Source organism: Balaenoptera acutorostrata, chromosome 1, assembly GCF_949987535.1.
Source record: "Balaenoptera acutorostrata chromosome 1, mBalAcu1.1, whole genome shotgun sequence".
NCBI classification, from domain to species: Eukaryota; Metazoa; Chordata; class Mammalia; order Artiodactyla; family Balaenopteridae; genus Balaenoptera; species Balaenoptera acutorostrata.
This window is the reverse complement of record NC_080064.1, coordinates 97,879,291-97,950,737: the sequence shown is the minus strand read 5'-3', so window position 1 is coordinate 97,950,737 and position 71,447 is coordinate 97,879,291. Positions and strand designations below refer to the sequence as shown.

At 48.3% G+C, this 71,447-nt stretch overlaps 2 protein-coding genes across 4 annotated transcripts; one reads left to right on the top strand and one right to left on the bottom strand.

Annotated features, from left to right (window-relative positions):
* The first annotated feature begins 19,383 nt into the window (after window positions 1-19,383).
* KCNA2 (potassium voltage-gated channel subfamily A member 2) lies at window positions 19,384-33,912 on the top strand. Of its 3 annotated transcripts, XM_057534571.1 has the most exons (4): window positions 21,011-21,081; window positions 21,587-21,925; window positions 22,370-23,426; window positions 33,829-33,912. In XM_057534571.1, the coding sequence occupies exons 3-4, from the start codon at window positions 22,533-22,535 to the stop codon at window positions 33,889-33,891; spliced, it is 957 nt and encodes a 318-aa protein (XP_057390554.1). In that variant the 5' UTR covers window positions 21,011-21,081; window positions 21,587-21,925; window positions 22,370-22,532; the 3' UTR covers window positions 33,892-33,912. The 3 variants fall into 3 exon arrangements, with proteins under 3 accessions (XP_057390545.1, XP_057390554.1, XP_057390541.1); XM_057534562.1 differs by lacking the exons at window positions 21,011-21,081; window positions 33,829-33,912 and adding an exon at window positions 19,384-19,451 and having other exon boundaries at window positions 22,370-27,406; XM_057534558.1 differs by lacking the exon at window positions 33,829-33,912 and having other exon boundaries at window positions 22,370-27,406.
* LOC130708684 (proline-rich protein HaeIII subfamily 1-like) lies at window positions 19,706-20,380 on the bottom strand. Its single transcript, XM_057551084.1, has one exon. It carries the CDS (start codon window positions 20,378-20,380, stop codon window positions 19,706-19,708), a length of 675 nt encoding a protein of 224 aa, XP_057407067.1.
* Window positions 33,913-71,447: the final 37,535 nt, after the last annotated feature.

Here is a 71,447-nt window from a genome sequence, read left to right as displayed (position 1 = left end):
CGCAGGACCAGACTGGTTTGGCTGGAGCCTGAGGCCTGGGCAGGGCTGAGGGGTGAGAGAAAGCCAGGAAACTGAGACTCTCAAGTGCAGGCTTAGGAGTTTGTACTTGATCCTGTGGGCTACGAGAATGACGTTTCAAGGTGGTTTTATGTAGTATATGTTTTTTAACATCCACTAATTGTGAACTTTAAAAATAAGGGGTTTTTTGGTTGTTGTTTTGAACGGTAGTGTTTCATACAGATCAAAAATCAAAATAATAAAGAAGGAAAGATACACAATGATATATTCTCACTCTGCCCTGACCACCACCACTCCCATTCTATAACCCGTATAGGTAACCTCTGAGTTGAATTTCTTATGTATCTTTCCAGTATTTCTTTGTGCAGATATGAACACATACAAAGGTATAATTTTATTCTCCTGACTTTTACACTCCAAAGGTAGCATGCTAAATATACTATTTATACTCAATCTCTTTTTACAAGAGCATACTATTCCCTGTGTGGATATACCACAGTTTATTTTACCAATCCCCTAGTGATGGACACTTTGGCATTGTCCAGTCTTTTGCTACTACAGGTCATTCTGCAATGAATGACCTTGTCCATATGTCACTTTGATAAATTCAGGTATACCCATAGGGTAAATCCCTAGGATGGAATTGCTGGGTCAAAGGGTAAATAATTTGTAATTTTGAAAACTATTGCCAAATTGCCCTCCACAGGGGGTCAAACCAAGTAACATTCCCACCAACAATGTACAAATGTGAGTGACTGTTTCTCCAGAGCCCAGAAAACAAAGTGGGTAGTCAAATTTTTGTACTTTATCAAATTGATAGGTGAAAAAATTGATGTCTCAGTATAGCCTTAATATGTGTTCCTCTTAATTATGAGTGAGGTCGTGTATCTTTTCCCATATCAAGGGACATTTGCATTTCTTTGCCTGTGGACTGACTCTTCATGGTCATTTCCCATTTTTCTATTGTGTTGCTTACCTTTATCTTTATTGTCTTCTTTCAGCTCTTTATATATGAAGGAGATTAACCCTTTGTCTGGATTATGAATTGCAAATATTCTTCCTAGTTTGTCATTTGCCCTTTGAATTTGCTTACTGTATTTTTTACAACATACAAGTGTATTTTTTTGTTGTTGTTATAATTGAATTTATCATTTTTTATGTTATTGTTTTGATATTTTGAGAGAATGCCAAACCCTAACCTCTAGACAATCAAGGAGGTATTTTGAATCATATATAGAAAGATATTCTCTACTTTATGATAATAAAACATTCCCCCACGATTTCTTCTAGTAATTAAGTTTCACTTTTTACATTTGAAGCTTTAACTTGGAGTTTACACTGGGAAAGGGTAGGAGGTAGGATCCAACTTTATCTTTCTTAGGATGGCTACCCAGTAATTATTATACCATTTATTAAGAAGTCAGCCCTACCCCCATTGTTGTGAGATGTCACCTTTTTTATATATAAATTCATGTATGTACTCAAGCTATTTCTGGACTTTCTGTTCTCATCCATTTGTCCATTTATTCATGTTCCAGGACCACCACACTGTTCTAATTATTGAGGTTTTACACTGTGGCATGATAATTAGTGGGGCTTTTCTCCTTTCACTAAAACAATGTGTTTAGATTATTCCAGGTAGATTGAAGGGAAAACTGACTGAAGATGGGCAGCCCCATTAGAATGCTTCTGCAGTGGTGCAAGGGCTGAGTGGACCAGAATGGTCAAAGAAACAGAAGCACCACCACTCTAAAGGAAGAATTATCAGAGCTTGGAAATGAAGTCTTAACAATGAGAGAGGAATGAGAAGTCAAAACGACGCCAAGATTTCTGGATTGGTAGCCCCAGCCCTTTTGGTTGCCTTGCTTCTGGAAGGCTCTGGAGCCTAGAAAGAGCCTTCCCTACCAGATCTTTCTCCAATCTCAACACTCCCTTCCAAGACTTGCCACATTGTAGGGTTTTATAAAACAGTCCCAAATTCACTTTTGCTTAAATGTTTACATTTTCCATTATAAACGTAAAACAATTACTGAAAATGTAGGAAAGAAAGAAAAAATTCACTCATAGTAGAGTCTCCCACACAACCTTTTTTGATATGTTGGTGTATTTTTCCAGTCTTTTTTCTGGGCCAATATAGTAGTAGTTGTTCTTGTGTAGTTTTAACAGCTTTATTGAGATATAATTAACACACTATAAAATACACTCATTTTAAGGCTAAAATTCAATGATATTGTAGTAAATTTAGAGAGTTACACAACCAGTACAACAAAAAGTTCACTCCTGCCTTTTGGCAGTCAATCCCCACACCCACCCCAAGCCCCAGCAAACATTCATCTGTTTTATTTCTCTATAGAAATAACATTTTCTGGAAATTTAACATGAGGGGAGTCATACAATATGTGTTTTTTGTGTTTAGCTTCTTTCACTTAGCATGTTTTGAAGTTCATCCATCTAGCAGCATACACCAGTACTTCAGTCATTTTTGACTGCTAAATAGCATTCTACTGTATGGATATACTACATTTTGTTTACTTATTCATCAGTTCGTGGACATTTGGATTGTTTCTACTTTGTGGCTATTATGAGTAGTGCCGCTACAAACATTCTCTTATAAGTCTTTGGATGGACATATGTTTTCATTTCTCTTGAAGGGATACCTAGGATTGAATTTCTAGTATGATAATAGGTGTATGCTTAATTTTTAGAAGAAACTGCAAACTATTTACCAAAGTGGATTTACCATTTGTCACTCCCACCAACAATGTATGTGATTTCAGTTTCTCCACATCATCATCAAAAATTGGTATTGTCAGTCTTTTTTATTATAGTTATAGTGTGTAGTGGTTTCTCAATGTGATTTTAATTTGCATTTCCTGATGACTAATGATGTCAAGCATCTTTTCATGTGCTTATTAGCCTTTTGTATTTATTCTTTGGTGAAATGTTCCTTCAAATCTCTTGCCTATTTTTTGAGTTGTTTTTCTCCTCTTTATTGACTTGTAGAAATTCTTTATACATTCTGGATGGTGCCTTCAAAGAGCAAATGTTTTTAATTTTGGTGAAGAAAATTAGACTTTATCAATTTTTTCTTTTATAGGTCATGCTTTCTTAGTCACATCCAATAAATCTCCCAATAACACAAGGTCACAAAAATTTTCTACATGTCTTCTAGCAGTCATTTAGTTTTAGCTCTTTCACTTAAGTCTATGATCCATTTTGAAGTTGATTTCTGTTTATGGTATTGGGAAGGGCCTAAGTTCATGTGTTTGCATTCAGCTATTCAATTATTCCAGCCTCACTTGTTAAAAAGACTATCCTTTCCACATTGAATTGCCTTTGCAGCTTTATCAAAAATGTCCATATATGCGTAAGTCAATTTCTGGGCTTTCTTTTCTGCTCAGTGAATCTAATTGTCCATCTTGACATCAATACCACACTATCTTTATTACTGTAGCTTTATAATAAATCTTGAAATCACATAGTGTTAGCCCTCTAATTTTGTTCTTTCGGAAAGTTATTTTGGTTAGTCTAAGGTCCTTTGCATCCCATTTGTCAATTTCTATTAAAAATTATGCTGGGATTTTAATTAGGATTGCATTGAATGTATTGATTATTTTGGGAAGAACTGACATCTTAATATTGCATCTTCCAGCTTTGGAATGTAATATATCCCTCTGTTTATTTAGGTCTTTCATTTATGTCAGCAATGTTTTGCAGTTTTCAGTGTAAAAGTTTTTCATATCTTTTATCAGATTTGTCCCTATGTATTTCATATCTTAATGCTATTGTAAATGATGTTTCTAACTTCAATTTCTAATTGTTTGTTGCTAGTATTTAGAACTAATATGGTTGATTTTGTACTTTGATCTTGTAACCTGACAAGTGGATAAACTCATCTATAAATTCTAGTAGCTTTTTTAAATAGATTCCATTGGATTTCTACATAGATAATCAGGTCATCTGTAAATAAAGATAATTTTATTTCTTCCTTTCCAATCTGGATGTCTTTTTTTTTCTTTTTTATCTTATTGCACTGGCTACAATCTCCAGTAGACTCTTGAATAGAAATGGTTAGAGTGGACATACTTGTTTTCCTGATGTTAGGGGGAAAGCATTCTGTTGTTCACCATTAAGTATGATGCTAGCTAAAGGTTTTTTTATAGATGCATTTTACCAGGTTGAAAAACTCCCTTCTATTCCTAGTTTGCTGAGATTCTATCAGGAGTGAATATTGGGTTTTGTCAAATGCGTCTGTTAAGATAATCATATGGTTTTTCTTTTTTATTTCTTTAGTATGTTGAATTACGTTGATTTTTGAAAGTTAAACCAAACTTGCATTCCTAGGATACACCCCACTTGGTCATGATGTATTATCCTTTTTTTATTATTTTGGATTTGATTTGATAAATTTTTGTTCAAGTTTTCCATTTATGTTCATGAAGCATATTGCTCTGTAGTTTTCTTTTCTTGTGATGTCTTTGTCTGGTTTTAGTATTAGGGTAATGATAGAAGTATTTTCTTTGATTTTCTGAAAGTGTGTGTGTAGAATGATTTCTTCCTTAAATATTTGGTAGCATTCATCTGAGCCTGAAATTTTCTTTGGTGGTAGGTTTTCAACTATAAATTTATGTTTTTAATAAGCATTGGGGTATTTGGCTATCTATTCCTTTCGTGTGAGCTTTGGTAGTTTGTGTCTCAGGAAATTTTGCTAAGTTGTTGAATTTATTGGCATAAAGGTGTTCACTAGATTTTTTCCCTTATTATTCATTTCATGTTTGCAGAATCAGTAGTAATATCACCTCTTTCATTTATGGTTTTATTTCTCTTTTCATCTAGTTAAATTGACTACACCAATTTTATTGATTTTCTCAAAAAATTGGTTTTGGCTTCATTGATTTCTATCTATTGTTTTCTGTTTTCTATTTTATTGATTTCCATCCTGATCTTCATTTCCTTCCTTATGCTTACTTTGGGTTTCATTTGCTCTCCTTTTTCTAGTTTCTTAAGGTAGAAACTGGAATTATTGATTTGAGATCTTCCTTTGTAATATTGGCATACAATGCTATAAATTTCTCCTAAGTACTGCTTTAATGGCATTCCAATAATTTTGATGCATTAGATTTTTCTTTTTTTAATTCGAGCAGCATGAAACTTCAAGCAAGCAGGGCGGTGGGCTTTCCCATTTGTTTTATACCAAGTTTGCTACTTTCACTGAAAACTGCTGAACATGGGACTTTCACCCTCTTCCCTGAATCAACAGCCTCCTCCAGCAGTGAAGCTGCTGGATTTCACATCCAGCCACACTCTGCCAGCCCTACTCTCCCGAGCTCAGAGGGAGGGGGGCAGCCTGGAGCAAGAACACCCCAGACTCCCGTTGTTCTTAACAGAAGTTCAACAGTTTTTTTATGAATACATATTTCTTAATGTGTCATTTGTACTTGATCAACTTTCAGAGTCAGCCCTGAAATGATTATTTTTGACAATTTTGTCCAGTTTAACATTATTTTTGGATGTGAGGATTTGCCAACCTCTTCACTCTGCCATGGCTGGAAATCCTACCAGCTGCTGTTGCTTTTAATGGAGTTATAGCCATGCTGTGCATACCATTTTATGTTCCAGAGGTAGCTGTATTTTATTGGGCTAAAGAGTTATGTTACCTGCAAGGGCTATGGTTAAAATTAGTCCACTAATCCATTTTTTACGGAAACTTGTGAAAAATTAGCAGATGAACCTTTATTCACCCAGCAGAAAACAGCAATCTAAGGAGTGGGACTTTGCAAGACAGAAGAAGTCAGATGCCAAAGCCAGTGTTGACACTCAGGAATCTCCAGAGACTGATGTCTGTGGGGGTAATACTGAGGCACTCTAGTTACTTTAGGATTTCAAAAAGCCCCAGGAAAAGTCACACCTTTACTTGTAACAAGGCTGCCCAGGCAAAAGAGAATGTCAAGTGGCTTTACTTTGGGCTGAATTCTCACACTTCATCGAGGCGGTCCACAGCCTCTCATGTTGGCCAGAAGCTATGCTGGCCATTGTAAATGTTCACATTGTTAACAGTGAATAGCCACACTCATCGTTACATAATGAAAGCAGTTTATTTTGCAGGCAAAGTGATCCCACACGTGGGGCACCTGGGGGTGGGTGAGGAGGATATTTTAAAAGGAGCTTTCAGTGGGAATGGCCAAAAAGCAGGAGCCATGTGGAACACAGGAGGACCTGGGAGTCCGACTACATCCACTTCAGATGCTGCCCTGCCCTGAATCCTTGAACTCACCTCCCTGCCACATCCCCAGCTCAGGACATCTGTTGGCTAGAGCAGCAATTCACTGCCTCACTCCCTGCCCTGCCCAGTCCCACCTTCTGGCTCTCTGCTAAGTGAGGGCCCCATTCTGAACAGCACAGCATTCAGCCCCTGAGAAGGGGCGCGGGAAAGACAGGCGAGGCCATGGGCAACCGTGCCTGGGAATCAGAGGGTGCGTACCATCGGGAAGATGCTCCACCAAGCCCAGTGGGCCAAACCACAACCTGAGGACCTGGGATGGGGCGGAGGGGGGAATGAGCAGTGGGTTCTCAGCATGCTGGATGTGCCCTGGAAACGGTGAGGTGACCTCTAAGACGCTGTCCAGCACGCAGCCTGCAGGGCTGACCTGCCCACGCAGGATTCACCCGGGGGGGAAGAGGGAGGGTCTGGAGAAGGGTGTGTGAGGACAGGGATTGAGTCTGGAGGCTAGAGATTTCAGACTTAGTACGGGGGCTGAGAAATCGGAAAGGAGCCTCCTGGCCCCGGGTACTCCCTTTGTTGGTGCCTAATCTCTTTCTCTCTCCACACCCCCACCCTCATTAGACCAGATTCTGCTTTCAGGAGGCTCTCATAATCGCAGTTCACAGCAGCCTTTGCTATGGGAGATGTTACATGCAGCAGTGGCCTTCTAGAAGGGGATTAGACCCAAGTCATCCTGGACAGGCTGGGAACACTTTTCCTGGAGGGGGTGGATGATTAAAGGGGTTTGTCAGGTAGAGGGGTTTGTATTACCTAATTAAAGCTCCAGTTTCGGGGTTCTGTATTTGGGGAGGCGGGGAGGAAGGGCCTGTTGTCAGCAACCTGATCTCAGGTGACTTGGAGGTGCTGGGGTTTGGAGCTTGCCAAAACAGTGGCGGGAAAAACCCATTTTTAAGCCTCAAAATCTCACCTGCCCTTTTTTTAAAAGCCCTCAGGACCTGGGTTAGTGAATATGCAGGGAGCCAGGGGCTGTTTCAGAAACCCTGGCCTGTGGACATCCAGTTCCTGTCTCTACATCTCTCCGGTGCTGGTGAGGGGAGGGCTGCTGTAGCCGCAGCCTGTGCCGCAGTGCGCAGATGCTGCCTTGTGTGGCGCCCTCTGGTGGCCACGAGCTGTGTATGCATCTGGTTCTTTCCACAGAGGTGATTTCCACCTTCCCTGTGCAGGTCCAGAGGGACCCCTGGGAATGGGAGCAGATTTCAAAACCAAGACAAGAGAGCTTAGGCCAGGCTGTTACTATGTACTTCCTATACCCACGCACAGGGTAAATACAGGTATTATCATTCATTCGTGTATTCATTCATTTATTCCCCCAATATGTGTCAGGCATCTCCTAGGAAGTCATGTGTAAGCAGAGATGCCATAAAGAGAGCAAGTCATGAGTATGTTTGGGAGACAAGTCTTCCAAGCCCTGCTGCGGGGATGTACTTGCTGGGTTTGAGGATGGGCAAGGAAGCAGCTGGTCCAGCCAAATGAACGTAGGAGGGTGGTTGGAAATGAGGTCAGAAAGGTATCCAGGGCACAGATGGCTCAGAGCTTTCCAGGCCACAGAACGGCTGTGGGTTTAGTTCGAAGGGTGGTGAACACCATTGGATTCTGAACAAAGGCATGACACAACCTGATTTCTGTTTCTAAAACATCACTCTGGCTTCTGCATGAGGCAAGGGTAGGAGCGGGGAGAACTGTTGCGAGCCCAGGTGAGAGATGAGTGTCTGGCACCTGGATTGTTCTTGGAGGAGACAAGACAAAAGATTCAGAATACACTGAAGGCAGAGACAATAAATAGGAGTTGCTGATGGGTTAGTCAAAGGCTGTCTCCAGGGACTGGGGCCTGAGCAATTGGGTGAGGAGTGGCGCTACCTAAAGACATGGTGGAGGGTCAGGCTTGGGAGTTAGGTGACAAAAAGGAGAATTCCATTGGAAGTGCCAAGTTGGCGCTGCCTATTAGAAGTCTAAGTAACGATGTAAGGTACACCTGGGCATCCTTTTCCTTCTCTCCTTATGTTTCTTTCGTAACCCTCCTGGGTCTCTTTCTCATCAGAGGGCCATGCCTCCTCCCTCTTACCTCCCAAAAGGAAAGCCCTCCCAGGGCAATAATTCCAAACAGAAAGAATAGAGGGTGTCAGTGATCTTCCAGGGCAGAGCCTCAACTGAACGGCAAAGCCAGGGAGGAGGTTGGGATTCTGGGTTCCTCAGACTGTCCAAAGAAGGGTTAGAAGAGGAGAAAAAACCTTTCATCACAAGCTAACAGGTTGCTCTCCATGTGGCTGGACCCATCCTACTGTGGAGTGTGGGATCCTGTGATCCCAGCAGGGAGCGGCGGGACCCGGCCTCCCAGGGTGGAGTCCTGAGTCCTCCCTGTGCCTCCTTTCCTACAGCCACCCAGCGCGGGGAGCTGGGCTCCCATGGCATCTTCGCACCCATCACCTGCCTTCTGCAAGTCTGTGGCCCCCCTGTGGGCAGTAAGCACCAAGAGCGTGCAGCCACCACTTCTCCCCCCACCCCACCCCGTACTGCCTCCCCTATCCTCTGCCAGCCCAGGTCTTTCCTCCTTGAAAACCCTGCTCAGAACTCTCCCCATCTGGATACTGGTCCCATCGCTATATTACAATCCACACTTCCAAACAGATGAACGGGAAGAAAGATAAGGCTACTTTGAATAAAACTCTAGTCAGACTTTACCAGGTTTTTTTTTAAGTAACATTTTTAGCTCTACAGATGCCACTAATAAATTATTTCTTCCTGCCTGAAATAGAAGTCCTGACCCTGATGTGGTACAAATATTGACCCTGAACGGAGGCCTAGTGCTATCAGACTCTGCCATGTCCTGTGCTTGTGTGGCAAGGATGAGGCCACGGGACTCAGATGGGGTGTGAAGTCCTGTCAACAGAGGGCGTTGTAGGTGTGTTTGTGCGGCCCTGGCCCAGATGTAGCTGTGTGGGCCACGGCACTTGCACCCTCCTCCTGACCCTCCGACCACAGCTCTGCTGACTCCTTCCCCGCCTCTCCCTTCCTTTCCCCATAGTGTGGGTGCTCTAGAGACTTCTCTTTTCATTCCGTCTATGCTGCCATCCAGGAGGATCACATTCTTCCCTATGGCTTCAAATACCCCTCCACGATGATGACTCTCAACTCTGCATCCCCAGTCCCCGGCCCCTCTCCTGAGCATCAGGCCAGCATTGCCATCCGCCCAGCTGACAACGGACAGGCGTGTCACAGCAGTCCCACAAACGTCCACATCCGCCAGAACGGCCCACCCTGGGAGCTCCATCCCCCAGCACACAGGTGAGCTCACACGCACAGGCGCCACGCACACAACACCGTCTGAGTCCCCTGCTCGGCCCAAGGCACCAGCACACCTCCCCTCCCTCTCCCATCCCACTGACCACTGAATCCTATTGGCTCCCTGCAATGGCTCCCTGTTGGTGCTTCCTCTTTGCTGCCATCCTCACTGCTTCATCCCTACATCCCTTGTCATCTCTCACCTGGAGAAGCAACCTTCTCCTTTCTGGTTTCCTGCCTCTGTTCTCAGATCATCCATTCCATGTTTTCACTACAAAGTACATTACATTCCTAAGTTATCTTCCTAAAACCTAGGTTGGCTCCTGTCACACGCCGACACAAAACCCTCAGGGGTTCCCTTTTGCCTACAGGACAAAATACATCAACTCCTCAGCATGACATTCTAGGCCTTTCCCAGTCTTTCTCAATGATCCTTCCTATCTTGCCATGTCTCTCCATGCTGCCTGCCCTGGAATTCCTGGGACAGGTGAGATTTCTTCTGTGCTCTGTCCCTCTTGTCCCCTGACCCTGGAATTCACTCATTCACTTAGGCACTTATTTCACAATTATGCATTGAGCACCCACAGAGTTCCAGGCACTGGGAATAAGGAAATATAGAAAAATCCTCAAAATCCCTCCTCATCGAATTTACGTTCTAGTAGTAGGGGAATAAGACAATGAACAAATAAGTACATAGCAAATTGACAGGTTGAGATAAATGCTATGAAGAGAAATACAGCGTGATTAGGTGCAAAGTGGTGGAGGTTGCTGCTTGAGATGGGCTGTCCTGGAGAGCCTTTCTGCAGCGAGTGGATGGATGTACGAAGTAGGGGGTGAGGTACACAGATTTCCCAGGCAGAAAGCCCCAACCCTTGCCTCAACACCTCTTTCACACTTTTGGACATTCTCCTTAAAGACACCTCTCAAATCCCCCATCTTTTCTGAAGGCTTTCCTTTTCTTATGTCCTTTTGTACCTTATTCCTGAATTTAAGCTAGTTCATTCTGCCTTGGGTTAGAGTCAATTGCTGACCACTCTGCTGCCCTCTCCAGCTCTAGAGAAGGATCTACTTATTCAACTAATATTTGTTGAGTGGCTCTTAAGTGCCAAGCTCCAGGTGCCCCCATGGTGCTTGGCTCGTGCCCAGTTTAGGGTTGGGCTGGTGAGTCAGACAGACCGCAGTTCAGCTCCTGACTCTTGCACCTGGTCACTGGCTACATGGCCATTGGCGAGTCACTCAAGCTCACTAAGCTTCAGTCTCTGTATTTGTAGAACAGGAATGAAAATAGTACCCACCCCTGTTAGGTCTTATCTGTATCACAGAAGCCTGGAGAGAAGAGTTTCCATTGAACCCTCATTCCCAGGTTCTATTGTGTTTTTCTTAGGAACCATGCCACCTTCTTTACCATTTATCTCTGGGGTCCCACTTTTCTTAGAGGAAGAACTTCTGCTTAGTTCCCGGAAGTTCATGGACCTCAGACAGGGTGCAGCTGGAAGAGAAGGGAAGGGTATGCAGTCCATTGTGAAGTGACTTCCAGCCCCTCCACTGCTGTCCCAGAGACCCCACTGTGCTGACCTGGCAACAACCATGACCTTGGCTGTGACCAGAGGAATGCAGGGGGAGGGCCAGCTGGCAGCTGCCTCCACAGCCCCTCTTCACCCCAGAAAGGGAGGCCCGGGGGAGGGGCTGCAGACACCCCTGCCTCTTCAAGTGCACGGCCAAGCTGGCTTGGGGATCTATGGCTTAACGCAGCAGATTCTAAGGGCCAGAGATCAGAGAAGAAAGCAAGTCCCTTGGGGTGTGCAGGACTCTTATAGGACATCTCTGCCTAGACCCAGAGACCCGTGGACAGCCCAGCACCACACCCTCAAGGCAGGAAGAAGCTCAGAGTTTTCTCTTTCTGAGTGGCTGGGTCCTCTCCCTCTTCCCCCATCTGGTTTTGGCTTCCCTGGGCACCTCTCCGCACCTCACCCATATCGCCACTGGGTGGCACTGTTGGATGATCCTGGAATTTCAGGAGCAAAGCAGGCAAGCCAAGATTGGGCTGGGAGTGTGGAGGGATAGGAGTACAGGGTTCTGACGCCCTGTCCCCTCATCTAGTAATTCCTCGCGCCCCTAGGCCCTTGTTCATTCATCGATTGCCTTCCGTTCACTTTCCCAGGTGCATCTTGTCTCTGCAACACCAGGAAAGTTGCCAAGATGGCTCAATCCTCTATCTTCCCTTTCTTTCCCCTTCTTCAAAGACAGGTCAGAAAGTATGAATCATCCAGAACCCCAGATGTGAGTTCCCTGGACAAGGCCCTGCTGCCTCTCCAGACCAGAACTCATTCCATTCAACAAACGCGGATTTGCTAGCCGATATTTTCCTAGCCAATCTTTCACCCACCTAATTCTACTTCCTCAGCATTCCGGGGAAGGCCATCCCTAAGTGGTGTGTAGCAGGCAATCAGGCCCCTACCCTGTTCTTAAAGGTCTCCGTTGGGTCCCTTAGTCAGTCAAATATCCCACAGAGTCCATCATTTCCCCCCATATCTAACTGAACCCTCTCACTGCAGTTTAAACCCACTTTCTCTCCGTAGTTGCTCAGAATTGAAGACTCCCTGAGTTCCCCTTGTAATGACCCATCTTGGACTCAGAGAACATTATTAATATGCTCTGAGCATCAGGTATGCACTGTTTTGAATTACTTCAGGATTCACCTCAAAGTGATTTGGCAACTCCAAAATTCCTTCCCCCCTTTTTAAATAGGCGGCGAGATGTGATGGGGGAAACTGCTGACTTGGGGATCAATGAGGCCTGGGCCCGAATCCCAGCTCTGCCACTTACTAGAGCCATGTGACCTTGAGCAGGTCCACACAACCTCTCTGAGCCTCTATGTTCTCTCAGTAGAATAGTTATAATCAGCTCACTTAGAATACTAGTGGAGCATAAATGAGACATGTCTATTTGTCTGTATGGGGCTTCCATTCCTTGGCTGGGGCAAAGTCGAAGAACAAGTCATAGAACAAGAAGAGGCCATTTACCTCATGAGGTCCAGCTTTCCCATTTTACAGAGGAAGCAGCTGAGGCCCAGCGAAGGGAAATGACTTCCTCAAGGTCACATGCCCCAAGGTGGCAGAGCTGGGGCTGGAACTGCCAAGCCGACTGTCTTTCCATGGTATCAAGTTGCTTCTGGTTTGTCTGCTTTATTCCCCTTCTCTACGGACTAAAGGCAGTAAAGAGGAGAGAAGAAGGATGTAGGGGTTATAGTAACAATCAGGCCGCGGGCTGTGGACACTAAGGAGACAGTGTGTGCTAGGCTGCATTCGTGGGGCAAGAGCAGTGACGGTTCCCCCACCTCTGGGCTGTTTGGGCCACACCTGGGCCAAAGCTCTCTCCGGTGGGAACCTCTCATGAGGCATACTTAATGAGTAATTTTCAGAGAATGGCAGGGTGATGCAAAGCCTTAAGCCATGGCATTTTAGGAAGAGGTGAGGGCCCAGGGATGATGACCTCAAAGAACAGAGGCCTTGGGGCTCCTGGTCACTCTCTTCAACTTTGTGAAGTGCAGATGTGTGCTGGGGAGGGGGGTGCAGAACCGTACTTTATGGCCACGAGTGGAATGAAGACCCCTGAGTGAAGGCTTCAGGAAGGAAGATTCCAGATCAACGAAAGGCAATCAAAAAGTCAGCTCTGTCCACAATTGGAATGGCCCATGGTGAGAGGGAGTGAGCACCGTCCCTGAAAGCGTGCGTGCAGAAGCGGGAGGAAAGTGAGTCGAAGAGTCCTTAGGAATTCTTGGAAAGCTTAAAGCACAGAGTGACAGGTGGACAAGATCAAGTCCAGCCCATAGGATGCCTGGATACTCGAGCTATGAAAACAGCACAGCAGAATAGTTAAGACCCTGAATTCTTGAGCCTGAATTCAAATCCTGGCTCTTGTCTGGACCGGCAGTGTGACCTTGAGCAAGTTGCGTAACCTCTCTGTGAAACAGGGAGCCACACCCCTCCAGGCAGTCATCCTCCCCACTCCGCCATCCTCTGGGCGATGCTCTGCCCCCTGGCAGTGGCTGGTGTAAGGCCGGCCCTCCTTCTTGACCCCTCTAGGCCTAAGGCAAGAGTCAGGAACAGCCCCTGCCTGGTCCTGTGGTGACTCAGGGTTCTTCAGAAGCAGGGGCCTTCCGGAGATGCCAAGTCTGGGGGCTGAAAGGCAGGGCGAGAAGGTTAAGCTGTGGGGCGCCACGGAGTCCACGCACCTGCCGGTGTTCACTAGTTCACACACACGGCTGGGCCAGATGCTCTGTGCTCGGCCTGGACCAAACACAGGGATGCAGGCAGAAGACACGCGCCCCTGCCTTCAGGATGCCCCCTGCCCAGGGGAAGACAACATAGGGACAGAGACAGACCCAGGAACTCAATGTGATAACCTGTGTCCCAGACAGCATTCAGGCATTGCCTTAGAGGGTGGGGACCAGGGAAAAGGTCCAGAAAGGCTTGGTGGAGGTTGTGACATGAGTTGAATGTTAGAAGAATAGTCATTGGGGTGATGTGGGGGCAGGGTGTTCTGTGTTGGGAGCCTGGAACCATCTGGAAGCTCATATTTCTTTAGCCCTTCCTGCAGGTGAGGTACTGAGATAAACACCCTGTGCACATTCTCTCATTTGATCCTTGGAGCGAAAATTAGGCATTATTATTCCCATTTTACAGATTGGAACTCAGAGAAGAAAAATACCCCACCTGAGGTCACATGAGTGGCAAACAGCAGAGCCAGGACTCAATCCCAGGCCTATCTGACTTTAGGTCTTTAGTTAATCTGTGTGTTTTAAGCCAATTTGAGCCTTCAAGATAATTTAATTTGATGCCAATATAGACTTCTGGGATGGGGGACAAAGGGAGGGCAGGGGAACATCAGATCATGAAGGGCTTTGCTTGCCTTTTAGGTCATGCAGTTTAGGGAGCCAAAGCAGGAGCCATAGCAATAGGGAGCCAAAGAGGAGTGAAGACGTAAGTGACATGGTTGGATTTGCGCTTTAGGAGGATAAGCATGACAACCGTGGGGGGAGAACAGAGTCGGGAGCTAGTCTAAAGGCAGGGCACCAGGAAAGGCTGCAGTGGCCCAGACCATGCCTGCAGGTGGCTTAAACCAGGGGAGCAGGAGAGGGAGACGGAGTCAGAGAAAAGGGAACAGCTGCCAAGGCCAAGTGATTCATTGGCTGTGGGTGATGTCAGGGTGGGGGGAAGCAAAGAGAGCTGATAAGGACCGCCAGGTTTCTAGTTTGGGCAACAGGGTAAAAGGTGTCCACTCCCAGCAAGGAGAATGAGAGGGAGAAGCAGGCCTGTGAAGCGGGGTTGATGAGCCTGCAGCCGTGGAGACAGGCCTGGGCTGAAGACAGAGCACCGCGGAAGCCAGCCATGAGCAGCCCCAGGGAGCAACCTTGCTCCGGACCTTCATCTGACCCGGGCCAGCTGGCTCACGGGATTGAGCCGGTTTCCTCTGTGAGCCACCGGGACTCGGTACAGATGGCAGCCATATGCGGTGCCGGCTGGAGAGTGTGAACTGTCCCTCTTACAGACGGGGTGTCAGGGCATTCAGAGTTGCCTCTCCCGACATCCAGGCCATGCTGGGCTGCCTGAGTGAGCCACCCTGGCCACAGAAACAGTCCTGCATCAGAAGAGCCCAGAGACGCTGTGGTTGAGGGGGGACACTGCCAGCATGCCCAGAAGCCGAACTTCCTCCATGGGCAGCTAAAGTTATAGGTGGTCCAGGGGATGTGGCCTAGGACACAGAAGGCGGCTGCTCTCATAGTTCATCATAAACTTCTCCCACTTCCGTTCCTAATGGAGAAGACCATGGTGACCGTGCTGAGAGGATGGTCTGCTGGCGGCTAACGCTTAGTGTTTGCTAGGGCACAGGCACTGTTCTAATTGCTTTACATTCCAATCACTCAAAAGAAATATGAGGTGAGGAACCAAGTCACAGAGCCAAAAGGTGCCAGGCCTGGGGTCAGGCCCTGGACCTGCCAGCACCGACAGCTGTGCTTCAACCACTATGCTATTCTGCCTTTGGGTGTTAACAGCAGGGGCCTGATTGTGAGACAACCAGCATAGTTCCTGACACAGGGGAGCGGCTCCAAAAGGTGAGGGAAGGCCCACCCCCTTCAACCATTCCTTAATGTACTCTTCTATTTGGCCAAGATTTGCAGGACGGTGGGATGAGAGCATAGCAGCTAATTCAGGACAGGAACCAAGGCCCAGGCCTCCATACAGGAGTTCCTTGGAGGCAGCAGGAGTTAATCTCAGAAGGCTTCCTGCAGGAGGCAGCCCTTGACCGCCTTAGGAGATGTGTAGGAGGCAGTTCTCAGATAAGTAGGGGGCTGCAATGATGCTCACTGTGCTTGCGGGGGAAGTCCTCAGACGTCAGGCATGACGCACACTGGCAGGGCACAGTCACGACAGCAGTGACGGCAATCACAAGAACAGTGGACTCTTCCACGTGGATCAGGTTTCTGGCTTTTCCAAGTGTGTCCACACATATTCTTCTCTTTGATCCTAACAAATGAGATTGTAACACACGCTAACAGTGAAGGTTAGTTTCCTTCCTTCCTTCCTCCCTCTTTCTCTTTAAACCCTATGAAACAAAGGGAGTGGGGGCGGGAAATGTTATCCTTCCTATTTCACAAGTAAACTGTGGCACAGAAAGGTCAAGTGAGTGGCCTTGGGTCACACAGCTCTGCATGCTAAGACTACAGCCCTGGTCCGATGCTCTGTGCTGTATAGCCCTTGGCCAAGGTGAGGGATGCTGAGCCCTGGGTCTTGCAGATGAGAGAAGAATCACTAGAGCTGCTCCAGCACAGGGCATAGGGCAGAACCTTCAGGTCCTGAATCATATGCACCACAGCCCCGACTCCCTCGGTGTGAAGAGTTCATCACCATCAGCACCAACCCGCCTCTAAAACAGACCTCCTGTTGGGTTGGGCAACCTCCACAGGACATGCTGATATGCCCTGAGGCTCTGCAAGTTCTGCTGGATTGAATCCACGTTCCTGAGACCAGGAAGTGAGCCCAGAGGCCTGCCACTCTGCTAACAGTGGAAGCAAGCAGCAGAATGGAATGGTGATTTGTGGAATCAGACAGTCCAGTTCCATCCTAGCCTCACCACTTACCGGCTAAATTACCCTGGACAGCGACTTGCCTTCTCCGAGCTTCAGTATCTGCATTTGTAAAATGGAGATAATGGCACCTTTCCCACTGGCTGGTGGCAAGGATTAAATCAAATGGTCCGTGGAGAGCTGTCAGTCCAGTGCCTGGGCTCACATTCCATGCTTCCCTGCCCTGCTTCTGGTGGGCTAGCGGGGGCTGTGCTGCCACGGTGGGTGGGTGGGTTCGTGGGCTAACCCTCCCAACAGCCTGTGAAGTATCCCCATTTTACAGCAAGCATCAGCAGAGGTGGCAGTCATGCAAGGAGGGAGAGCTGGTCCTCTGGGAGTGACCCCTCTAGAGGCCCCTATGTTCATAAATTGTGGTGGAAAAAACTAAGCCCCTCCCTCCTGTCCCTGTAGTGCTTGGGTGGGGATGGGGGTCGGTGTGGGCATGGACGCACCGTCAAAAACTCCTCCCTTCAATGGCTGTAGTCTTGGAGGGCAGGAACCGACACCTTCCCTGTGCTGGGCAGGGGCCGGTCACTCGCTGTGACGGTCGCCAGTCTTTCCCTCTGCTGAAAGCAGGACCTGGCTCCCAAGCAGATAACTGGACTGAAAGGACAGGGAGTGGTCTTTGGGGTTTGACCTGCCCCAGGGAGGGCATCAAGGGGCACTCCAGCTGATCTTTCGTGGCCAAAATGGGAAATGGTGACCTTAAACACCTAGGTTAAGCTAGCTGGCTGTCCACTCCATAACTCATTTAATTCTTACCCCCCACCCCCGCGAAGTCATTTTGCTGTCCTATAGACAGATCGGAAACTGAGGCTCAAAGTTGAAATAACTTGCTCAAGTTCACACAGCTAGCAAGTGTCAGGGGTAAGAATTGGGCCCCGTTCTTTTTCTCACACAGCATTACCAAACCAAGTGACACCTTTCAGAGCGGGAGTCACAGAGGTAAAGCCCTGAACAACTGTCATGCTTCTTTTTTAAATTTCCTTCTTTGGTTAATTTCTTTCCTTCTCTGGTTAATTTCTTTCCTTCTCTGGTTAATTTCTTTTTGGCTGTTGTTCACACTTAGATCAGACTTTAAAGTGGAGAGGTAGGATGCCATAACCCTGAGGCCAATCAGTTGGAAGGAGGGTCAGAGGAAAATCCCAGAGAAGGAAAGGAAATTTAAAGGCTGCTCATTCTACCTGAGCAGGGACTGTGAGGGTTACAGGTGTGTCAAGACCTCATTCAAGTCCCAGAGCCACCTCTCGGTGGCCTTGGGCAGGTTGCTTCATCTCTCTGCCTCAGCTTCCTTTTCTCTGCGATGGTGCTGATGTAGAAATCACCTCCTCGAGCTGTGAGGATTACATGTCCCACTGGGCTAGAGATGTTTGGCACAGTGACACATGTTAAGCATATGTCACCAATGAGCACAATTATTAATTCTCCCTTGAGAACTTTTCTCTGTCCACGGATTTCTTTTCAACAGAGGAGGGCCAAGAAAATATATGGACATGATGAAATGGATAAGACTGTTGTGCTTTAATTGACAGAAAGACCCTATGTGGCAAGAAGGAGGAAGAGAGCCCTGGGGGCTGGTCGGGGGAAGCCTCTAGAAGGAGTGTGAAGCAGAGTTCTGGAGGATAGTTTGGTGAAGGAGGGGTGGGCAGACTGAGAAGCAGAGAGAACCTGGTGACTGGGCACTTAGAGAAAGAGCCAAAAGCTAAGCAGGAAGCTGGGAGTTAGGAGGGGAGTTTCCTAAGGAAGCAGAGTGGAGAAACCATCATTTGTGGAGTGTCTGCTGGGGGCTAAACTCTTTGCATCATAAACAGTTTAACCCTCACAACAGCCTGTGAAGTATCCTCATTTTGCAGATGAGGAAACTGAGGTCCAGAGACATGAATGAACTTGCTTAGGACCTGGCAGGGGTTTAAGTCCCAGCCTGGCTGGTTCCAAAATACCCAGGTCACACTCAGGTTGGGACACTGCCAGTCCAGCTTCTATGAGGCCCTAAACCAAACCAGTCCTGCCTGGTAGTCATCTGTCATTCCCAGAGCTCACTGAGGTCACTGTCCCCCTGCAGCTCTGGTTAGGCCTCCAGTCTTAAACCATACCTTGAATACTACCTTGATGAAACACTTGAATCCCACAGACCCGGACCCTGTGGGCTCTCAGAGCTTCCATCAGGAGCTACAGGCCTAAAGAGGAGGGTTCTCTGAGCAAGGAGGGCCCAGCAGCAGCCTCCCTGGGGCTAGAGGTTCTCTGCGCACAGGGCTCCGTGTCTGCTGCAGTTTGGGCTCAAGGAATCGCTGTTTGGAATAGCAATTCAGACAGGAGACCAGAACTGGCAGGGGCTTGGGGCTGTCACGGGGCTCCCAAGAGCACCCTGGGCCCTCTCAGATCCACCATCTGAGCAGAGGGCAGACGGGGCTTCCCACACATTCTTCCAAAAGCAAAGGGCATCTTCCATCACCCACCCCGGTGTGCCGTGAGCTGCATTCCCAATTCCAGAGCCCCGTGGGCCAGCTGGCTTTGTGAGGTCTGTGAGGGGCCCATTTTGTGAGGAGCTGGCGCTTCCCTGGGGCAGCTGCACGTCCCCCAGCCTTCCCTGCCCCGGCTCTGCGGGAGGGAGTCCAGAGAGCCAGCGCTGCAGTTCTGCCGGTTCCTGCGGCTCGTCCCGGTGGGGGCGAACACAGCAGCGAGTTTCTGCCACACTGCGGCCCGCACCTGCTGCATTCCCCTCTGCGAAGCCAAAGCTTTGGCTGGGTAAGAGGCGGGTGGGAGGCAGAGCTGGAGGAGGGGGCGAGGCGGCGCTAGAGGGCAAGGAGGGGGTCTGCAGATTCTGTCTGGCAGCATCATAAGAATAGCAACACATTTCCCACGGGGCTGGATCCCTTCTCGGGCCTGGGAGAGCTGCTACTGATTGTTTCCTCCTTGGCTACTTCTTACTGTTGGCAGGAGTCTCTCATGACCGCTCCTCAACTTCTGCCCCCGGTGCCCCGGCCCTGGCAGCACCCAGCTCAGCCCTCCACGAGGTTCTGGTTAGTAAGCTGAGCTCTGCCAAGGGATGGGGTGCTTTCCTCCCGGGGAGGGGGCCGAGGCCCGGGGCCCCCACTGAGAGGACAGCCCGGTGGCGGCGGCGGGCGGCGCGCCTCGCCGGCTCGGGCCCCCGCCGGCCCCTTTAATTCGAGTTCGCTGGCGGCCAGGTGCGGCGCTGCGTGGCGCGGTGCGGCTGCGGGCGGCGGCCGGGCTCTCCTTACGCGCCGCCGGCGGGACTGCAGAGCCGGCTCCCGGCTGGCCGCCCGCATCCCGCCGCCGCCGCCGCGGTTCCGCCGGCGCTTGCGGTCACCCAGAAACATGGAGGCTCCGGGTGCCCATCGGGAAGGGTAAATGGGTGTCGGGGCGCTCGGCTGCGCGTGCTGCCTCCCCCTGCCTGGGCTGCGGCGCCCAGAGGGGCTGCGGGGCACCGGGCGGCGCAGCCTGCAGCGCGGCGGGGTCGGGCTGAGTCCGGGGCGGGCGAGTCTGTGCCGACCATGGCTGCCGGCCCGGGCCGGGGCGGGCGAAGGGGGCTGGTGTCCAGCGGAAGGAGAGAACACGGAACGGGCTCGGGGACCCTCCGGGCAATGCGGGGCGCGGGGCGGGGGGCGCAGAGAGGAGCTGATGGGTGATGGGAGGTGCAGTGACAGCATAACCATGTCTGGTAAATAGAGCCGGTTGGTAGGACCCATATCACTTGCGACGGCCGGGCAGCGTTCCCCCCTCCGGCTCGGAATGAAAACGGCTTTTCGGCAGAGAAGGGCTTTTCCGCCTCCCTGGGGCCGTGGGCTGCCGGGGTGACCCCGCTCTTAGGAGGAAGCCAAGATCTGGGGCAGCAGCCTACTCCCCACCCCCAGAGTTTAGGTTCCAGTGTTTTCCGAAGGAGATCGAGCCTAGGAGCTCCCTCGGATCCTAGGGGCAAAAGAGCTGGGCTGCGCTCGGGCCCGCCGCTCGAGCCCCCTCCGGATCGGGCAGGAGGGGGTTAAGGTGGCGCTGACTGCCGCGGCCAGCTGGTGGGTCTGATCCACTCGCGCGGAGCCGAGCGCGGAGCGCGCCTGGCGGAATCCCGGCCGGAGCCCGGGGCGATGGGGAGCGGCCCCGGACCCCTCCCCGCCCTGGGGCCGGCAGGATTGGGCCGGCAGGGGGCCAGCCCGGAAGCCGGCTTCCTCCAGGCTCCCCCCTCTCGCTGCTGCCAAGCCGCCTCGAAGCCAGGCTGACTGAGCCTTGGTTCTGCGCTCTCTGCCGAGGAGAAGACATGAGGGATTTTCTCTTGGGGAGAAATCGGTGGTCGAGCGCCTGCCCAGTTCAAATGCCACCGCGCCCGGAGGGAGGCCTGCAGTTTAGGGATCCCTGAGGGAGAGTAAGTCCTGGGACCAAGCCAGCCAGCTTTTGGAGATCGACCTTTCTGTGTGAGGAGTCTCCCTAAATGAGCTCTGAAGGAGTGTGTGTGTTGGGGGGCCAGAGTGGGGAGGAGCCCTTCTTCTCCCAGGACTCTGCAGAGGTCAGAGCTGGAAGTCAGGCTGCAGTGTAGGAAGCCCTCCCCTTGGGAGATGCTGTGTCCTGACCTGGGGGTGGGAGGCTTTGTGCAGAGTCCCTCCTGATGGCTGCAGAGGACCAATGGGGCATCTGGCTCAGCCCGGGGAGGCCCCTGGAGGAGACAAGCCCAGCCAAGTCTGAAGGCTTGTTCCCTGGGAGAACATGCTTCCAACTGATGTAAGCCTGCCCAGAGGAGGCTGGGAGGCTGAGGGATAGTTCTCAGGTGTGACACCAGAATGCAAGGTGGGCATGGAAGAGAAGCTTCCAGCACCCTCCTAAATCTTGGCACCAGCTGCCCAAAAGCCCTGATTCCACCTTGTTTTTTCCAGGCAACGTCACACCTCCTGAGGACAGCCAGGAGGACTCTGGCTTTTGCTGAGCATTGCATCTTGCCTCCTTCCTTTCAAAGGCTCCAGACCCAATCTCGGCTGTCCTCGAGTCCTGCGTGCCCTTGACCAGGCATCCCACTGCCCCTCCAGCCCAGCCCAGCCCTGGAGCTCACCTCCAGGACCTGGAGCTTACCCTCCTGCCCAGAATGACTCACCATTATTTCTAGCTCAAGTGAGAAGACGTGATGGGGAATCAGGCTGCCTGTTTGTGTATCTAGGATTCCTGCAGCATCGGATCAGTTCTGCAAGGAAGAGAGCTGCAGATTCCTGCCTTGCCAGGTAAATCAATCTATTGTTTAATAACAGCCATGTGTAGAGTCATTGGGGTGTGGGCAATGAGAGAGACCCAGGCCCAAGGTCCACCACTGCAAATACCTCCCAGGGTGCAGGTATCTGCAAGACATTAGTTCACTGCCTGGGAGAAGGTTCCCTTCCAGCCTCTGGGATGGGACTGTGCTCCATGAAGCCTGTGCAGTGCAGAGGGACCTGTACCAGCCACCTACCCCCAGTGCAGGGCATTCCAGAGCTTTCTTGAGAGACCACCACCTGCTCCCCTCTCATCCCCAGCCAGGCTACGAGGTGAACATAAATCTTACTTTTTTGTGGTGGTGGTGGTCATATTTTTGAGCTTCTTGGCTGAGAGATGAGAGAGAAAAAGCAGCAACCCAGGTCGAGTTGCCAATGCTGAGTGGTCTTATGTCCTTAACCGCCTCTGTCTTTCAGCCAAGCGGGGCTATCTCTCTGGCTCTCAGAGAGACCTGGGGGCTCCCCTGCAGGAGCGCAGGCCAATGCTGCTGTGTTTCCTGGGGCCGTAAGCAGCACCCTGAGCTCCCTGCCGCCAGGCAGCTAGAAGGCGTAGCGAGAGGCGCTTCTCTTGGTTCCAATTATGACAGTAGCCACCGGAGACCCAGTGGATGAGGCCGCTGCCCTCCCTGGGCACCCGCAGGACACCTATGACCCAGAAGCAGACCACGAATGCTGTGAGAGGGTGGTGATCAACATCTCAGGGCTGCGGTTTGAGACCCAGCTAAAGACCTTAGCCCAGTTTCCAGAGACCCTCTTAGGGGACCCAAAGAAGCGGATGAGATACTTTGACCCTCTCCGGAATGAGTACTTTTTCGATCGGAACCGCCCAAGCTTTGATGCCATTTTGTACTACTACCAGTCTGGGGGCCGGTTGAGACGACCCGTGAATGTGCCCTTAGATATATTCTCTGAAGAAATTCGGTTTTATGAGCTGGGAGAAGAAGCAATGGAGATGTTTCGGGAAGATGAAGGCTACATCAAAGAGGAAGAGCGTCCTCTACCCGAAAATGAATTTCAGAGACAGGTGTGGCTTCTCTTTGAATACCCAGAGAGCTCAGGGCCTGCCAGGATTATAGCTATTGTATCTGTCATGGTGATCTTGATCTCCATCGTCAGCTTCTGCCTGGAGACGTTGCCCATATTCCGGGATGAGAATGAAGACATGCATGGCAGTGGAGTGACCTTCCATACCTATTCCAATAGCACCATCGGGTACCAGCAGTCCACTTCCTTCACCGACCCTTTCTTCATTGTAGAGACCCTCTGCATCATCTGGTTCTCCTTTGAGTTCTTGGTGAGGTTCTTTGCCTGTCCCAGCAAAGCCGGCTTCTTCACCAACATCATGAACATCATTGATATTGTAGCCATCATCCCCTACTTCATCACCCTGGGAACAGAGCTGGCTGAGAAGCCAGAAGATGCTCAGCAGGGCCAGCAGGCCATGTCACTGGCCATCCTTCGAGTCATCCGGTTGGTAAGAGTCTTTAGGATTTTCAAGTTGTCCAGACACTCCAAAGGTCTTCAGATTCTAGGTCAGACCCTCAAAGCCAGCATGAGAGAATTGGGCCTCCTGATATTCTTCCTCTTCATCGGGGTCATCCTTTTCTCTAGTGCTGTCTATTTCGCAGAGGCCGATGAGCGAGAGTCCCAATTCCCAAGCATCCCGGATGCCTTCTGGTGGGCAGTCGTCTCCATGACAACTGTAGGCTATGGAGACATGGTTCCAACTACTATTGGGGGAAAGATCGTGGGTTCTCTATGTGCAATTGCAGGTGTGTTAACCATTGCCTTACCTGTCCCCGTCATAGTGTCCAATTTCAACTACTTCTACCACCGGGAGACAGAGGGAGAGGAACAGGCCCAGTACTTGCAAGTGACGAGCTGTCCAAAGATCCCATCCTCCCCTGACCTAAAGAAAAGTAGAAGTGCCTCTACCATTAGTAAGTCTGACTACATGGAGATCCAGGAGGGGGTAAACAACAGTAACGAGGACTTTAGAGAGGAAAACTTGAAAACAGCCAACTGCACTTTGGCTAATACAAACTATGTGAATATTACCAAAATGTTAACTGATGTCTGATTGAACCCTATTAACATACTCACAGCTCAATGGAACTAATGCGGATATTGCATAATAGCCTGCATTGTAGTCAGTGTGTTCTACAGTGTGTATCTGGTTCTGCATGGAAAGCAATAGTCGTGCAAGTGACTTTTGATCTTTTGATTTTTGATTTAGAACACAGAATATGTATCCATGGCTTTCATGCAAATCTTCATCACCGGCTTAGGGGTTTCCAAAGATGGGAGTCACCTATGGAAGCCAGGATTTCAGAAGGACACATTGAGGCCACCTCATAGCAAATACAGAACCCACCACATCAGTGTCACCTTTTCTTCCTAATGAAATGCACACGGCATCTCGGAGATGCAATTCCCCCCCCCACCCCACTTGAGCCTACCTCCCCCTTCACAGAGGAAAACCACGGTAGCTTAGCTTTAAAGTTCTGCTAATTATTCGAAAGGTCTTTCCCATTTTTGCATTGAAAAGAACACACAGTGCTGTGTGTTGGAATTACTTTCTGTGTCACAGGCTGGGGGTTTGTGAATTGCAGTTGCCAAGCAGACGCTCCGGAGGCTTGTGTTTCATAACGGAAAAGACTGCATTTGGTTTTTTCTCTGCAATGTCGATGTGAGGGAAGCCCAGGGGAGGGACAGTTAGGATGACCGAATGTGAGTTGTCAAGTTTCACATTTGCTCCCTTAGCCCTATGGGGAGAAGGTAACAAACCAAGGGACCTCTCAGCTTCAGATTTCACCATTTTTGCAGGCTTCAGGGTCACAACAACATGTCTGATTTCTTCGTTACACTGGAGGTTGCAGGCATCTGCTTTCCTAGTGCTGGGGCCCAGCTACACTGACACTGCAGTGAAATTTACCAGTGATGCGATAGAGCTGCATGGGTGTTTGTTGCATGAATCTCAATATTTAAAACACAGGAGATAACCTATTTTCTTCGTAGCCTACACAGTATTCATATTTAGAGTATTAATAGCCTAGGAATGGCATTGAACGAGGGTTGTTTTTTTTTTTTTTCCCATCAGAAGACAAAAGCCCTCAATCAGGAGAAAAAAAATAGACTGTTTGGGGTGGGGAACCAAAACTTCTGGCCCTCCAGCCCACCCCACCCCTCTTCTTCCAAATGGGGGCACACAGCTCTGCAAAGCCGGGAAAGTGAGCAGGGAAAGCAGTGTCTAAACACCTCAAGTGACTGCACCTTAGGAATTAACCTAGTCATGGGCATGACTGTATAGCTGACTGGGGCATCTCGTCCTGAGGAAAGGCGGATCTGTGGATCCAGTGTATATAAATATGTATCGAGTATCTCTTTCACGAATTCCTCTACCTAGCTAGCTATAGAAAAAATTGCATTTGAACCTTGTATAAGCTTATGCAATATTTTTGACACAGGGCAATATATGCATGTGTTTGACTATGTGCACTAGAGTGTATATATATATATACACACATATATATATATTTATATATACATATATATACATACATACGTGTGTATATGTATATATGCACACATACATATATAGTCGTTCTCTGGAGTTCAGGTTCAGGAGCAAATCCACTGCTTGGTGGGTTGGTTGTCTCAGAGGCCTAATGGGTTAATTTGTCTCATTGGTCATCCCACTGGGCCTAGGTTTGCTGCCATTGCCTCAGACACTCCAGTCTTCATGGATTCTTAGATGTTCGAATTGTCTTTCTGCCCTCCATGTGCTGCAGCTTCAGTTTCTCATGGCTGAAGCTTGTCTTACTGAGTGCACAAGGGCCCTAGGGCCCTCACAGCTCCAGCTGTCCTGGGCCAGACCCAACCCAGGCCTCCTCTCTACAGCCCATCATCTTCATCATCTCCGTTCTCGTCTTTCCCCAACCTGTCCGGTTTTTATTTAAGACGTAGAATGTATTTACCAATATAGAACATACACAAGAGACCTACATATACCATGAACGAAGACACAACCTGCAACTCTGTTGCAAAATACACAAAAACAACATGGTCATTTGCCTCTGCATCAGTCACTTTCATGAATCTTTCCCCAAAGAGCCAGAATGGATCACCTGCTTTGAAACCAAGGACACTAAGGAGGAGGGCTCCTGGGGACCCAATTCCACAGGTCTGGGCTGAAAGGAAACCTCCTCTATGTGGAAATTTCTGAAGTTCAGGACCAAGGGATGGAATCCCTAGTTGATCCACAGGCATCATGTTCTCTCAAGCTCTCTCCGCATTAAACTGGCAACCAGGGCTGTTTAAGAAACCAAAGGCTGGGTAAAGAATCATTCCCCACCCCCAGAATAGGCTGAGAGTGAAGGAGCACTGCATAGCCTAAAGGTAGAGCTCAGCTGGCCCTGGAATAGATGGAGGTGGGGAAGCTTTTGCCTCACAAACTGGGCTTCTTTGCCTTTCAACATAATAGCTTAAATTTCCCAAACACAGCGAGTTGTGTGGTCAGGCTGCCCAGCCATGACTCCAGCCCCGGCCTCACTGTTGGCTCTTCAGCACCTACAGTTACCCTGGGGGGGTGGGGCACCAGCCCAGGGTGCTCACTAGTTCCTGGTCACCCACATCCCCAGGGGTCTGCAGGGCATCCCAGGCCCAGCGCAAAGCCTCTGTGCTTCTCTTCCTCTCCTATATGGGAGGTGGTGCTGCATTTCCAAGACATAGGGTGGAGGGACGCAGACCTTGGGAAAATAGATGGTAGAACAACCCATACCTAAGGCCTAGGTTGTGGGGTAGATATTTTATCCCAGTGTCCTTGACCTGGGACTATAAAATGTTCACCCACACCAGCACACAGACATGCACACCCATCACAAAAGAGACCTACATTGTTGCCATACACAAATACAAAACATGCACCACGTGTGCAAAATACACAGAGAACCAATTAATGAAAAGGGCACTCAAAAGGTATACGGTTATACCTATATCCAAAACATGCACACTCAGCACAGACATGGAATGTACTTACCAATACAGAACATATACAAATACCTACATACACCACGTACAAACCTGCAACTCAGATGCAAAATACACAAAAAATACATGGACACATGGGTATACATACAGAATACACAAAAGATACTTTACTATTATTTCTGCACACAAAATACAAACTCGGTTTATACACACAATACATTTATTCATATTAGGTACACAAAATACAGCACACACACCCAAGAACACACACCCACACCACACATGAAATGTGTACATATACTCAGATCCATTGTTCTGCCCCCATAGCTATAAATTAATAGGCATAAACAAAAGATCAGATTTAATCATCTTTCCCTAGCCTGCGTCTCTCCCCCTCAATATCCTTCGGGAAATCTCTTCCTCTAGTCTTTTCCCCCACCTCACTCCTAGATTTCAGAAAAATAACCCCAAAGCAAAATATGGGCCACCATTGTCAAGCAGATCTCTGATTAAGACTGGGAATCTCATAGGGTTTCTACCTGTTCACCTTCCTCCCACCAGAAACCCTGGTGCCAAGTATGGAAGGACCTGGGACAGCTGACCGTCCATTAATATACAACCTCCTGGCCCTGTCCTTTCTTTCAAAGCAAGTCCACACAGACAACCCAATAGCCCAGTCTCCCCTGCTCCCAACCCCTGGGATCTCTGGATTCAACCCCGTCCTCTTGAAAGCAGTGGTGGCTCAAGAAACTGCAGGGTCGTAGGCCCAGAACCAGAGTGAGGATGCTCCCAACATTCCCTCAGCCCACAGACCTTATCGCCCCTCCATCCCCAGTGGCTTTGTCGGGGGCTCAGTCACAAAGTCGAGGCCATATATAGACTTGTCTCTTAAAATGAGTCACCTTTACTTGCTTGTGGCATCTCACTTGCTCTTGGGCATAAGCCCAATGGAGTCAACTCCTGAGTCCCCTCTATGGGAGTGCAATGCCAGGCAGGCTTCTTCCCTTGCCCCGGCTCCACCTGGATGCCTTGCCTCCCATCCAAAGGCTGTACCTTGAGGAAACACACACCAATTCAGCTTAAGTAAAACCTGAGTAAGGACTTAAACCTAACGTTACACAAGCAAACAGCATGTTTTTTTCAGAAGGCCTGATTTGTATCCTATATTCTAAGGCCAGATTGAAATGCTTTGTAAGATTACACGCTGTTTTGGGTTACGCACAGAGCTGGCTCTTCCCACTAGTAGGACTAGCTGAGATCTGGGTGCATTTTGGTAAAGGCTTCACCTCAGATGGAAGTTGGGGGGTTGAAGTCAGGCATCAGATCAGGTCTCTACTCCTGCAGCCATCCAGGATGTGCCCCACGCTTCCCTCCTAAAGATGGTCAAGCTCCCAGTCTCCATGGAGGAAGCAACAGCCACAGGGAACGGGCGTGTGGGTCCAAATCTGCACATTCAGCGCAACATGCTGGGCCTTTCAAGTGTTTTCAAGTCAGGATACCAATTTTCCCTTTCGCTTCGGCAGGTGCCTCCATGGGCTCAAACTTTCAAGGAAGTTGGAGTTCTCAGGAGTCTACAGAGAAAGAAGTCCAGGAGAGGTGGAGAGGTTGTCAGGAAGAAAGAGTACCTGAGCTAGTCATATTTCAGAATTAACTTTTCAGGAGCTGAAATGTACCTAAGGTCATAATGAAGGCACTGTGCTTCCCGAAGCTTCTGTGGTGTTTGACACACTCTTCCTTCCTCTCTGCTTCCCTCTGCTCCTCTCAACTGGGCCTCCGAAGGATGGAGTAGGCATGAAACCAGGAGGTTATCCCTGAAAGGGGGCCCCAAGGGAGTGTGCCTCCAGACTCCATTGGTCTGGTGTGGAAAGGGCTCCCAGGAAAGCTTTGTTGGCCTGAGTCCCCAGCCTGGGGGCTCATGTGGCCACCCCGTGTGGAGAGGGCTGCAGGATTAGCTTGTCCTATCTGCTCTCCCTGGATCTCTCACTCCATTGTAGTGAGGTCTTTGGCCAACTTCCTTAATCATGGTCAACCATAAAATATCAGTGCCACGCCATGTTGAGGAGGGCAGGCTGGGGGTTCAGTGCTGCCAACAGCAGCAGAGAAGAGAGGTGGAGGCTGACTTTCCCCAAAGGAAACTATAGGACAGTTTGCAAATTGCATATGAGGGTAGCACCAGACCCCCCCCCCATGGCAGGTGGGAGGGGTACACTGCTTTGAATTGTTTACCCAGGGGTGGGGATGGTGAACCCTGTTCCAGCTCTGGCTCTCGTGGGGCCCATTGTCATAGCAGCCTCCATCTGGGTGATGGCTGCCTGGTCTGAGAGGGCTGCTCTATACATAGGGTGTAATTTCCAGGGTGCTCCTTGGTTACACAATGGAGGCTTGCCCAGCCTTGGCGAAGTGTCCATTGCCAGGTTTGAACCCATGACCTCAACCTCATTAACATCATTAGCCACCTGAGCCAACTAGCAGAGCACTGGATGCTGGGAGGTGTCCAAATGGCTAATGTGACCATTATCTTGATCCTCAGACTTGGCCCTTGTTGAGACCAGCCCTGTTCTCTCATCAAAGCAGCAAGCAGGGACAGGTGGAGGTAAGGGATCCCTGACAAGCTGGGATGGGTCTCTTCCTCAAACAAACCTAGTTCACTTTTCCCTTCTTTCTGCTTCCTTTCCCACCAAAGTTCAGCTCCATCTCTCATAGTTTATTTTTTAAAGAGGAAAAGTGCAATAAACTAAATAGTGACTGTTTTCTTTAGCAATAGTTATTTCAAAATCTTGTTCTCAGGACTGAAAAGTGATAGTACTTGGATTCTCAGATAATGCCCTTGGCCTCTGGGCATTAGTTCACCATCTCTGTAGTTCCCTCTTCTTCCCACATGGTCACATGACTCCTGCCCTCTGAGGCTCTGACCTTCCTTTGGAATGTAATCATACACCGGTTCAACATCTGCACAGGGAAAGTCCGGGAGAAGGCTTTCTTTGTCACTCTGACTCTTCCCCGTGTGCACCTCTCTCTGTCTCCGTGTGCATCTCCGTCCCTGTCTTCCTGCCACCTGCCCCTTATGCCTGCTCTCACATGGCATTCTCACAACCTCTAGGCACTGAAACCTTGAGTTTGAGTGACTTCACACCAGCCCATCTCGTGGACTTACGGTCAGACTGGCAGGGTGTAATGGAAGCCTGCAGGAAAGCGCTTACCAATAGATAAGAATAAAGCATCCTGAGCCATTACAGAAGATCATTTCCATGCACTAAAAGCCATTACTTGATCCATTTGTTTTCCTCCCTCCCCTCCCCTGGGAGAGGGATGCTGGAGGAATGTGGCCTGGAGGTTTGCACCTGGGATGGGTAGCCTGGGCAGATTTGGGGAATTGCCCTCTGGCTGTCCTTCAAAACAAGCTGACTTGCTTAACCAAAGGGATGCCATGAGAGCTGTGGAGGGAAGCAAGCGTTTGTGGGCAGAGGTCTACAGGGAGAGCATTTGTCGGTGGTTAGGGCATGACAGTAGTGAAGCAAAGACCCCACCACCCAAGATAGTGTACTGTTGCACAATATTTGCACACGTAACTGGGGACTTCAGAAGAGTCTCCTTTCCTGAAAAAAATCTGTGCGGTTGTATTTTCAGACTGGACAATCAGGGAAGGCTGGCAACGCCAGGGTCCCATCCCATTCCTTTTCAATCTACCTTGCTCTATACGTGCGTATACAGCAAAACCTCAGTTAACTGATGGGGAAATGCTCAGGGAAGGGAGCTGTCTGGATGGCTTTACAATTATGGTTTTTTGGTGGGAATGGGAAAACGTGTTTTGGTTCAACCTTTGTTATGAAAAAAACCTTTCCTAAGTAGGTTAGTATAAACCTTCCTGCCTTAGTAAGTAAAATGTTTGAAGATGACAGAAGACCTTGCATGGCTCAGGGTCAACATTCTCAACCTCAGTGCTCGTTGTACAGAGTGTGGATGGAGAAGACCAAAGAAATAGGCTGAATGTCTGCTGGCTGCAAGACATCCCTGGCAGTTGGCTATTTGGGCTCATCAGATAATGCCCTTGCTATCATTTGCCTCTTTCTACTGAAATTATAGTAAGAAAACATAATTCTCATTAGTCGAGGTTTTGGTTAATTGGTCCTGAGCTATCACAGGTTTTCCATATATACATATATCTGTGTATATATATATGTATAGTATATGTATATATGTATACCGTTGTTTCAAAAGTTATACAGTTATACACTGACCGATCCCCTTAGCGTCACTAATGTGGAATACATTTGGCAACCCAAGAAATAAACTGCATTTATTTGAATTTTTTAAATGACCTTCCTTTGCATTCTCACCATATCTCCAGTTCAGCTCTTTTTCTCCTGCGTAGGGACCTCTCTAGAAGGTAGTTCTTTCATAACAAAAGATCAGGCTCCAGCATCTTTCCCTTCCCTCCCATGTGGCTGCCTGACTCAGGGATAAAAGGGAAGTCTGATCTAAAGGCCAGGTGCTTTATTCTTTGTTCTGTCTGCCCTGATTGGCTGTAACCTCATCACTGAGGACCAGAAAAGTTATTCCAAACTTTGTAGCTCTGGGGGAGGGGAAAGCTCAAAGACCTGGCAAAGGATGGATCTGTTTCCCTCTCTCTTTGTCATTGGTGGTAACCTAGGCTTGAATTTCATGAGATCTGAAAGTAACATTTTTAATGAGGAGCTAAAGGACATTGCTGCCCCGTGGAAGGTGAGATGTGTAGCAACCAGTGGAACTAACAAACCCATCCTCTTGTTGATTCTGGCCAAATCTAGGTTGCGGTGTAGGCAGTAGAGCACCCATAATTCAGCTGCCTCTTTGGAGAAACAGCTGGGTCTGAGCTGAACCGTGCTGTCATTCTCCATCTCCCTGGCAGTGTGTTAGACCCATGGGAAATACTTCCAGCCTCACCTCCTGCATTTGACTGTGTGCGCTCTACCTAGACAGCGGTGAGAGGGGCTCCTGGTATCTGACGCAAGTGAGGTGGTGCAGGGGGGCTTGCCCTTTCCCAACATTCCCAGCAGCCCTCCGGTCTGGCCAAGTTGGCAGCAATCAGATAATAGAAGCCCATAAACCAGACTTAGCATGGCCAGCTGGTAAACTGGAGCAACTGAGGCAGCCTGTCCTGATAGCCCCTTCTTACACCTCCTGAACCTCAGCAAGGAAACGAATATAACTTTCTGTGCTCCCCTGCACTCCTAAAATAGTCAGATATGTTCCAGATGAGTTTGCAGTTGAGAACTGCCTGCATCATTCCAGGGACAGATGCACAGGGCAGGTGTAATTACATAATAATGTGGACAGCTGCTGCAACATCTAGGTAATTGAGGGCGGTGTAAATGCAGCAGTGCGCTAGGACCTTTGGTAGCTACTCAGAGGACTCAGTCCTGGGTCTCTTCTCTGTCTTCATGAGAGGGCTGTAAGCCCTGCTTCTCCTTGAAAATGATTCCCCAGACACTCACTTTGTTTGTATGAGCACATAAACACTCTGTGCTGCTAGAGAGAGCAAGAGAAGGAGCTGGGAGGAAGAGGATATTCAGGGGCTCACTTTGCTACCAATTTCCATGTCAGCTGCTGACACGCCTGCCTTTTTAGCTTGTGAAGTACAGGGCGAGGACTGTGATCTGCCAGGTAGGGCTGGAATGGAGCAAGCTGCCACAAGCTAAGAAGTGAGATAGAAAAGCACAGAGTAGCCTGGCTGGCTTTGGAGAGGGTGAGTGTCAACTACGGAGGGTCTGAACATGCTCCGTGCTTGCCCCAGTTCTGCCTTCACGTGGGATCCAGCGACCCAGTTTCCCTTTGTTGTCGTGCTTGGATGATTCCTTCATTTGAAGGGCCCCAGGAAGCTGGAAAGTCCCATGATCGAGCTCCAGACTGCTGAGCAAGCAGTGCCCGGGCCAAATTGGCCTCTGACTGGGTTTCTGCATCCCTGCACCCCTTGCTCCACTAAGGGTAATCTTGGAACAGTCAGGATTAATGGTGCCAGCAATCAAGGAGAATTCTCTAGTTTTCATCAGGGACACAGCTGTAAAGCTCATCAGTGCACGATGCTTTTTCCTTTTCTAGACCTGTGTGCTTATGTGCTTATATAGGCCGTCTCTGGAGATTTATATATTACATGCACATGTATATAAAATGTGGAAATGGCCGCTCACTTAGCCTCACACAGCACAGATTCTAATTAGGGTTTGCACTGGCTTCCTCGCTGCTCAGGCATGGCTCCACAGCTGCCCTCCGCGTCCTAGCTCTAATAATTTCTGAAAACTCAAAAAGGAGAGGCAGATAAATAAGCCTCCCTGGGATCAATAGGAGAAGGAACTCCAAGGCTGATGGTAAAGCTCCGTAAGGATGATGCCAAAAGGGAACCGGGGTCTCCATGGTGATAAGAGGCCGGGGACCAATGGGAGCTGGAGGCGGAGCAGGACTTGTGGGGAAGACTCATGGGAGTTGGGAGTCATTTAACTATTTGTTTGCTTCATGAAAATTTAGACACCAGCTATAACCACATTGCACAGGATGTATAGGTATTATCATTCTTGCTGACATGTTCTGGAAGCTTTCAGCCCCACCAACACTGCCCCGCCCAGGACTTCTGCAGCTGAGAGTTCCTGTGTCAGTAGGGTCTGATATTTGTACATAGGTTATACATATATGTGTACATACGTGCCTCAATGAACATTGCCTGTCCACCTGATCATAGGTGTACATAGACTTCATGGAGCTCCACAGTCTTTTGTAAATATCAACACAAGTAAATAAGTATATAAATATATATTACTGAGGATTTATTTTAACATCATTCTGTGTGAAATGAAAAAGCAAATAAAATTTTTGACAGACCCTGATCGTTTCCACCTTCTTTCTTGCCCGACTAGATTACATCTCTCCAACATGCGCGTGCACTTGCCTCACTCTCAGTCCAGTCTCTGCAGCCATGAGGGCCCATCTGGAGAGCGGAGCAGGACAGGAGAGGGCTCTCCTGGATGCATCAGGGACCACCCAGGCCGTGTGCCCACCTGCTCATCCTGAGAGCTCAGCGCACATGAAGCAGAGGATGTGGATGGGAGGGAAGGGGCAGGTTTGAGATTCCTCCCCCATTGTGCGTGTGCTTCTTGTGTCTTTTGTGGAGCAGGGGATGTGTGGGGCAGGGGGACCCGGTTTGAAAACCAAAGGCGGTCAGACCCCTGGGAGTCCCTGAACTCCAGCCACACCCACCCCCTTTGCAGGCCTTTTCCTCAAACCCAACCCAATTTCTGCCGAGCCAGTGCCTCCCAAGGAGGAGGGGCCTGGCTCCCCAGCCATACAGTGGCGCCTCCTTGGAGAAGATTCTGATATTCACACACCCACACATTGCTGAGGCATTTCCTCTGAGGGCTATCCTGGGCCATAGCCGGACTCCCCAGCATTCAGATGGCTCAAAAGTGGCCACGGTGTGGGTGGGACAAGTCCTTGCCCTCAGCAGCCGCCAGCAAGCACATTGCACCCCCCACCAAGTCTCTCATACCCCTTCCAGTCTGCCACACTCTGCCCCTGGGAAGCTGGCCAGCTGAAGCAGCTGGTTCTCCCGCTCCCTCCCAAAAAGCTTTGTTCAGGGTAGCAGGTACTGAGGTGACAAGGGAGGTGGTGATAGAGGAAGGACAACCATTTGGGACAATGGCTGCTGCTGGCACCCTTGCCCAGGGGGCATTTCGTCCAGCATGGAGTGGGAGTGTGAAGTGCCCAAAAGAGCTCTAGATGTCTGCAGCACAGCCCCAAGCAGACTAGAGGTGGGGACGGGGCTCCTCGCCCCAAGGAAATGGGACGCTGAATCAGGCTCCCAAGGTCAGTCCCTCCTGCTGGACAGGGAACTCCCACCTCCAAGGAGCTGAGAGCTGGCAGCTGGGGAGGGTTTTGTCCATCCCCGAGTGTTTAGATTTTGTTAGGTAAATACATCAAGGGGAAAGTGAAGGGGAGTGGGGATGTGTGGAAGCTACAACATCAAGGTTCCCATTCTTCTCTCTGCCTTGGGACGGGGGCTCATTTACTGCAAGTGTAGACCACCCCTGCCACTGAGCACACTGCGCCCTTCCCTGCCAGGCCTGTGGCACCTGCCCTGTGTATTGCCCACCACAAAGCCTGGGACCCCAGGCTTTGCCCAGCCGGTTCCTCCCAATGAAGAGAGGTTCTCGGGGGTGTGTGTGTGAGGGGGACAGCCCACGTAGTCCTGGGGCCAGTGTAGTGGGCTGGAGGAGCAAAGCAGCGTTAGAACAACTGAGAAGTTAAATTAAGCCCAGAGAGAGGCTCTAGAGCCAAAGGCTTGGGTTTGAATCCCAGCTCCATCGCTCACCAGCTCTGAGACCCAGGCATACTACGTCACTTCCTGAGCCTCAGTTCCTCACCTCTATAAAGGAATCCTGATGCCTACCTTATCTTCTGAAGATTAAACGAGTGTGCCTGGCACTTATTGGAAGCCCAATAACAATAGCAGGGGCTTCCCTGGTGGCGCAGTGGTTGAGAATCCGCCTGCCAATGCAGGGGACACAGGTTCAAGCCCTGGTCTGGGAAGATCCCATATGCCGCGGAGCAACTGGACCCGTGAGCCACAACTACTGAGCCTGCGCGTCTGGAGCCTGTGCTCCGCAACAAGAGAGGCCGCGACAGTGAGAGGGCCGCGCACCACGATGAAGAGTGGCCCCCGCTCGCCGCAACTGGAGAAAGCCCTCGCACAGAAACGAAGACCCAACACAGCCAAAAGTAAATTAATTAATTGATTTTTTAAAAAAACACAAAAAAACAATAGCAAATGCCTCCTCTCTCTTGGATTCCCCCTCTGGAAAGCTCCAAGTGGGCCGGGATTCTAAGAAAACTGAGATGTAAAAGTTAAAGGAGTTTCAACCACTTCGGGTCCAGGGGTTCCTCTTCTGGGCTAAGAGGTACAAGAATTGACGTCAAAGGCTCTAGAAAACTCCTGAAACTGCATACAACACACTGTGGTATGGTCATCTTTCCATGGAGAGTGCCCCAGCTGTCCAAGGCCCCCAAACTTAGAACGATTAGTCAAACTTAGACCCCTCACCTTCTCCCCAATGTCCAGGAAGGAAAAGTGATTTTCCCAGAGTCATTTTCACTTATTCAAAAAATTCATTTATTTAAAAAATATATTTGCACTTGGTGCTTAGGATCCTCTGCCCTTGTGGGTCTTCTAGGGCAAGACAGAAATTCACCTGCAGTGAGTTAGTGGCCGACTCAGAGCCAGACCGGCTCCTGGGACATCTCTTTCCATTAATCTGTCCCCTTTGCAGCAGCTGTGCCTGGGCCTCAGGCCTCGGGATCCAGACCTGAAGTTTCCCCAGGCAGGTTTAGCACAGCAGTAAGGAAAGGACCACATATTTTGATGTGAAATTAGTGCTATTGAAATGATATGTAAACAAGGCAAGTCTGTATCTCTTTGATCCAAGGACTGGCACATTTTTGAATCTGACTTCTCAGCTCTGATTATCTTCCCCCTTCTTTTCACTTAGACCCACCCCTCACTCAGGGCAGTAAATACACCCACAAATCATTGGCTTACCCAGAGAAATGAAGGCTCTTTGGCCTTGTATCTCTTCCAACCTGAACATCTCTTCCAGGGCTCCATGCTTAATGGTTTATCGTGAAGTTAGGAGGAAAATCTCCCATCTGCAGGGATTCCTGTACCCAGGAAAATCTGCCCTTCCTGAGGTCTGTTCTGACGGAAGAGTTACACTCTTTTCACTATCATCTGGGAAGCCACCAACAACCGTGTGTGAAGTAAAACCACAGCCACTCTGTTTCAGTGGCGTGTGGTGCCTTCTCTCTCCCAGCCTACAGCAGCCATCTTTTTTTTTTTTTTTTAACATCTTTATTGGAGTACAATTGCTTTACAATGGTGTGTTAGTTTCTGCTTTATAACAAAGTGAATCAGCTATACATATACATATATCCCCATATCTCCTCCCTCTTGTGTCTCCCTCCCACCCTCCCTATCCCACCCCTCTAGGTGGTCACAAAGCACGGAGCTGATCTCCCTGTGCTATGCGGCTGCTTCCCACTAGCTACCTATTTTACGTTTGGTAGTATATATAAGTCCATGCCACTCTCTCACTTCATCCCAGCTTACCCTTCCCCCTCCCCGTGTCCTCAAGTCCATTCTCTACGTCTAAAGCAGGCATCTTCAAGTATCTTGCAATCTCTGAATCCCCAGCATCTGACATAGTGCCAGGCACAATGAATATTCACTGAAGGAATGAATATCTATATCACATAGTCACCATGGTGGCCGAGATATCCGGGCCATTGGGACAGTAAAGATATGGCTATACCCTAGGACCCCCTTTCTCCTGTATCTCTCTGGGCTTATAAGAGACCTCTAATCCTACTTCTGTGTCAGACTGGCCTTTAGATGGTCTGAGTCACCTGACTCAAATGGTTCACAGTGAAGGTGCCACACATCTCCTAATGCCCTGTCCCCAGCATACACTCCCACAGGTCCCAGAGAGGATGCCCTCCAAGCAAAGCCTGCCCAACCCCATACCAGCCCCAGGGCCAAACCCTTCCCATATCCCGAGGGACTAGTGTCTAAAGCGTTCCTATAGGCTTCCCAAATTCTGAGGCTGAGAAGATTTTGGTGTTTTGGGAAATGCTGGGCCTTGGAGTCAGGGTTGGGCTCCATTCGTGGCTCTAGTGCCTAGTAGACTATATTACCTATGTGACCTTGACAAGGGAGGTTACATTTCTAAATTTTTTTTCTGTCTCAAGTTGAGGTTAAAATGCATACCTCACAGGGTTGTCATGAATTTTTTTTCAAAAAAGTTTATGGGGGCTTCCCTGGTGGCGCTGTGGTTGAGAATCTGCCTGCCAATGCAGGGGACACGGGTTCGAGCCCTGGTCTGGGAAGATCCCACATGCCGCGGAGCAACTGGGCCCGTGAGCCACAATTACTGAGCCTGCGCGTCTGGAGCCTGTGCTCCGCAACGAGAGAGGCCGCGATAGTGAGAGGCCTGCGCACCGCGATGAAGAGTGGCCCCCGCTTGCCACAACTAGAGAAAGCCCTTGCACAGAAACGAAGACCCAACACAGCCATAAATAAAATAAATAAATAAAATTTAAAAAAACAAAAAAAACAAAGCGAAACATTCTGGGAGTTACAGTTCTAGCGCTCCTTGGACCTCGCGGTCTAAAAAAAAAAAAAGTTTATGTGTGTGTGTGTGTGTGTGTGTGTGTATATATATATATATATATATATATATATAAATATATATAAATATATATATAAATTATGCTGCATGTGTCAAGGGCTTACTTTGTGCCAGATACTCTGCTAAATGCTTCACATGCATCATGTCACTTAGTTCTCACGACAGTCCTGTGAGGTGAGTAATTATCTCTATTTTACTGATTAGGAAACCAAACCTCAGAGAGGTTATATAACTAGCCCAAGGTCACAGAGTTGATAAGCGGCAGAGCCTTTGTGGGTGCAAAGCCCATACTCGTAAGGAGTATGACTAACGATAGATGTTAGTCCTTCCGCCACCACCACCTTTTTCCCTCATGTGGTTGAGGGCACGTAGATAAGTCTTACAAGAAGACAAACGAAAAACCTCATCTGCCTTAAGGAGCCTTGATACAATCAAAATAGCCCATCCAGCCTGGGTGAGCCAGGATGGGAATGGCCTCAATCTTCTCTCTAAGCCCTGTCAAACTGAGCCCTGGGACATGGCATCAGGGGTCTGTGGGATGGGGAAAGGCACCAACCCCAGGAAGAACTGTCTCACTCCCCATTTCAGCCCCAGATTATCTAAGTAGCCAAGGCAGCAGGCAACAGACGCCATCCATCCAGGCCTTGGCATGCCCAGCATCCTTACTCGAGCTGGGGCCAGACCCCTTAGCCACACAGTGCCATCCCCACCCCGCCCCTTCTCTATCTGCTCCTAGCGCTCCTTCCTAGCCAAGATGCTTGAGATGGTGGCTGTGCCTGAATGGAGAAACTCTCAAAGGGTGACATGGGGACAGAACCAGCTGGGGGAAAATAGACATGTGAGGATACACATGCACTTACACACGCATAGTCAGGCAAATCATCACAAAGTCCGGGGACCTGCTTTATCGTTCTTAGCCTAACCTCCTTCAGGCCTTAACCTTTGTAGGCTATATTATCTAAAGCTATTGAATCAAAAAAAAGAAGGGCTCCTCGTGCAAGGTGGGTAATTAGGCTGACTGAATAAATGATTCAAATCAACCAAGATGTGAGAACCAGCACCCACATGCAGGCATTGTGCTGGGCAGTTTGCCTGTCTTAACTCGTTTAGTCCTGGCATCAACTCTGTGAGATCATTGTCACTATCTCAATTTTCAAATGAGGCTCAGAGAGGCACAGTAACTGCCCAAACCCACACAGCTAATGAGAGGCAACTCTAGGACTCAGATCCAAGACAGCTGGAAGCATCAAAGCCAAGTCTAGTGCCCTTGATAAGATAGCACAGGCACCCAGGTGAGGTCAACTTCAGCTGGGTCTCACAACGACATTGCAGCAAAAATCACCAAGGACCCCCAACTCTGTCCTTGAACCCTCTTGATCTCTGAGAGCCTCCAGGAAAATATAGGGATGAGGCATCTTGGGGAAAAGTCAGGAAGTCTGGGGATTACGAGGTGCAATGGAATTGGATCACCCTCCTTGGGTATTTTTGTCAATGGGATTCACATGGCTGCACGGTGTGAATGAGCAATCGCTATATTAAAATTTCCTGAAAAAGCTTTCTTCCTTTGGGCTCCAGCTCCTGAGACAGAGAAAGGGAGGAAGCCTGGGGGAGTTCTGCACTCTCTCTGCAGCTTCAATCTTCAATTTGCATCCTCAGTATCCAAGAAGTGGGTGAAGAGATTACCTTCACCACTAGTCTCCCTCCCTCTGGTGGCCTGACCTAGTCTCCTCATTTATAAAGCCGGGTGGGGTCAGGGGTAAATGCTCTTCATGGGGCAACCAGGAGGATGAAATGTGTATTGGAATTTGCCTGGCACTTCCGTTCTGGGGCAGGAAGTGCCCCATGAGGCCAGGAGCCCCAGCTCTGGGCCGGCAGGTCTGCGTTGGAATTCCAGCTCTGGTTTTTGAGCTCGCTGAATCCCAACTTCCTCATCTATAAAGTGGGGTGAAACTGCGCACCTTGTGGAGTTGTTGTGGGGATAAGGGCCTTATATAAAAAGCACCTTTCAGGGGCCCTGACAAGTAATCAGCATTTAACGAATGCTGCCGAGTGCTGGGCTTTCCTGCAGCTCATTAATTCACTCAGTGATCATTTGTGGAACACCTGTGTGAGCCTGGCACTGTGCTACGTTCTGGGGACCAGAGGTAAATAAGATGCCACCCTCATGTCAAAAATCTCATGTGGTAAGACCGCTCCTCCCTTCAGAAGGAAAAGATGGAGGAAAATGTCGGGGAAGGGGAGGACATGAACCCTGAACCACTGGTAGCACATTAATAGGCTCTTGATAAATGATCGCAGAATGAATGAATGATTCCATGAGTGAATAATAAAAGCAAATGCTTATATGGCACTGCTCTGTGCCAGGCTCTGTTCTAAGCACTTTACATATACTCACTAATTTAATCCTTACGACTACCGTATGTGGTAGACACTAATTATCCCGTTTTACACACAAGGGAACTGAGGCATAGGGAGGATTACATAACTTGCAGCGCCAGGATTGGAACACAAACCATCTGGCTCCAAAATCCATGCTGCTAAGTCTTCTTCTTATTTATGACCCAGACTCCAAAGCAATTTCTCATCCTTTAAGCCTCACAGTACATCTGTGTGCTGGCCAGCTGGGCAGGCATGATTATCCCCAGTTTACAGAGGAGGAAACCAAGGCACTCAAAGGTTGGTAATTTGCTCACCTGGAAACAAAAAAGAGCTTACATCATCTGTCACAACTACCTCCCAAGAGTGAGGTGAGGGGTGGGAGGCTGAGAGCAATAGAATCCTGGATTGTCAGATTTGGAAAGGGTCTCAGGGGTCAACTAGACCAATTGCTTCATTTTTTTTTTTTTTAAAGAGCTCCTGACTTATTTATTTATTTTATTTTATTTTTTTGCTGTGTTGGGTCTTCGTTTCTATGCGAGAGCTTTCTCTAGTTGTGGCAAGTGGGGGCCACTCTTCACCGCGGTGCGTGGGCCTTTCACTGTCACGGCCTCTCTTGTTGTGGGGCACAGGCTCCAGACACGCAGGCTCAGTAGTTGTGGCTCACGGGCCTAGTTGCTCCGTGGCATGTGAGATCTTCCCAGACCAGGGCTCGAACCCATGTCCCCTGCATTGGCAGGCAGATTCTCAACCACTGCGCCACCAGGGAAGCCCCCAGTTGCTTCATTTTATCAATGAGAAGATTGAGGCCCAGAGAGAGACAGCATCTTGCTAAAGGATACACAGCAAATTGGTAACTGGAATGCCAACTGCCAGTCAAGCCAACTGCACCACATTCTTCTTTGAAAGAAGTCAAGAGCCATAGCATTAGGTAAGTGAGAAGCACACAAATTCAGGCAGCATGAATTAAGCCCCTATCCTGTTCCAACACCTCACTTGATTTTATGAGGAATGCAAAGATTGTACCCCCTTCCTTGCTAGTCAGGGAATGTACATCAGTCAGCAAAACAGTCAGAGCTCCTGCCCTCATGGGGGTTGAGGAGATAAAGAGTGACAGTAGGGGGGCTCTTTTATACAGAGTGGGCAGGGAGGGTCTCTTGGATAAGGTGGGATCTAAGTAAAGACCTTGAGGAAGCCAGAGAGGTAACCATGCAGATTGATGTAGGAAAAGCATTCCAGGCCCAGGGAGCAGCAAGGCCAGGGTGCTCCCAACAGGAGAGGGTGTGCCTTTGAGGCCAGAGTTGTGGGAGCAGAATGGGCAAGGGGGAAGGCAGTAGCAAATGAAGGCAGGAAGGTTGGGAATGGGGAGGAGTGAGGGGCTTGCGGATCATGTAAGACCTTGCAGGGATGGAAAGGACGCTGGATTCTACCCTGGGTAAGGTGAGAAGCCATGGGAGGCTTTCAGTGGAGGAGAGAATTGACTGGACATTTTTTCTGGAATCACACCAGCTGCTGTGTTTAGAATAGACTGTAGCAGGCCAGGATGCAGACAGGGGGACCAGTTAGAAGGCTATTGCAATAATGCAGGCAAGAGAGCATGGCAGCATGGATGGCGGTGGCAGCAGAGGAGTTGGTAAGAAGTAGTTGAATTCTGGAGCCCAGTTAGGTATCCAGCCTACATATCCTCTGTATGAGGATGGAGCCAATAGGATTTGCTGCTGGACGGAATGTGCAGTGTAAGAAAACAAAGGTGTCTAGGATGACTCCAGGCTTTTGGCCTGAGCATCTGGTATAATGGAACTGCCATTTCTGGTGATGAAGAAATCTGTATGAGCTGAGCAAAAGTTCACTTACCCAAGGTGTTCATCTAAGGATTCTCACCTTCAAGCCTCCCCACAGTCCTAACTGTTGGCCAGTGAGCACTGTTGAGGGGACCTTCCTTAGCCACAGACAGAATCAAGATAACCCCTCTCATGAGAGCCCACACTGTCCCACCCTCACCCCAACCATAAACCTTCTGCCTTCTCAGAGGCAAACCCTGGCCCGTCCTGGGAGCCAAGGGCCAGAGCCCAAGTGGGGTCAGAGCCCAGATGGTCAGCCAAGCTTGGCCCTGATTTAATTATGAGATCAATCCAACCAGCCTTGCCAGGAGGAGTGCCCCTGGGCTTCAGCTTGGCTGGCCCCTTGGGGACAGCTCCTGGGCTTGTCAGAGGGCATTAGCCTCATACATCATGTCCTGGGTCCCATCCAGCAGGATTGGCTGGCCCTGCCACTGGCCACCTGAAATCTGAGAAGAGTCTGGTCAAGGCCAGCCCTAGGCCATGGGATTTAGGGCACAGATACTGCTAGAACTTGAACAGCTAGGGCTCCTGGAAAAGGAGAAGGACCATGAATAGTGGAGCGGACGCCTTGGAAGCTGACCCAGCTGCAGGGTGGGAGCCCTGAGTGCTGACCTAGAAACTCAAGCAGGTGCCCCTTACCTGGGAAACACTATGGGTAGAAGGCTGCATTCCTGGGCGCCCAGGCTCAGCCCCAGGATACCTGGAACTCACTGCTCAGGAGCACGAGTAGGGTCACAACTGCCCAGCTCTTCCTGCAAGAATCTGGAAGGGACCGACAGCTCCAGTCTGTATGACGAGGTACCTGCCTTCAGTTTCTCCCTGAGATCCTCCTCGCTATTCTCCAAATGGGCTTATTGGGACACAGGTGTATTTCTACGTCTCTAAAATAAGGCCACACACAGTCCATAGGGCTCTCCCAGGGATGGATATACGTTGAGAATTTCCAGCCAAAGCCTTCACATCAGGCCCACAACTGCCTCCCTCCAGGATCCCCCCCCATCCCAAGAATGACGCATCTCTTGTTTCTGCCCAGTTGTAAAACTACTCTTGGGGATTAGGTGTGCTGGCTCAGCTATGAAGAAATAGAACATCAGGGGCAGGGAAGAGCCTTAGAGGTCATCTCATTCATCATTCAGATGGAAAGCTAAGGCCCAGAAATGAGACAGGGCTCATAATAAGTGGTTGATGAAACCAAGAGCCCAGGGCGCCTGACTCCAGTCCAGTGCTGGCTCCACGATCCATCATTTACCAACAGAGCCATGTGACCTTCCTCCCCCCAACCTAGGCCTCTCCCCAGATCCAAGACCTCATGGAGCTGAGGATCTTCCCAGAGTGAAGTGCTTCTCCTCCAGCAATTCCCTCCAACATTCCTTTCTTCTCCTCTCCTCCCCCCAGGGTCTCCACTCAGCTTGATGATGGAACGAGCGGGGCAGTGGTGAGCCAATCTCACCAGACAGTGGTCATGGTGCCCCTGTCTCCAGGACACCCTTAAGATGCAGTTATAGGGGGCTTCCCTAGTGGCTCAGTGGTTAAGAATCTGCCTGCCAATGCAGGGGACACGGGTTCAAGCCCTGGGCCGGGAAGATCCCACATGCCGCGGAGCAACTGAGCCCGTGTGCAACAACTGAGCCCGTGCGCCACAACTGAGCCCGTGCACCACAACTACTGAGGCCGTCGCACCTAGAGCCTGTGTTCCACGACGAGAGAAGCCACCGCAATGAGAAGCCCGCGCACCGCAATGAAGACCCAATACAACCAAAAATAAAAACAAATAAATAAATAAATTTATTTAAAAAAAAAAGATGCAGTTATAATGTGCCCTTGTGTCCTTTACCTCTTTACACTACTCTTTCAAATGCAGCATTTCATTTGAAACTGAAGTTCAATACTGATAAGGTAGGTATTTTTGTCTTCTTTTAACAGTTGGAGAAACTGAGGGTCAAAGAGGCTCACCAGCTAGAGAATGCTGCGTGGACCCTCGGACCCAGATCTGTCTGATTCTGTGAGCGGTGTTTTCTCCACTTCTGTGGCAGGGGTTTCAGGTGTGAAAGCCAGTTAGGTCCACCTGATAAGCCTCAGTTCCTTCTCCAGGAAAATGAAGGGCTCAGACGAGGTGATTTCCTACAGGTCCAGGGCGTTGATGCTTAGGGATTTCTATAAGAAACAGTAGAGTCGTGATGTTTTCAGTGGAGAGTATACAGAGAAGCTTCAAGGGCCCTCATTTGCGTGCCTTTCTTTTCTTTTCATTCTAGACAAATATTCACTTTCTTACCAAATGTTTTGTTTTAGAAAATGTTTATTTTCAGGAGTCTCTCCTCTACTACCAACCCCCAAAATTGAATAACCGTCAGGCTCCATAAAACAGAATCTGCCTTTGGGAATCAGACAGAACTAGGTTCAAGTTCATTTATAAGCTGTGTGACTCTGGGCAAGTTACTTAACCTTTCTGAAACAGAGCCATCTTCTCTGTGACATGTGGTGTGAGGGTTCCCTGGTGCACAGCAGGGGCCCTGAGATGGCTAGTTGGCCTCCGTTCCTTCCAGTTGTACAGAGCCAGGCACACACCCAAGTCCAGTTTTCCTTTGGGGTGGATGACACAGGACACTGACCTCAACCGGTCACTTGCCCCATCTCACACACCACTGGAGAACTAGCTCCTGGGACTCAGTCCCTGCCTCACCTCAAGAACAGCCCCAGTTTTAGCCCATGGCATGTCTTCTCTCAGGAGTCTCTAGTCCATCTTTCCCCTGCGGCTGGAGGGACGTGGGCTCGAGTGAGACCCTGGCCGTGCATGGCAACCTTCTGTCCCCAACCCTCTGCATGGGGCTTGGAGAGCTCTCACATTCTACATCTCTCTGTGCCTCACACTGGCGGCCAGGTGGGTATTGCTATTCCCCTTTGGCAGATGAGAAAACTGGGGCCCAGAGACAAAGAAACTTGCCGAGGTCATGCAGCTGTTTGGATGGAGAGCTGGACTGAAGCAGAGCTACTCAAAGAACTTTTACACCTGCTGTGTCACAGCCATCCTGAAGGCAGGAAGGGGGCTCACCAAGACCTCATGTGTTCCCCAACATGCCAAGGCCTCCGAGAGTCGCATCATAGAGCCAGGACTGGAACCGGAACCCTGATCCGAGTACCTGCATCTGCCTACCAGGCTTGGTGGTCTTTGGGGTTAGAGAGATTCAGTCAAGCAGCCTCACTGCTAAGAGTAATACAGGTCCCCAGCCTGATCAGAAAGTAAAGTGGGGTGTCTTTTACATGCCAGGCATTGCACTGGGTGCTTTGTATACACTGTTTACAATCCTCACAGCCACCTTCTTGAGGGAGATATCATTACTTCCTTTTCACAGATGAGGAGACTGAAGCTCAGAGAGAGTAAGTGACTTGCTCAGAGCGACACAGCTAACAAGCGCTGAGACTGGGACCGGAGCTGCCGGCTCAACCTTCATCACTGGCATCCTTTGGTTCTCGGCTTAGATGGTGTCGTCACAGGCAGGTCTTTTCTAAACAGCCCCCATCTAAGCCATGCTCCTTGTATTCTTGGTGTCTGCACTCTGTTTCTTTTCTTCTGAGCATTTTTCACAATTGGCAATTCGTTTCATTTATTTATCCCCCTATTTACTTTCTGACTCTCCCACTAGAATGTAAGCTCCAGGAGGTCCAAGATGATGTCTGACTTGTTTATTGCAGAGTCCCTGGAACGGAGCCTGGCCCACAACAGATGCTCACACATGCTGGTTGAATGAGTGAATGAATGAAGACTCTCAGCACTGGCCCAAGTGCAGTGAGTCTGGCTGAGTTGGGCGTGTGTAGAGGAGGCTCTGCTGGCCCAGTGTGGTAGGGAGAGCGTGGATTCTGGTGTCAGCCAGACCTGGGATCTAACCTCAGTGTTTACTTGCTGTGTGACCTTGGGTAAGCTATAGTCCTTGGTTTTCTCATTGGTTAAATGGGCACAGTCATACTTGCTTTCAAGGACTGCTGTCAGGACTAAATAAGATCAGAGAGAATGAGAATCCAGAACAGATGCTAGCACATCCCAACTCCAGCACAGAGCAGCTCCCTTCCCCCTCCCCGCTAACAACAGGCCCTGGGACTCCAGGCTGGGAACTGTCCAGAGCCCACTTGCATTTAGAGGTGGCTGCTGCCGGACGACCTCCGAGCCTGTTACTCCTCCCTCCACACCCCCTTCCCCACCCCGCCTTGCATGCAGCGGCCAATTTCAAACTATGTAAATACGCCAGGCTTCCTCCTCAGCAAGGGAACAACTATACTTAGTGCAATTTGCATGTATTTTAAGCTGACTTGTTCCAGGCAAAGAAGCCGATTCATGAATTTAATAACATTCATAGACTCCCAGGATGTCAGCACTGGGAGAGACATCAGAGATCATCTGGCCCAGCCCCTCATGTGGCAGAGAGGAGGACGCCCAGGGCAGCGGTGTGTCCAAGGTCACACCTTGGCTTTGAGTCCAAGTCCAGGGTTCTCTCCAGGGCCATCTGTATTTCAATCCACCTGCCTCCTGGCACCCATCTAAGTATGAATTTGCAGCCTGCAGACCCTCATGCCTCCTGGACCACCTCCACTCCAGGGGAGCAGTCCGTCCTCCGAGGCTGACTTGAAGGCAGGGGTGAGGGTGTGGGTGTGGTCTGGGGCAAGCTGGGGATCAGCTGTGTGCCAAGGACAAAATAGCCCAGTGGGTATCGAGCCATGAATCCTTCTCTGCCAGGGCACCAAGGGACCCATAAAACGGAATCTTGTAAGCATTCCCACTCTCCTTAACAGCCCATTAAAATGGTGCATTAGGTCATCCAGGGATTTACCTAGAGCAGATTTTTAACTCTAATCGACAGTGATTGCATCTGCCTGCCCAGTGAGCTTTCTCCCTTCTTCTGGTAACTGCACACTTCTTTGCTTTATGGGAACGGTCCCCCCACCTCCATGGATTCCAGTGGGGACTGTCAATCAGAGGACCCTCAGGCCTTGCCACAGAGCTGGGCATGTGACCCAAACCCAATCTGGTCAGTGGTCCATGCATGGTCATGTGACCCAAACAGTCCTTTTGAGGAATGTGATACTTGCTCAGGAAGAGGCATTATTGCTCTTTTCTCTGAAGCAAGCTGTGGGATGATGACAGTGGCTAGCTTTGCCACCAGGAGGAGCAAGCTTGCCTGAGAAAAAAGTCACACAATGGGAAAGAGTGCCCTAGATGGAGAGACAGTATACTGATGCCATTGTTGAAATGCCTGGATCTATACATGCCTGAAGTCCAGCTCAACCCCCTAGACTTCCCTGTTTTCTTAAGCTGTTTGGGTTGGATTTCCTCACTTGCATCTGAAATACTCCTGTCTCAGTTACTAATCTGCATCATCTCCTAAGGTAATAAATCCCATGAGGTGACTCCTGCCACAGAAAATTGTACTTCTTTGAGGGGAGGGTCCAAAACTGACCTTCTTAAGCTTTATGAGGGTGTCTCCATTCCAATTAAATGTTTTGGAGCCTACCTTGTGCCAGATGCTCTAATATTAAGTTGTTTAGTTACCCCAACAATTTTCTGAAAAGTATTATTATTATTATTATTATTATTATTATTATTATTATTATCATCCCTATTTTAGAGATTAGGAAACAGACTCGTCCTGGTCTGGTAACTTCATCAAGGTCGCATAATAACCAAATGTTGGAGGTAGTATCAAATTTAAGTACTGTGACTCCAAATGCACTAATAAGAGTATCTGATAATGATATGATGGTGATAATGGTGACGGTGATGATGATGACGATGATGATGATGTTGATGATAATGATGAAGAAGAGGATGATGCAGCAATGCTAAAATTCCCAGCATATGAGAGATCTGGTCTTTAGCTACGGACTGCTGCATCCTCAAAATGAACTAGACAAATATTCAAGGGGAAAATGTCAGCCAACACTTACCACTTGGTACTCTATGTGCTTTCTTTACACATAACTCATTTAATTCATTCAGCACTATGAGGTGGGTCATTGGTCCTCCCCATTTACAGATGTGAAAACTGAGTCACACAGATGTTCCAGGGCTTGCCCAAGGTCACACAGCTAGTAATGATTTGGACCCAGTGAGTCAGTCCTTAAGACTGGTGTTGACCACGAGACATGTTGTTAACCACTACGCTCTACAGCCTCTAGTTTAGTTTGCCATCCTGACACCTCTAGATAGACAGCCATCCTGATGCGTGTCCTGTACCGCCCAAAATCCCATTCCTAGGCCCAGGGAATGAGTTCCTTAGGCACATTCAGACACACTTGGATCTGATTTCATGCTGCAAATGGTATCTGGGGTTTTAATATATTTTATGCTCTATACCTGCTTTTTACTGTTTCCTCTGTTGGCAAGTTTCTGCCCATGAGTAGTAATGAATACAAAAAAGAGTTTATTAAAAAAAAAATCAGAAAGGTGAAGCAAATTCATGTCCAAAATAAAAATTGTAATTACTAGCAAAAAAAAAAGAAAAAAAGAGAAGAGGATGATAATGATGATTGCTCCTAATTGATGAGCACTTCTTACCATGTGCCAGATGCTATGCTAAGCACCTCACCTATGTCAATTATACCTCCCAAAAAACTTGACCCTTTACAGCTGAGGAAACTGAGGCTCAGAGCACTGGTGTAACCTGCCTGACCAGTAAGGGTGAGCTGGGATTGGCCCTCACCTCAGCACGGCTGCTTCTCATCCCGGTATTCTAGATTAGGAGGGGGAAGTCATGTTCACGCTACTCAGACTCTTCCGGAATGTATTGCCTCAACTCTCATCTTCTCTTGGCTTTTGTCTTTATGGGCTAGAGAGAGACCCACTCTCTTCGAGATGGCTCCAGTTCCTCTTGGGCTGTCCACCTGCCTCTCCTGTCAGGGCTGGGCTGGCCAAGCTCACACAGATACTGCTCACCCAGATCCTCACGTCCAGGTTCAAGAGCCAAAGACCAGGTCTCAAGGCTGCATCTGGAGTTGCCTTGACCATTGCCATCAGTGAGGGGCTAACAAGGGACTAAAGAAGGGTGGTGGAACCTTCATCTGGGGCCACCAAGAGTTGGCCATGGGTGGACTCCAGGTCTCTGCCTCTCTGGCCCTCACCTCTCTGGGAGCCCGGCTTGGGAGCACACTGGGTTGCTGGTCCCTGGGGGCGCTGGGCAGTGGCTCCACTGTGTTTGTTTACAGAGTGAGAACAGGGCCCGCCTGGAACACTGGCATGCTGCCCACCTTCCAGGAATAGCTCAGTGACCTAGGCCAAAGAGTCCCCATGTTTGGCAGAGGGAAGAAAACCTTTACACAGAACAACAGCATGGTCCAGAATTGCTGTCCTTTTCCAGGACCACCTCTCCCAGACCCTAGGCCCCACTCTTCCAAGGTGGACACCTCCTGATCCCTGCCAGGCCCCCTAGGTATCCCTCACAGTGAGAGCCAATGATGGGTCATGGTCTCTACTGGCCGTGCCCCACTTAGGATGCCAAGGGGAGGCATAGGTACCCATCTGGCAGGCAGGAACTTGTTTTTTTGTCACCTGGTCATCCAGATGCTTCCCAGGCTGGGACTGGCCTAAAAATGCCAAGCCAACCTTGGAGGAAGCATCCAGGACAGCAGGCACAGACGCCATCAGGGCCATGTCAATGAGTCTCCTCAGTGAACGCCAGGGTCATTTTGTCTAGTCCTCAACCTCCACTTCCTCCATGGGTGAGAAGTTATAAACTCTGTTTCAGAAAAACATCATAGGGAGAACAACTTCATGGATTCTTTCAGCCACAGTCCAAGAGTCAATTGTTCTTTGGCTTCATGGGAATCTACCTTTGACCAGCCTTCAGCCTTCCTCCCTCCTTGCCCTTCAGCTACCTCTCTCCAGTGTGCCCTAAGCCCTGAGTCACAGGAGATAGCTTTTTGGAGTAGATAGAGCAACAGCTTCAGTGTCCAGTGTGGACTTGAAATCTAGTCCTCTCACTCAGTAGCTGTGTGGCCCTGATCAGATAACTTAACTTCTCTGAACTTTGGTTCCCTCATCTGTATTATGAGAATAACTCCCTCCTTGCCAGGTGGCTGTAAAAATTAGAAAGTATGTATATAAATTTCCTGGCACGTAGTAACTATTCAATACAAGATAGACACTACAATTTGAGGGATTGTTTTTAAAATGTTATCCCTCTAAAATCCCAGGTCTTCCTCCTCATCAGATCCCTTACCCACAGCAGCTTTCCCAGATGAACACCTCCTGGAGTTCTCTTCTCCTGCCCATTTTAAGCACTCTCTTCCCCTAGGCTTTCTGGAGACAGTGTCCCAGTCCAAAATATCATATCCAAAAGTGAGAGGTTTATGGTCACTCTCACTCCTCAGAACGCTTGGCATGGAAACCTGGTTTCTTCTTTCTGTCTATCCTCAGGCCCCCAGAAAAAGCCCCATCTCCCTGGGAAGGGCCTGCTATCCCAGTCCCAGGCAAACGACCACAGAACACTCATTCACACTCACACCATATGCAAAAATAATTCAACATGTATCATAGCCCTGAAGGTAAAACATAAAATTATAAAACTTCTAGGAAAAAGCTGGGAAGAAAAATCTTTATGATCTTGGGTGAGGCAAAAAGTTCTCAGAGATTGTACCAAAACCATAATCTATTTTTTAACTGACAAATTAAACTTTATCAAAAGAGACTTTTGCTCTGTGAGGGAGACTACTAACAGAATGAAAAGACAAACCACACAGTGAAGAAAATATTTGCTGGGCAGAAGACCTAAATAGACATTTCTCCAAAGAAGACATACAGATGGCTGAGAGGCACATGAATAGATGCTCAGCATCACTAATTATTAGAGATATGCAAAGCAAAACTACAATGAGGTATCACCTTACACTTGTCAGAATGGCCATCATCAAAAAATCTACAAACAATAAATGCTGGAGAGGGTGTGGAGAAAAGGGAACCTTCTTGCACTGTTGGTGGGAATGTAAATTGATAACAGCCACTACGGAGAACAGTATGGAGCTTCCTTAAAAAACTAAAAATAGAATTACCATATGACCCAGCATTCCCACTACTGGACATATACCTAGAGAAAACCATAATTCAAAAAGACACATGCACCCCATTGTTCATTGCAGCACTATTTACAATAGTCAGGTCATGGAAGCAACCTAAATGCCCATCGACAGACAAATGGATAAAGAAGATGTGGTACATATATACAATGGAATATCACTCAGCCATAAAAAGGAACGAAACTGGGTCATTTGTAGAGACACGGATGGACCTAGAGACTGAGTACACAGTGAAGTAAGTCAGAAAGAGGAAAATAAATATCGTATATTAACACATATATGTGGAATCTAGAAAAATGGTACAGATGAACTTATTTGCAAAGCAGAAATAGAGACACAGACGTAGAGAACAAACGTATGAACACCAAGGGGGGAAAGGGGGGGTGGGATGAATTGAGAGATTGGTATTGACATATATACATTAGTATGTATAAAATAGATAACCAATGAGAACCTGCTGTATAGCACAGAGAACTCCACTTCGCTATACAGTAGATATTAACACAACATTGTAAAACAACTATACCCCAATAAAAAAAAGTATTTGCAAATTACATATTTGACTTTGTTCTTTAACTTGCATCCAGTATATATACAGAACTCTTAAAACTCAACAGTAAGAAAATGCAATCCCCTCCCAAAATGCACAAAAGATTTGAATAGGTATTTCACCAAAAAAGGCGTGTGGACAGAAAATAAGCACATGAAAAGATGCTCAATATCACTAGTCATTAAAGAAATGCAAATTAAAACCACAATATGCATGGTTTTACCACATGTGTAGATACCACTACATACCTATTAGAATGGCTAAAATAAAACATCCTGACAATAGCAAGTGCTTGCAAAAATGTGGAATAACTGGACTCTCATACATGACTGGCTGAAAATTGCTACAGCCTCTTTGGAAATCAGTTTCGTAGTTTCTAATAAAGCCAAACATATACTTAATATATAACCTACTAACCCTACTCCTAGATATGGACCTACGAGAAATGAAAACTTATGTTCACATAAGAACTACTATGTGAATGTTTCTAGTAGCTTTATTCATAATTATTGGGAACAACTCAAATGTCCTTCAGCCAGTTACTGAATAAACAAACCAGTACATCCAAACAATAGAGTACTATTCAGTAATAAAATGTAATGCACTATACACACACAATGACGTGGATGGATGGACCTCAAAAGCATTTTGCTCAATGAAAGAAGCCAGACCCAAAGGCTATAAAGTATAAGCTTTTATTTATATGATTTTTCTGGAAAAGGCAAAACTATGAGGTTAGAGAATAGATCAGTGGTTTCCAAGGGGGGAGGAGTTGACTACAAAAGGACAACACAAGGGAATTATGTGGGGTGATGGAACTATTCTGTATCTTGATTATGGTGGTGGATGTACTACTTTATGCATTTGCCAAAATCCATAGAACTATACACCACAAAGAATGAATTTTACTGTATATAATATTTTAAAACTAAACCTAATAAAATGTTTTTTAAAACAAAGAAGAGATTGTGAGTAATAAAAGAAAAAAGTAAGTTGGCAGAGTTCAGGAAAGAAATGAAAGAGAAAAATCAAAATATCACAGGTATAAAAGCCACATTAGAAGAATCAAAACTAGAAGACACATAACTAAAATGCTGTCAACAGCATGGCAGACAGGATAGAAGAAATTACAAAAAAATGAGAAAAAGAATAAAGATATAAAATTATTGAACAAAACATTAAAATACAAATGACAAGGAAGACCCAGTGTGAACAACATTGCTGTTTGTGGAGAAGAGAACAAATCTAGTTGAATAGGTGAAGGATTCAAAGATACAATAAAAGAAAACTTTTTTGAGAAGGCTGCATATCAAAAAGGGTACACAGTGTTCCAAGAAGTAAAAATCTATAAGGAACAATCTATACCAAAACATTCTGCTAAAATTATTGAAATTCAAAGATAAAGAGAAAATCACAGCAACATTAGGAAGAAAAAAGTTACTTGTTATAATGGGAACAATACTGATTTGTTAATTCATTAATTTAATCAACATGTATTGAGCACCTACAATGTGCCAGGCACTGTTACAGATGCTAGAGATGAAGTGATAACTAAAACAGAGTCCCTGATCTCATGGAGCTTACATTCTAACAAGAGGAGACAATAAAAACAATGTCAGTCAATAAAAACATATAATGTCAGTTAGTGATATGCGTTATGAAGAATAATAAGGCAGGATGTGGGGGGAAAAAAGAATGGTAAAGGATTTTATTTTATATAGGTGATCAGGAGAATTATTTCTAATAAGGATACTTTTGAACAGAGATCTAAGGGAAATGAAGAAGAAGCCATAAGGATATCTGAGGGCAACACATTACAGAAAGGAAAAATAGCAAGTGCAAAGATCCCAAGGTGGGAATACACATGATGATTCAAGGAATAGCAAGAAGATTGTGGCTGGAACACAGTGAATGAATGAGTAACAGGTAAAAATGACATCAGAGAGGCCATCTGGGCAGGATCTTGTAAGGTCTTATAGGATATATTCTAAACATGTTGGGAGACCATTAGAGGGCTGAGAATAGGGGGGGAGGGGTGACATGATTTAATTTTAAAAGGATAACCGGGTACTGGGTACTGTGTGAATTATCTGTATGATAGGATAATGTGAGATAGGGTAGGACAGGATAAGATGGGACGGGACAAGACAGAACAGGATGGGATGGGATTGGATAGGACAAGGTAGGATAGATGCAAGAAGTCAGTTAGGAGGTAATTGCAATAGAGCAAGGGAGACTTGTGGTGACTTATAGCAGGATGGAATCAGTGGGAGAAATAAGTGGTCAGAATATGGATATATTTTGTAGGTAGAGTCACCTTTTTTGCTGAAGGACTGAAAATGAAGTACAAGAGAAAGGATGACTCCAAGGGCTTGCTCTGGACAACTGGGTGATGCTGAACAGTGGTTCTATTGATCATACTGGGAAACCCTGGTGGAGGAATAGTTTGGGGAAGTTCAGCTTTGGTCATGTTAACTTTGTACAGCCTATTAGCTCTCCAAGAGGAACTGTCCCAGAATTTTCCTGAGCCAAGCTCAACCTTAAAGACAGGGAAATAACATTTCCTGTTATTATTTCCAGGGAAATAATATTCCAGGGAATAACTCTCCCATAGCATTCTGAGAAAACAAATGCATAACTTCAAGTATAAAACCAATAGGCAACTGGCAGGACATTTTGGGAATCCAAAACGTAATTTCCTTGGAATCTGTAACATCTACTTAACATTTCAGGCTTGTATTTCATATAATAAATAGGTGTTCATCATTGGGTCAAAAAAACCCAACAACAACCAGTAGACACACATCATGCATGTAATATAAGGGGCTCTCTTCAGAAAAACCATTTGACAATAAGTTTAGCCAACCAAATAGTGAATCAAAATAATTCAGAGAGAAAATCTGTGGATAAAAACCCGACAACTAGCAGCAAGCATTCCATGGTAGCCCACAGTTCATAGGTTAAGATTAAGTAAAAATTACAGTTATAGAACAGAAAGTAAATGTTATTACTTTGGACAATACGAAAGCAATGCTTTTAACGCATGACATGTTGTGGGAGAGGAGAGAGGAGAGAAGTTATGTGCTAGTTTCTTCATCTTTCATAACAGAGTCACCAGATAGTGTCTCAAATTGAAGTTTTGCTTAAAACTTATTCTCTCTTAACATTTATGATATTTTCTCTTCATTTTGAAGGCTATTTTAAAAACTAATACTTCTTGTGGTGAAAAAACATTTATCTGATATTCAGAAATTCTGTGTCAATTCCTTGAGTTTCTTATTGTCCTATTAAAAATTCCAGTTAAATTTAATACATTTTTTTAGTAAAAATGCCATGAACAGTATGGTTCCACCTTGGTAAAATTATTTCCCCTATTTATCTAAGTGCCTTTTCATCTACTCCTCTAGATGTACACATACAAAGAGACATGACCAAAATGGTTACCAGAGATTGTCCATATGACTCTTTTGGGGTAATATGAACCGGGTAATTTTTTTCCTCACTCAAATATTTTCTTTTACCACCAATTATTTACATGTAACTACAAAAGATGATTTATTTTTAAACCTGAGTAGCAAGCACAAACTCAGCTGGGTAGTAAAGGTTCTAGGTATTTGAAAGTTCTAGGAGAAGGTGAATTGAACAGTCCCATGGTCATTGTCTGGTTCCAGCTTCCCTGGGCATTTGCACCAGCCCCCTGTGGGAAAATCAGTGGTCAAGGACCTGACTGAATCCTGGGAAACACTGGGCTCCCCAGCCTAGGGGCCAGGCCTCTGGTAGTGCTGAAGCCGGGGCCGGGGATTAGATGCCCAGCAAGCATGTGCGTGGAGGATGGGGGAAGAAAGGAAAGGAGCTCTGTGTTTTTCTGCTTCTAAACTCACTATGGACAATCTCCCGTTCTCAGGAGTAGGTCATAGCAGAAACTTCTGGGGGTTGGGGAATGAGTGTCCTCAGCTAATCTGTCTGTGAGCTTTCAGAATAGCAAGCAGAACAGACAAGAAACCAAGTGGGATTTCTAAAAACAACACGACCCAACTCTCAAGATTCCTTTGTGATGGGCCAGAAAATCACTATGTCCTGGGGTCAGGTAGACATTCAGCAGAGCCTCTCACAAAGCCCTATGGACGCCTTACAGAAGGCTCCAGTGGAGGGCGGGCGTGGAGGCTGCTGGGGCCCAGGTGCCGGCTCTGTCCTGATCAGCATTCCCACTGACCACTGGGATAAGGAAATGGATAGCAGGCCGATCCGGCCTGAGACGGCACGAAGGCAGGAGAGCTGTCAGAGTCCATCTTGAAAGATTCTGTAGGCTTGCAGCAATGAGTCGCAAAGTAACACGCTCGGTTCAAGAAACATAGAATGGGAAATAGCTACCTTGGCAGCATTTCTTCAGGCCAAGACTTGGGGGCTTTTGTTAACTTGTATTCGTATTAACGAATCATGTGCTATTGCTCCCCAAAGCTGTAGCTTGCTGTTCCCAAACACACCGTCCTCACCCGGGTTTTGTAGAGCATGCTGTTTGCTAGGTACCATGTTACCCTTCCTCCTCTTCATCAAGGCACTCCCTCCTCCAGACTCAGGTGTCAGTCTGCTCCTCCAGAAGAGCCCCAGGCCCGCCCTGCCCCTCTGTGCTGTCTAAACCATTAGTCCAAACCTATCATAGTTTTAACCAAAGTGTCCTATCCTCAGATAGTTCCTTTGTCTTCGTGAGAAGACCTAAGCTTCTGTGTCTTTGCTCTCTGTGTCTCTATCACTCAGCACCACACCCAGGACACAATGGCTGAGGAATAAGTGCTTGATAAAGGAGTGGATGGGTGAGTGAATGAAACACAAGAAAGCAGCAAGGAAGACCTAGGGACCAACGCAGTGCAGTCACACAGGACCCTGTGTGTTTTAAAGCTCTGTTGTCACCATTTTGAAATTCTTAATTTTTGAACAAGCGCCCACATTTTCATTTAGCAATGAGCCCTGCAAATTATGTAGCTGGTCCTATTCATCTATGAGTATAAAAGAACCCATTTTATTTTTACTGTAAGCTTCAACCATTTGATGAATATTAAAATCTATGCCAACTTGCATCTAATCTTTGTCAATTCATGGAACAAATATTGGCCTATGTTTTGCATAGTTGCCATAAAAAAAATACATACTACTTATCCTTTTTCCACTTATCATTATTTTGTATGTACATACTTGTCCAGGCCTTGACATAGTTCCCATATTTGTCAGTTAAACAGCTCTATCATATTCTAGAATGTAAATATACCATGGGTTTTAAGCCAACCCCAATAGCTAGGCATTTGGGTTGCTTCCAATTTTTATAAATAGCATTTCTAAGAGCAAGTAAGTACAAATTACTTTCTTTTTTCCCTTTGAGGCTATTTCCTTGGAGTACATTCTCAGAAGCGGAATTATCAGGTCAAAGGGTAGAAAGAATTTTATAGCTCTTAAATATTACTGGATTGTTCTCTTAAAAAACTGGACCAATTTAAGGAGCCATCAGCATTATACATGAACCTGCTTCTCAAGTTCTGAAATAATTATTTCCTACTAGGTTAATAGGTGTATCACGATATCTTAAAATTGAAAATAACCTTAATGTTCAACAATAAGGATGTGCATTTTAAAAACATGGTAAGTCAATATACCTTCTCTATATGATCAGTAAGAATCAGTTTTTAAGGGCACCCAAGTCCACTGGCCGGGCACACAGTCAGTCCCCCTCCCAGCCTCAGCTTCTTTGTGCTCCGCAGGGTGATCTCAAGCCTGGATCCCCCAGAGGACAGAAGGCCTCGGCCCCAGATCTGTGTCTCAGGGGCAGACAGGGCAAGCTGAGTCCCGGCACTGCCATTCCTAGCTGTGCACCCCTGTGAGCCTCTGCTTTTACCCGTGAGCTTGGGGTGATCACAACCAAGTGCCTTCCAGGGTTGAGAGAGGATTCAACAAAATAGTGTAGGAAGCAGGCTTTTTGAAAAGATACAAAATATTGGTGGCATTATTTTCTGGAAAGAGCGTTGGCTGTGCAGAGCCCCTGATCAATCCTGATGCTCTCAGGTGACGCGACGACACTCCCCGGAATCTCAGCTGTGCTCAGACAGGAAGAAACAACCTTGAACACTGGCTGCGTATGTGCCACGAGCTGTGCACCTTGCCGGAGGGAGGAGGCCGAGCTGGGACGCGCTCCTGTCTTCCCTCAAGCTTCACAGTAATATGTATTTACTTAAACATTTAGAAAGCTCTTACTGTTCCATGTGTTTCACCAAATTCACCCACTTAATCATCCTAACAATGTAGTGAGGTGCAGTGAGGTAGGGACAGCCCCCATTGCATAGGTGGGGAAAGAGAGGCAGAAGAGGTTGAGTGACTTGCTCCAAACAAGTCAGCAGATAGACAGCTGATGACGGAGCAGGATTCAAGCCCAGGTGGTCTAGCACTGGCTCCAGAATCCACATGCTTGTCCTATAAGCGAGACTATCTCCAAATGAATCAAGGGACACCAGAGCCAACATAGGCCCTGAACATCATCTACCCAACCCCCTCATTTTTAAAAAAATTTTATTTATTTATTTTTGGCTGCATTGGGTCTTCACTGCTGCGCGCGGGCTTTCTCTAGTTGCGGCGAGCGGGGGCTACTCTTTGTTGCGGTGCGCGGGAGTCTCATTGCAGTGGCCTCTCCTGTTGCGGATCACGGGCTCTAGGTGCGTGGGCTTCAGTAGTTTTGGTGCACGGGCTCAGTAGTTGTGGCTCGCGGGCTCTAGAGCGTGGGCTCAGTAGTTGTGGCACACGGGCTTAGTTGCTCCGCGGCATGTGGGATCCTCCCAGACCAGGGCTCGAACCCGTGTCCCCTGCATTGGCAGGTGGATTCTTAAGCACTGTGCCACCACGGAAGCCCAACCCCCTCATTTCTGACATAAAGAAACTGAGGGCTTGTCAAAGCGCACCCAAAAGCGCTCAGTGTGCAGGGGCTGAGCTGGATGGAAACCCAGGCCTCCTGACTTCCAGGGCAGCACTCCCCCTCCCACATCTCCCTGTGGCCCATCTGCTGCCCTGGAATCAGTGACTGGGCTGGGAGGGGGCAACCTCTCATAGCCTCCATCCCTGAGGGCCCAGGCCCAGGAACTGAGCAGTCTCAATGCTGTTGGAAAATCAGACTGACAGGTCAGCTCTGGAAAAATCAAGCTGAGACCAGTGCTTTCAGGAGAAACACCAAAACCACCATTTTCTCTGGCCAACAGAGCAGTTTCTTTCAGGTTATTTCTGTCCAGAGGAGTCAAGGGCGTGGAAAGAAAGAGGCAGCTAAAGCACATTTCTTTGAAAGAATGTAATGCAGAAGGACAGAGGAAGAGCGCTCCCCAAGGCTCATCCCATTGGCCCAGGAGAGGCACTTTCCACCGGGACTGGTGGCAGGCTGGGCCCTCCAGTGGCCCTCCCACCAGTTCTGTCCATCCAACCGCTCCCCTCCCCACCTCTCCATGCCTAGCCCTCCCTGCATCTGGACACCTCTCAGCTCCTTCAGAGATGAGTTCATCAGAGATGAGTTCTGATGCTTCCTCCCCCTCCTCCACCTCTGCTGCCATGCACCGTCTTTGAGCCTCTATGATTATAAGTCAATGATGTCTGGATTGATTAGAGGATTGGCTTTCCCTCCAGCAACAGCCCTGACCTCTCATTTCTGAAACCTTGCTGCCAAATCTCCTGTTGCATTGGGCCTTTAGCGGAAAGAGTCCTCACCTGGGAATGCAAGAGCACTAGTCAGGAAAAGCGGGTCCAGGCCTGGTTCTGCCACTGAAGCTCTGTGTCCTTGGGCAAGTCATTCAATTCTCTGAGCCTCAGTTTGCTCATTAGTAAAGGGGCTAGCAATTCCTGCCCACTGTCCTTACAGAATTGTTGGAAGAAGTGAATAAATGTGAAAACACAGTGAATTGTGATGCCCAGCGCAGATGTCAGTTATGGAGTTGCTCCACCTTGCAGCTGGCCAGCTCTGTGCCCTGGGCAAGTCCTAGTCGCTGCTTTGAGCTTCACTCTCCTTCTCCACGATAGACATAATCACACCTTCTCTTCTCCAGTGTTGTTTTGGGGACAAAAATGACATATACATGTGAAGACATTTTTAACCAATAAAATGTCCCACCCCACTGATATGTAGTGATTATAAATGATGCTTTTGGAGAGTGTTTAATGAAACAAATAAATAATTGTGCTATAAGTGAAGAATTCGGGATACAAAATTGTGTATACAGTATACAGAAAAACACATAGAAGGGGCTAGAAGGAACGGTGACAAAATGCTAACAGTAGATGTCTCGGATTATGAGGATGCTTTACCTGCTTTATGAACTACTTTTTTTCCTACAGTGAGCATATATCAATAATTAACAGGGTGTGGGGGGGTTAGAATGGTTTTTATTAAGGTTTTATAAAAGTTGTTGAGAAGTCTTGTTCTCAGGTTGCTCAGACAGACGCAGCACCAACAGCCAGATCGATGCCTAACACAAAATCTGCTGGACACCATGCGTTAGGGAGGGAGAGAGAGGAGAGGGGTGTGGCCCTGCAGGGAGCGGGGAGGGGAGGTAGCCAGACAAACCCAGCCCAGGAGCCACAGGAGCACCTACTTGTCACTTCCATGGGCCGTCACAGGACAGCGAAGTTGGCAGGAAGCTCAGAAACCCCTAGTCACTCACCATCCCCCATCCCACTTTCCAGATCAAAATGTGAGGCTAAGATGGGAAAAGTGACTTGTCTAAGACACCAGATCTCCCATGTCCTGCTTCTCCAGCCCTTCTGTGTCATCTCTGGGGGCTGTGAACTGTTTGTTCCCACCCCCGGACTGGCGCCTTTCTGATCTTTAGCTGCTACTCACCTTCCCAGTTCTCAGGTCAGCATATCTGCTAGGGAATCAGAATCACTAATGTGAACTTGGGCACAGAATATTCAGGATGTGAATCTGCCTATCCTTGTCCAGAAAATAAGGCCACTGCAAATACAGCAGCTGAATAATAGAAACCATCGAATTTAGAGATCCTAGAGCCTGGCCCATCTTCATCTTGCAGACGAGAAGACTGACGCCCAGAGGCCTTGAGTGACTTACACAAAGTTACCAGGTCAGTCTGTGGACGTGCAAAGTCACAAACTTAGCTCTTTTCACCCCTGGTCCTGTGCTCTTTCCCATTATAGTGTTCAGCCCCTCAAAAATGAATGATTGAATAAGTTAATAAATGGAACAAAAATTGATAGTAAGTGTCGTGATTTAATAGCTAATTATCACAGAATGGAATTTCCAAACTATTGGGAACATATATAAGAGTGAAAGAGTTCATGTCTTAATATTCAAAGACTGCCTACAAACCAATAAGAAAAAGGTAACCCAACAGAAGGAAAGAATGGATAAAGGATACAAAGAGGTAACTCATAGAAGAAGAAATTTAAATAGCCGACAAATATATGTCCTACTTTTGTAAGATACGCTTGTTATAAAAAATTCAATTCACTCAAAGGAGGATTGGATGGGGAAGCTTGAGGGATCCCACATTTTACATGATGTATTTCTGCATTGTTTAAATTTATTATAACAAACGTTCTGAAATTTTAAAAATACTGGTCCTCTAAAATATAAACATATATAATCACACAATTTCAAAGCTAAACTTTTCTTTGCTGTTTGGAATTATCTTGGCCAGCATTTGCCTTTGTCCATCTACATCCTTAACATGCTCCAACAACAAATAATTGGTGGACTCACATCGCTGACCAAAATTAATTCCAGGTATGTCAAAATGCCAAAAGTGAAACACAACTTTAAAATATCACACGGTAATACAAAAGAATTTAATCTTGGGCTGAGAAAGGTCTTCCTAAACAAAACATAATACTGGAAAGCCATAGAGAACATAGTTGACAGATTTGACTACTTACAAATTTGTGCAACAAGACTTATAAACCGAGAAAACAAATGAGAGGATGGGAGAAAATATTTGCAATATATATAACACACAAAAGATTAATGTCTAGACTTTAGGTTAATAACCTAAAATTAATTATAAAAGACCAAACATCCAATATAAATAAAAATGGGCAGAAATTATGAATAGGCAATTCAGCAAAAAAAAATTTTAATGGTTAATTAACAATTTTTATGATGTTCCACTTCATATATAATTAGAATACCCACCAAATATTCATGAAAAGTGGTTTAAAGTTATAATCCATATTATGAAATACTTTGGAGGCATTATTTTTTTTTAATTAAGGCCAATCTACATGTACAAATGTGGAAAGATCTTCAAACATATTTCATAGAAAAATATGTTACAGAACAATGCAAATATTATACTTAAAAGATTTATATCTGTTTTCATTTATGTACATGTACATGCAAATGCATGGGCAAGATTCTGAAAGAATACACATCAAACTGTGAACACTGGTGTCCCACTGGAAGGAAATAGGAATGAGGGAGGTAGCTTGGGAAACAAGGGTATGTTCACTACTTATTTTCTTTACTAATGTGTGTATTGTTTGAATCTTTTGCAAAACTATATTCCTCTATGACCTGTGTATTTTAGAAAGCAATTAAATAGAACAATGGAGAGGTCATCATGGCTGTGTTTTCTACTGAACCAGACTATCAGGAATTGCCTCAATTTTAGGAATAATCTCCTAAGATAGAAATAAGACAATCAACTTTAAAAGCATCAGGAAGTTTCTTCCAAGTCCACCCTCAGCCTTCATGGTGCATGAACCCAGGCCTGTTTCCACTTGTTCAATCCTCAGAGTGCACGTGGAAACCACACAGAAGAGGGATCTTTTCAGACTCTTATTCAGAAGTGTCCCACCTCCACCTCCTCCCACCTTTCTTCCCTCCCCTTCCCCCAAGGCAGGTTCCCATCTCTACCTCTAACCAGGTCTCCCTGCCCCCGGAGTCCTCCTGCAGGAAGGACAGCTCCAGATCCTTTGCCGGCAAAGCCCAGGCTACAGACATTTCAAGAGAAGAAACTTTACAAAGTGAACTCAGGCCACCCCAAAGAGAAGGTCTCCCAGAATCCCTGGTCACTTCCATTACCTTCACCCGAGGGATGAGAATTTCTCCTCCGCGCCATTAGAAGATGCCAGACTCAGAAAGCTGTCCATTTGTCACAGGGTGTGAGCACCTACTTATGTGCCAGATATCATGCAGGACCTTTCGTTTCATTCAGTGCTGATTTCATTCAGGCCACACCATGGTCCCAAGGTGGGCACTACTATTTGTCTACATTTTACCAATGAGAAAACCAAGATCCGAAAGGTGACATCACCACAGATGTTTGGGACCCACAGGGGAAAAAAATGGGGTCCCAACCCATGAGGAGTTCATAGTCTAAAGGTAGAGACTCTCAACAATGAAGAAATCTTGGGGCACAGATCATACTCTGTAGAGAGGCAGTGTCAGGCAAAGAGACTCACTGGAGACTAGCTTGACAGTTTGACTCAAAAATATGTAACTGTACCACATTGTGCTGTGTGGAGTTCAGAGATGGAGAAAAGAAAGCGCTGGGAGCCGCGGACATACATGCACCTTAGGCGGGGGTTCAACGAAGGCTTCCCAAAGTGGCGAGCCAGGATTTGGACCCCAGTCTGTGGGTCCCTAGGCTTCACACCCTCTCCACTTGCCACACTGCAAAATCGACCTCTCTACACTGAGGATACCTCAGGGTAGAGATTATACTCAACAAGAGAGGTCAGTGTCAGGCAAACAGATCACGATGAAAACCAGTTTGACAGAGTTTCACCCAAAATTATGCCCCAAAAAGAGCTCTGACTCTGGGAAACACCATCAAGGAGACCAGCTTTCTCCTTTAGCCTTGGCCTTGGGAAGTGTAGCCCTTCCTCACTGTACCCCAGATGCAGTTTTAGGGCTGAAGCTGTTCTCCGCATGGCCTCTGGAGCCCCAAATTCCATGCTGCCTTCTCCCCTTTCCACAGGCACCCGCCTACACTGCGTCCTTTCTGCTTTCAACTTTTGAGCTGGTCCTCGGGACCACTTCTTGCAACCTCAATCCCTTTATCAAGTAGTCTGATCTAATTTCTCCACTCCGCATCCTTGCCTCTGGGACTGCTCCCAGAATCCACACAACAAGCAGCGCTGCCCCACATCCTGGCCTCCGCCGCTCTCTTTGGCTGCACCTGTGACATAATTCTCACTCAGTGCTCACGTTATCCCAGCCAGGGGTCCTCAGCAGGGGCCCGTACCCTTGAGCTACCTCCTCACTAGTTACCTTCACTACCAAACACATTTCCGGTTTCCCCTGCCTCAGAGCAGGCAGACCTCTGGAGAAGCCCACTGCCCACATAGTGGGCCCTCTTCATACCAGAGAGGGAGGAAGTGTTTCTCCAATCACGGACCCATCCACAGTGGGTCTTGACTATTCTGGAGACTTGAACAGGATACTTTTCTGTCTTCCCTCTTCCTCTGCACACCTCTCAACACACACACGAAGCACAAGTCAGCCACACAGGCACAGCTGTTTAGACAGAGGCATTGTGCTTTAGCACAACGGAAACCAGAACTTCCACGGAGCCTCCCCCTCCCCCAAATGCAGACACCAGAGATGCGGCCCTTGGCTACCTGCCCAGGAAGCTCCCCATCCTCTCCAGCCCCTGCTCCTGGGTCCTCCTGATAATTTGACTGTAGCCACAGGTCACCCCACATCCCTCTTCCCAGCCTAGAGGATCCCATCCAAAGCAGACAGGGCTTTTTAACAAACAATCAGCTTGAATTTTTCATTAGCTGCAGCTTCCTTTGAAGTTCCTTCCTCTACCCCTTTCACATCGTCAAGTTATATATAGCGGGGGAGGCCCAAGCCATCACAGAGGAGAGCCCAGTGCATATGTGGGTTAAGGTTTCCATGAACCCACCTCTGAAGTGGACCCTTAATGAAGCTGATTATCAATTCAATCCATTTCCTCCATGCAGCCCATGTGTGGCCTACTTCAGACAGGCGTTTCTGAGTACACAAGCAAAACCCATCCTGCAGCTGCTGCAAGAAACTTTACTCTTCCCTGCTGATGAGGATGACCATGATTAGGATAATGAAGGCAATAAAAGTGATAAAGAGAGGTAGATGCCTTCCATCTGTACATTTCACGGTTTGCAATGCTCTTACACATTCAGACTCTCAACTTAGCCCCCTAACAACCCTGTGAGGTCATTGTGATCATTACTATCGGCATCGGGTTTACAGAAGAGGACTCTGGGCTTCGGGGTTAAGTCTCTTCATCCAGAGACAAAATCAAGGGAATGGCTGAAACAGGACTGAGGGTGTTTTCCGATGACAATTTCAGGCTGGAAATTTCAGAATGAGGAGAACAATTAGTCCCCCTTTCCTCTCTGGGGTCCCAGGCCTGGGAAACCTAGTCTAGATGTGTGGATGGATGGATTTTCAAGTATTGCTACTCACACCAGTTTTTTGGAGATGTTTGAGAGAAAAGGAGCGAAGAGAAAATAACCATTTTTAGTTCTAAATACATATGCAGACAGTGAGGGAGGAGCCCACATACATCCATTCTAGGAAGTCCACACACCGGCCTCTAATTCTTGCCTCCACCCCCATTCCCAAGGACGCCTACCTGATGTCAGGAAGACAGAGCTCTCCCGGGGGAGCACCTGTCCCTTTAAGGCCAGCAGGAAGGCAGAGTCTTCTAGGAGGAGGAAGAAAGAGGGAAGACCTCACCCCACTGCTCCCTACAACCCGAAAAGAGGGCCACCCACCTGCCACCCACCTGTCAGATCTACTTTATGCCCTAATTTGGCTCCAAGTTACCTCTAGGCCCAGGGTAGGAGCAGAAGATTGAGCTGGTTGCTTTATGCCACCTAGTGGATGGCCGATAAATGATCATTGGTGAATGAATGGAATGGAGTAGAATGGAATGGAACGGAATGGAATGGATGGAAGAAAGTCAGAGAACAGGCCACAGCATGGCCCCCAACCTCGACCTCACGTCCACTTCCTCAACCTTCCTCCCACGGTAAGCACCCCGGTCTCCCGCTGCCCTCTCCTCTGTCTCCATGGCCTTGGACTTCCCTTCAGTGCTCTCCACAAGCCTTTCCCTTTCTGCCCCAGGGTTTCCGTGCCACTGCGGACACTGGTGCGACCTTGCTCAGCACACATGCCTGTGTAGTCCGCAAGCTCAGGAAACCAATGCCCTCGGAGGCAACACTCAAGCAACGGGATAGAGGAGCCAGTGGATAAACACACACTCTCAGGCGGACGGTCGTGAGATGACGCCTGTGTCCTCCCCGGACGGCCTCGGTGAGACCCAGCCCCATTTCCCTGCAGCCGTGTCCTCCATAACGACCTTTCTCTTGGATTTTCCTCCTTCCCTCGCTTTCCTCGGGGCCTCCCAGATATACTACCTACCATGAGACCCCTCGGAGAGCTCTCAGGACTCCCGGCCCTCTGCTGTTTTCTTGGCTCCTGTCCACAGAATAGGTAGCCTATTTCTACCTCCCTGAGGGAAATCCTGCCACAGTTCCCAGAGGGCAGATTAACAATGCAGCTGGCCCGGCTAGAGCGCCCTGCTCCGTGCATGGACTCGGCTGTGCTCTTTATCAACCTTATTTCCAAGCCTCACAACTACTCTCTGAGGCAGGTGTTACTATTCCCGTTTTATAGACACACATATCAAGGTTCAGAATATGACACAAGTCACAACAAGACACAAGTAATTGGCGGAGCTGGAAATTGGCCCCAGGGCCAGCTGGGGTCCCACCCCAGTGTTTCACAGGATGGTAGGCCTGGCCCCAAAACAGCAGAGTGACCCCCAGGACCAGCCTGGAGACACGCAGAGCCCTGAGATTAGGTCCCCATCGCCCCTGACAGAGGGACAATAGAACAAGGCTAGAAGGTGGGAGAGAGCGTGGGGCTGGGAGGAGTGAGACCAGACTGTACTAGAGCACGGGGAGCAGGCTGAGGGGCTGGGAAAGGGGGCTGTAAGGCCTGGAGGGCCGTGCATGTTGGAATAAGGAAGGTAGACTCCTCCCTGAGGGCAATCTGGAGCCTGGGAAGGCCCTGAAACAAGGCAGTGGCAGGGTCGGGTTTCTGTTTTAGAGAGACTCCTCAGGCTGGGCGTGGTCACAGAGCGGCTGGACCCACTGTCCAGGAAGGAGAAGATGAAGGCCTGAAGCAGGACAAGTGACATAAACAGCGCAGGGCGAGGAGGGGCTAAACGCAAAAGATGTGGAAGGCGAGGAAGAAGGTCGAGCTGAAGACAGCCTCCAGGGCTGATCCAGAGCTGCTGCATGCCCTGCCACTTCTCCTCAGGACCTGTCTGGAGTGGGGGTGTGGGTCCATGGGGGGCATGCCCCAGCACCACTTCCGCACCAGCCACAGCACGGCCAGCCTGGGCAGTACCTCTGGGCAGCCCCTCCATCCCCCCAAGCCTGGGGCTGGGCTCCTCTCCTGCCTGGGGCGTGGTCGGGAGCCTCTGGGAAAGGGTGAGGCTTCCTCAAGCCCCAGCCCGGGAGTCTCTGCTGGGCAATCTCTGCCCTCTGAAACCCGTGAAATATTTACAGGCAGCCAAGCACGGGAAGTGAGGGGGAGCTAGGACATGAATTATTGACAGCTCACTTTCATCCTGGCCTGGGCTGCTGGGCCGAGCAGAGACCCAGGGGACCCCCAAGGCAATCTATGGGCATTAAGCAGAGCTCTTGAGGAAGCCAGGGGTAGAGGCTTCTGACTGTCAGGGGAACCAGAGGTGGCCTGAGCAGTGTAGCTCCTGTCCTGGCCCCTTGGGGTGCCCAGTGTTGGGGAGGGTGTAGAGAGCAGGTGCTTGGTAAGGAGCCCAGCGGCCCAGACCCTCAAGCCCGGCCAAGCCACCCCCTCGCTCGCTGGCTGCCCCTCGACACCAGGGATGTGGGCTGCCAGGGCTCGACCAAGTCTCCTGCAAGCTGCCTGTCACTACAGAGGCCACTGCCCCCTCTGAGATGACTGTCGATGTGGTTCCCAGTCTTGCGGGGCACCAAAGCCAGCCCCTGGGGCAGCCCTGAAGGGCAGCCCTCCTTTGCTCACACAGCATCTCTGCACAAACCTCTATGGAACATGCTCTAGGAAAAGGCCTCCGGGTGACCGCTCCCTACTCCAGCTCCCTGACTCCAAGGAAAGAGCTGGATCCTGCTGTCAAGGAGCAAGGACTCAGCAGACGTGGGTCTGAGCCACAGCACCGCTAGCCGGCCATGGACCCAAGCCTCAGTTTTGCTATCTGAGAAATGGCTATGAAGACGGAACCTCCCGGCCTACCCCCTGGGGCTGGCAGGCGTATCCAGGAGAGCGCGTGAGGATGAACTCTGCAGACAGAGGTGTTGCTCTGACCAAGCCCAGCTCTCCCCGACTGCAGTCAGGGCTTCAACCTTCTCAGACAGTGAAAACCTGGCAGCAAGGGCGGCAGACCCCTCAGCCATGTGATCCAGCCCCAAGACCAGAAGCTTTTTATATTTTTACATTTGTCCTTCCAGGACGTGAGGTGTTGGAAGAGCCAGCCTCCTGCCAGGCTCCCTCGCTGCCTGCCTGCCTGCACATGACAGCCCAGTCCTCAGATGAGGGAAGAAACCAAGATGGGGATGGGGGTGGCACGGCTCTGGAACCCACAGTGGGACAGGCAGCATCTGGGTCACTGCCCTCTTTCATCACCGAGCTGGGAGGCTCACCCAGCTCCTGTGGGCCTCTGGTTTTCTGCTGGTAGGCTCTGGAGGCCCTGAGCAGTGTGCACAGGGAAAGGTCCCCGCCCGCCCCCCACGTGCCTCCCAGAAGCCCACCCCCTCCAGCCCTGTGGTCCAACCGCCCGCTGCAGGAGCGAGCCAGACCCACAGGCAGATGGTGTTTCTGCTTCTCACTTGCTTGCCACCTCCCTCTTCACAGCTCAGGGCACTCTGTGAACTTTCAAAGTTAGCAACAGCAGTATCTTCCAGAGGAGAAGAGAGGAAGAGAGAGGGAAGAGGTCAGTAGAGGGCCGGGTGTGTGGAAGGAGCAGCGCGGCTGACAAAGCCTGCAAATCATTTGTATAAAATGTTCCATTTGACCCGACACAGTATTTCTCAAAGGGGACCCTACTGGCCTTTGGAGTGAGACCATCCTTGATTGTGTAGGATCATCCTTCACTGCAGGACACTTGGTTTCCCTGGCCCAGTTCCCTTATGCAGCACCTGCCCCCCACGGTTCGGTTACACCCAACCACCAAGCGCATTTCCAATGGTCTCTAAGGGCGCAGTGCTGCCCCATTAAGAACCACTGGTGGAGCCTCCCCAGAGCAGAGACCCAGCCTCTCCCTTCTCTTTCTGCTTGACTCCCTCTGCCCACGGCACCTAGTACCCACCTCAGCCTGCAAGGTGCACACAGAACACACGCCTACCTGCCGACTCGGTGTCCCCTCCAGGTGGCTGTTGGACAGACTATCTCTGCCTGCAAGACTGACCGACTGCCCAGCTAATTGGATGACCAACTGAACTGACTAACTGCCTGCTTACCTAACCGAGAGAAAATGCAAGCCTTTCCAGAACAAGTATTCCCTGAAACCGGGCACAGATCTGCATCAGCCACACCCTCTAGGGTCACAGACCCTCCACCGCCTCTCACAGGGGAGCCTCACTTGCCTTGATTCCCTTTCTTTGGGAATCTCTGCCACCACCCTTGAGGAACAGAGGCCATTGGCCCTGGCCCTAAGACCCCAGACCTCCTCCAGGTAAGCCTCCTCCCCAAGAACCCATCTCCTCCCCTCACTCAGCAACCCGAAGCTCCTGGATTCTGCCAGTCTTTAGACGGACATCAGGGATGTGTCAGAATGAGTCACGGCTGGCTCCCTAGCGCCTTCCCTGCAGGTACCAACACGCAGGAGCAGCACTTCGCCACGCCTCACCTGAGCAAGATCAGACGCCCCCAGCCCGATTCACACCTAGCTGACTTGGCCTGTGTGAAATGCAAAAGCCCTCTCCTACCCACCCTCCGTCCCACCTGGACTCTTCCAAATCCTGGCCTTCATCCACACAGGGTAACATCCATCCATCCATCCATCCATCCATCTAGCTCTTCACCATCTATCCATCTACCCATCTGCCTGTCCAGCCCACACTCCAACCATCCGTGTAATAAGTCATTCACTCAACATTCAGTATTTATTCAGTAGGTAATAATGAGGCCACACCCAGCCAGTGTCAGTTACGCTCACTCAACTAACCCCTTATTAAAAAGCTTTAAGGTTGGTTTTCTCAAACTGTATCCCTAGAAGCCTACTTCTTCCACTCATTCCACATACATTTATTAAGCACCTATTATGTGCCAGACATTGTACTAGCTGCTGTGGATACAACAATAAAGGATATGGTACCTGCTTGCCCAGGGCTTGTTTGTCACTGAGGACAAACCACTGAAACAAAAAGTGGTCCATTTTGGAACAGTGATGAGCAGAGCGTGCCAAGGGAGAAAGGGGTGACAGCAATACTAGCACTGCTACAGGGCTCGCCAAGTCTGGCACCGCTCTGAGCCCAGTACGTATGTTAACTCATCTGATCAGGAGGGGGACACCTATTCCAGGGGGAGGGGAATTCCAGACCAAGGGCAGAGTCTGTGCAAAGGCAAGGTCACAGTGACCGCAGCAGAGCAGACAAATGAAGGAGTGGCAATAGAGGAGGCTGAGAAGGAGGCAGTGTTATAGTCATTCTTCCCCAGACATGCGCTGTGTTGGGACCCAGGGATTCAGCAACTGCAAGACAGAGCGAGCCCCAGCCTCACCACGCTTATAGTCTCGTCTTACAGGAGTGAGGGGATCAGTACGCATCAGAATCTACGGAGGACAGTTTGAAAAATCCTCTGGATGATTCTGAAATGTAACCTTTACCCAGGCTGAGGATTATTGTATTACATGGTGTCAAAATTCACTTCTAACTTTAACATTCTATAAAAGGATAGGGACTTCTCTGGTGGTGCAGTGGTTAAGAATCTGCCTGCCAGTGCAGGGGAAACGGGTTTGATCCCTGGTCCGGGAAGATCCCACATGCCGTGGAGCAACTAAGCCCATGCACCACAACTATTGAGCCTGTGCTCTAGAGCCCATGAGCCACAACTACTGAGCTCATGCACCAAAACTACTGAAGCCCATGCGCCTAGAGCCCGTGCTCCGTGACAAGAGAAGCCACCTCAATGAGAAGCCTGTGCACCGCAACAAAGAGTAGCCCCCGCTCGCTGCAACTAGAGAAAGCCCGCGTGCAGCAACGAAGACCCAACACAGCCAAAAATAAATAAATAAATTTATTAAAAAACAAAACAAAACAAAAACATTCTATAAAAGGATAGATTAGAGAAAGGAACGAAATCATCCCGCCTTAGATGAATCTGAGGTGCTAACGTTGGTCTTGGAGCTTGGTCAGGGTCATCAGACACTGCTGGGGGCCTCCAATCATGATGGGCGACATGGGTGTGGTGATGCATCACCCAGATCTCCCCTGCAGGATGGAAG

Bases quoted from the DNA above. Each gene is read 5' to 3' on its own strand.
- KCNA2 (XM_057534562.1), top strand. From the start codon at position 22,533: ATGACAGTAGCCACCGGAGACCCAGTGGATGAGGCCGCTGCCCTCCCT.
- LOC130708684 (XM_057551084.1), bottom strand. From the start codon at position 20,380: ATGGTTATGCTGTCACTGCACCTCCCATCACCCATCAGCTCCTCTCTG.